At 44.2% G+C, this 66,464-nt stretch overlaps 1 protein-coding gene across 1 annotated transcript; it reads right to left on the bottom strand.

Annotated features, from left to right (window-relative positions):
* Positions 1-52,184: 52,184 nt before the first annotated feature.
* LOC141026821 (uncharacterized) lies at positions 52,185-52,856 on the bottom strand. Its single transcript, XM_073503673.1, has one exon. The coding sequence runs from the start codon at positions 52,854-52,856 to the stop codon at positions 52,185-52,187; it is 672 nt and encodes a 223-aa protein (XP_073359774.1).
* Positions 52,857-66,464: the final 13,608 nt, after the last annotated feature.

Here is a 66,464-nt window from a genome sequence, read left to right as displayed (position 1 = left end):
AGTAGCAAATAAAAAATATTAGCAAATATAGCTAGGGTAATTTTGTTTAGGTATAAAAAACAGTAGCAATTTTAAAAGAATAGTAGCAATTTTAAAAACAGTAGCAAAAAAATTAGGTATAAAAACAGTAGCAAATAAAAAAAGAGTAGCAAATATAGCTAGGGAAATTTTGTTTAGGTATAAAAACAGTAGCAAATAAAAAAAAGCAGTAGCAAATTAAAAAAACAGTAGCAAAAAATTAGGTATAAAAACAGTAGCAAATATAGCTAGGGCAATTTTGTTTAGGTATAAAAAACAGTAGCTACAATTTGTAAAAAGCATGAGCAACTGAAAAATCATCCACCCTTCCCGCGTGTCCCCAGTAGATTACATGAATTCGCTGATGACTTGTTTGGATTGGTAGCCCCTGAAGAAGTTGTTCCATGTCCCAGCAGTGATAGGACTGTGCATGCAGATTAGGACAGTGTTGAAAAACAAATAGGCACTATTTGGATATCTTGGAAACATATCGTTGGGTACATACATCATTAGTATATAGTGATTTGACTTTCTTGTGGATGATGACACCACAATGGTTATTCATCTATATTGAAACATATAGATGAACCCAGAGGGAACCCTCACTTGCTTAATTTGATGCACTCAACTGTCAGTTACTAGTTTACACAGTAGTTTATGGCGTTAGTGGTTGTTTGTTTGTTGCCATTGGTTGTCCCATGGTAATGCTTTCATGATCTTAGATTCTCTATGTTGTATGAGCATCAGGGTGGAGGCTGGTGCCATTAAAAATTTACTGCCATTAAAAATGTGATTACACAAGGTTTTTGGATTCTTCCCACAAGACCTGCATCCTAAATTTACTGCCATTAAAAATTTACTGGTATACAGCAGCAGTGCTCATTCATTCATTGCCTGCCAAAATGGACAGTTTTACCTTGAGAAAATGCATTCCACTCAAAGACAGCCCATTTTGTACACTTTTTCGTTTGATAGATCTAAGGAGGCAGAAAAGTTCTCTTTTAGTCATCTTTATTGCAGTCAATGTCTCCACCACTCTGATATCCTCAGTATCATGGTGCTTGTAGTGTTTTCAGTGTCTCATGTTGCTTGTAGTGTTTTGTCCAAAATGTTGAATGATACTGCTTGGAGATGCATATATTGTTTCACCTCTTCACATGCCAATGTATTTTCCATGTTGTGATGGAGGCCTTTTTTGCCTTGTCCACCCGAGAGGCCCTTGAGTTTGCCGGAATGTCGATTAACTTCCGTTCCGGCGAATTCGGGTACTCCATATGTCCTATTTTCAGCAAAGGTCATGCTGAAATTTTCCGTGAATTTTAGCATGACTTTGCTAAAAATAGGACATATGGGGTACTTGTGACTAATGCATGGGCCGGGGTATCTTAGTAGTTAATTAAGTAGGATCAAGTGCCCCGGCGTACTTGTGACTAATGCATGGCTTTTAGGGTGCCTCGGTGTCGATAAAAACCGAAATGATGAAAGCTTAGGCTTTTAGGGTGCCTCGGCGTCAAAAAACCCTCAATGATAAAAGCTTAGCTTTTAGGATGCCTCGGTGTCGACAAACCCTAAATGATGAGACCATGATCTTGTTCCTTGACAATAACCAACTTTTTGACCAAACTTTGTTCCTATTTAGAGAGAAACATGGCCAACAACGATGAGGTCGGGGGTTCGGGCGTCAAGGCATTCTGGAAGCTGTCCCAGGAGATGGAGGAACAACCTCACTTGTATGAGGACGCCGCCTTCCCCACCGATCCTGAGACCACTGATGGTACCGCCGAGGATGACCCCACTGATGCCACCACTGATGGTGCCGCCGAGGATGCCACCACTGATGATGGCGGCGCACGCACAGATGGCAGCCAACCGAAGAGGCAACGGAAGGACCGGCGCCCGACCGTGCTCCGCACCCTCAAGGAGGAAGTTACTGAAGTGGACTCCGACGGGAATCCAACGGCGCCCGAACGAATAGTCAAGGGGTACTCGCTTCAGCTCGGGTGCATTCTCCGGAGCACCGTCTCGATCAACACCGAGAACCTGAGGCATCCTGACCGAGGGAATTTGCGCAACCTCCTCTTCACGAAGCTGCACGAACGATACAAGTTCCCCGCTGAATTTGAAAACACAAGCCTCAAAGGGAATAAAGTGAACAATGCTGCCGTCACGAAGATGAGCAAGGCCCTGTCTACTTGGAAAAGCAATGTGAAGAGAATGATCGAGAAAGGTGAGAGTTATGAGAAGATCAAGGAGAAAAATCCTTCGATCACCGAAGATGACTACAACGACTTCAAGATCAATTGCTCGAGCACCGCAAACTCCGAATCAAGTAAGTGGGGGAAAGAAATGCGGGAGCTGAACTTAGGGGAACACACACTCGGTCCCGGCGGTTACAGAGTGGCGGAGCCTATATGGGACAAGGAGGAGGCGGACCGTGCCGAGCAAGGCCTACCGCCCCTCTTCGATAAATACGGTGACAAGTAGACCAGGAACTTTGTCAGGGCCCGGTACAAGAAGGACCCAAAAACAAAGGAGCTTACCACGGATCCGAAGACCAGGGCGCTTGAGCTTGTTCTGGTAAGGAATACACCCCCACGTAATTAGCTCCATATGGTTGCATTCTAATTAATGAAGCCAAATTTCTAAATGGTTCACATTCCTTCCGCAGGCGACTGAAAGCAGTAGCGCGGGGTCGACTAAGAGCAACCCTTGGGACACCACTCTAAATAGGGCGTTGAATGTAATGAAGAACAAGGATAAGCTCAGTAAGCTGACGTCAGCTGGTCGTGTGGCCGACAAAGGCTTGTCGACAAAATGGTCGTCATACTATAACACTGGTGGGCGAAAGGAGAAAAAGACCAGCTCGGAAAGCCAGGCGCGCGAGGTTCAAGAACTCAGGGCACAGGTGGCGCGGATTCCGGAGATTGTCCAAGAGCAAGTGCAACAACAACTCAGAGCGACGATCACCGCCATTGTGCCTACCTTGATCCAGGGGATTAGTGCGTGGATTGCGGGCGGCCAACAGGGGCCGCCCCCGATTCCTAGCTTCACGGCCAGCAACTCGCAGAACGCGATGGCGGGGCCATTGGTGTCTCCGGCGGAGGCGGCATTGGTGTCTCCGACGCCGGCACGGGAGCTTAATGCACCCGGGTGTACGCCGGCCGGCACCTCTGCAGCAAGCGGCCCCTCCGTCAACTGCACGCCCGCCGTTGGTGGTGCCTCGACATTAGCCGAGCTCGACGCCATCATCACGGTAACTAATTAAGCCTCTCTCGGCCGACGACTTCATCTCCTTGCCTTTGACTGGGCATCCCTAACGCCCTACATGTTTTCGCAGGGCGCCGCCGACGTTCCGTGCACTCTCCTGCACTTCGTGAACAACGAGTTGGTCGATGTTGCCAAGGGCAAAATCGTTCAACCGAGCAACCCCTTGTTCCACGGTACCCAGATGCCACCCAACTTATTTAGGGTTCAACTGGTTCGGGTTCTGCCAGGCTGCGACGAGTTGTTACCTCCGATTCGACCCATCGGGGCCGACGATGATGACGTGATGACCCTCAGCGCCTGCCTGAGCTGGCCCCTGCTTTGGCCGAAGAGCCAGATTCGTTTGGGGGCGGGGGACACCACCCCAAAGACAACACCGCTAGTCGTGCCGGCGCCAAGTCGGCCCCATGGCAAGACCGCCGCAACGGTGCCGGACATCCCTATGCCACTGGATCCAAACATGCATATGACACAGGATCAGAACGACGACGACGACGATACATTTGCCAACGTTGATCAGTACTTTGCCGATCATGGGGACGGTGGCGACTTCATGGGGCCTCCTTCTCAAGAACCCAACCCAACAAAAGACGTGTGCGATCTAGCTGGTACCGCGGAGAAGCCAAGTTGCAACAGGCGTCGTCTGCAGTTCAGCTCTCAGGAGACGCCTCCAGCTGACGACTTCACCGAGCCTCAGATAGGCGAGGTGCGAAATATGATCAGCCCCAACACACTCAAGAAGGCGGTCTGTGAGCAGAACTCGGTCCCATTACAGGAGAAGAAGAAGGCACGCAAAAGAAAGACTAACAAGGGTGCGGGCCAGCCGGCACCGAGTACGATCCGTGCTCAGGACGGGCCACCTTCAACTGCGGATATCTCGAGGAGGGTGCATGTGGCGGGTAGGCCGATGCTACCGAGAAATATGCTCGATGCTGCAACCGGTGCTATGCGGAGTCTGCATGACAGTGTTCTTTCTTTGGAGAAGCGGCGTCTCGGAGAGAAGGATGTGGCATACCCGGTTTTCGCGGCCAAGGTGCCAGAGGGCAAGGGCTTTGTGGATAACTCCATCGGGGGTGCGATCGTCCTGCGGTTTGATGACATCCACGCTATGTTGAACCTTCATCCGCTGCACTACACCTTCGTTCGGCTATTTTCGCTGAGTATGGAGATGCGGATCATTCGCGACAAGACCCCGGACATCGTGATAGTCGACCCCTTCTACATGCGTGCCAAGATCTTGGGCAGCGCTGGGGACCGGCAAGTCGCGAGTTCTTACCTCGAAGGCGTCATTCTGGCAAACCAAGATAAGGATAACTTCCTCGTGCCTTACTTTCCCGAGTAAGTCCTCCCCTCAACCGCCCCGTAACATATGAATTCTTAGATTTCGATCGTTTTTCTTTTAACATTCCGTGTTTTCTGCAGTGACACACATTGCACGCTCATCCTCCTAAGCCCCAAATATTCCATGGCCACGTATTTCGACCCGGACCGTCAGTCGAACGTAGACTACACAAATGTCAAGAAGGTTCTTGATGATGTTCTCCCCGGCTACGTCAAATCTGGAGGCACTTTCACCAGGCCTATTCGTAAGTACGGCAAGCACGTGTTCTCCCACAATACGACGTTCTGCTGCGTCAAGCAGCCGCCTGGCGGTCAGAAGGGTGCCTACTACGCCATCCATCACATGCGGGCGATCGTACGGGACCATCATCAACTACTGCTACCGAGTAGACTCAAAGATTGGGCCGCGAGCGTGTCGGCAATCCAGGACGCGGACATCAGACAAGAATTCCTTCGCATCCAGTCGGAGTTTGCGGAAATCATCCATCAAGATGTCCTTCGTACCTCGGGGCAGTTCTACCTCAGAAATCAACCGTCCAACAGTGACATCGACACAATCCTACAAATGCAGGCTGACAACGCCCGTTGTTTCATGACTCCCACGATAGACGGCGGCTTCATCCACGCTCCGGTCCCTTGAGTCGAGTCGAAAGCAGTGATGCTGTGTCTAGTTCTGAAACATCGATTGGCTCATGTTGTAATTAAACTTTAATGAACTTGTAGTATGTCTCTTTGGTTTCGAGAGTCCTTCAACTTAGATGTAATCGATGCTATTAATGTCTTGCTTTTCTCTTCCGATCGTTCTGTTGCATACTTATATATTGCTTATGTATTGTCTGTGAATTGGTACTAACGTTTCGTTTGGCTACTGCATAGCGATGCCGTGGTATGTCGTGTACAAGGGTAAGGTTCCCGGAGTCTACGACGACTGGGAGGAGTGTCTGAGACAGGTTCACCGATTCAGCGGTAACAGTTACAAAGGGTACGCCACTAGGGCCGAGGCCGAATCTAGATACGCCCGCTATCTAGCGGGAGAGGGGAGGGAGCGTTGGAGGAACCGGATGAAGACGAGTTTCATCGTGATGATGCTCATCGTGATGACCGCAGCTCTCTTCTATGTGATGGTAGTTTAGATGATCGATATCGACTTGTAATGTGAAGACAAACTCGCGGTCTCGAGACTTGTAATATAATGTTCTATCTTTGTTCGGTCTTTTCAATTCGGAGACTAATATGATGAATTGTATTCGGAGACTAAAATGATGAATTGTATTCAGAGACTAATCTTCTATTGTATTCGATGAATCTGTTGTTGATGTGTGCTGTCTATATTTTGTCCAATTATACATTTTGTAACCTGTGCAAAAAACAGAAAATAAAAAAAATAAAAAAACCTAATATTCATACTAATGGCGCATCACATCATAGTGCGCCATTAGTATGCCAAAGGATACTAATGGCGCATCACTAAACAGTGCACCATTAGTATGCCGAAGTTACTAATGGCGCATCCTGTTGTTGTGCGCCATTAGTATGCCAAAGCACCTGGGTATACATGGCCCCCTGGGAGGCATACTAATGGCGCACTGTTGTATATACTAATGGCGCATCTGGGGTGCGCCATTAGTATACCAGATACTAATGGCGCACCAGTGGTGCGCCATTAGTAAAATATACTAATGGCGTGCTACTAATAGCGCACCACTAATGCGCCATTAATGGCCAAATTAGGTGCGCCATTAGTAGGCCTTTTCCTAGTAGTGATGGCTGAAGCATAGGGAACATCTTTCATCTTCTCTCTATCTTCTGCAGTGGTCAGGCATTGAGTCTTACTCAACTTCACACCTTGTAACACAGGCAAGAACCCTTTCTTTGCTTGATCCATTTTGAACTTCTTCAAAACTTTGTCAAGTTATGTGCTTTGTGAAAGTCCAATTAAGCGTCTTGATCTATCTCTATAGATCTTGATGCCCAATATATAAGCAGCTTAACCGAGGTCTTTCATTGAAAAACTCTTATTCAAGTATCCCTTTATGCTATCCAGAAGTTCTATATCATTTCCAATCAACAATATGTCATCCACATATAATATCAGAAATGCTACAGAGCTCCCACTCACTTTCTTGTAAATACAGGCTTCTCCAAAAGTCTGTATAAAACCAAATGCTTTGATCACACTATCAAAACGTTTATTCCAACTCCGAGAGGCTTGCGCCAGTCCATAAATGAATCGCTGGAGCTTGTACACTTTGTTAGCTCCCTTTGGATCGACAAAACCTTCTGGTTGCATCATATACAACTCTTCTTCCAGAAATCCATTCAGGAATGCAGTTTTGACATCCATTTGCCAAATTTCATAATCATAAAATGCGGCAATTGCTAACATGATTCGGACAGACTTAAGCATCGCAACGGGTGAGAAAGTCTCATCGTAGTCAATCCCTTGAACTTGTCGAAAACCTTTTTGCAACAAGTCGAGCTTTATAGACAGTAATATTACCGTCAGCGTCAGTCTTCTTCTTGAAGATCCATTTATTCTCAATGGCTTGCCGATCATTGGCCAAGTCAACCAAAGTCCACACTTTGTTCTCATACATGGATCCCATCTCAGATTTCATGGCCTCAAGCCATTTTGCGGAATCTGGGCTCACCATCGCTTCATAGTTCGTAGGTTCATCATGGTCTAGTAACATAACCTCCAGAACAGGATTACCGTACCACTCTGGTGCGGATCTTACTCTGGTTGACCTACGAGGTTCAGTAACAACTTGATCTGTAGTTCCATGATCATCATCATTAACTTCCTCACTAATTGGTGTAGGCGTCACAGGAACCAGTTTCTGTGATGAACTACTTTCCAATAAGGTAGCAGGTACAGTTACCTCATCAAGTTCTACTTTCCTCCCACTCACTTCTTTCGAGAGAAACTCCTTCTCTAGAAAGGATCCATTCTTAGCAACGAATGTCTTGCCTTCGGATCTGTGATAGAAGGTGTACCCAACAGTCTCCTTTGGGTATCCTATGAAGACACATTTCTCCGATTTGGGTTCGAGCTTATCAGGTTGAAGCTTTTTCACATAAGCATCGCAGCCCCAAACTTTAAGAAACGTCAACTTTGGTTTCTTGCCAAACCACAGTTCATAAGGCGTCGTCTCAACGGATTTCGATGGTGCCCTATTTAACGTGAATGCAGCCGTCTCTAAAGCATAACCCCAAAATGATAGCGGTAAATCAGTAAGAGACATCATAGATCGCACCATATATAGTAAAGTACGATTACGACGTTCGGACACACCATTACGCTGTGGTGTTCCGGGTGGCGTGAGTTGCGAAACTATTCCGCATTGTTTCAAATGTAGACCAAACTCGTAACTCAAATATTCTCCTCCACGATCAGATCGTAGAAACTTTATTTTCTTGTTACGATGATTTTCAACTTCACTCTGAAATTCTTTGAACTTTTCAAATGTTTCAGACTTATGCTTCATTAAGTAGATATACCCATATCTGCTTAAATCATCTGTGAAGGTGAGCAAGTAACGATACCCGCCACGAGCCTCAACATTCATTGGACCACATAGATCAGTATGTATGATCTCCAACAAATCAGTTGCTCGCTCCATAGTTCCGGAGAACGGCGTTTTAGTCATCTTGCCCATGATGCATGGTTCGCAAGTACCAAGTGATTCATAATCAAGTGATTCCAAAAGTCCATCAGTATGGAGTTTCTTCATGCGCTTTACACCAATATGACCCAAACGGCAGTGCCACAAATAAGTTGCACTATCATTATCAACTCTGCATCTTTTGGCTTCAACATTATGAATATGTGTATTACTACTATCGAGATTCATCAAAAATAGACCACTCGTCAAGGGTGCATGACCATAAAAGATATTACTCATATAAATAGAACAACCATTATTCTCTGATTTAAATGAATAACCATCTCGCATCAAACAAGATCCAGATATAATGTTCATGCTCAACGCTGGCACCAAATAACAATTATTTAGGTCTAATACTAATCCCGAAGGTAGATGTAGAGGCAGCGTGCCGACGGCGATCACATCAACTTTGGAACCATTTCCCACGCGCATCGTCACCTCGTCCTTAGACAGTGTCCGCTTAATCTGTAGTCCCTGTTTTGAGTTGCAAATATTAGCAACAGAACCAGTATCAAATACCCAGGTGCTACTGCGAGCTCTGGTAAGGTACACATCAATAACATGTATATCACATATACCTTTGTTCACCTTGCCATCCTTCTTATCCGCCAAATACTTGGGGCAGTTCCGCTTCCAGTGACCAGTCTGTCTGCAGTAGAAGCACTCAGTCTCAGGCTTAGGTCCAGACTTGGGTTTCTTCTCTTGAGCAGCAACTTGCTTGCTGTTCTTCTTGAAGTTCCCCTTCTTCTTCCCTTTGCCCTTTTTATTGAAACTGGTGGTCTTATTGACCATCAACACTTGATGCTCCTTCTTGATTTCTACCTCCACAGCCTTTAGCATTGCGAAGAGCTTGGGAATCGTCTTATCCATCCCTTGCATGTTATAGTTCATCACAAAGCTCTTGTAGCTTGGTGGCAGTGATCGAAGAATTTTGTCAATGACGCTATCATCCGGAAGATTAACTCCCAGTTGAATCAAGTGATTGTTATACCCAGACATTCTGAGTATATGCTCACTGACAGAACTATTCTCCTCCATCTTGCAGCTGTAGAACTTATTGGAGACTTCATATCTCTCAATCCGGGCATTTGCTTGAAATATTAACTTCAACTCCTGGAACATCTCATATGCTCCATGACATTCAAAACGTCGTTGAAGTCCCGATTCTAAGCCATAAAGCATGGCACACTGAACTATCGAGTAGTCATCAGCTTTGCTTTGCCAGACGTTCTTAATGTCGTCTGTTGCATCTGCAGCAGGCCTGGCACCCAGTGGTGCTTCCAGGACGTAATTCTTCTGTGCAGCAATGAGGATAATCCTCAAGTTACGGACCCAGTCCGTGTAATTGCTACCATCATCTTTCAACTTTGCTTTCTCAAGGAACGCATTAAAATTCAACGGAACAACATCACGGGCCATCTATCTACAATCAACATAGACAAGCAAGATACTATCAGGTACTAAGTTCATGATAAATTAAGTTCAATTAATCATATTACTTAAGAAATCCCACTTAGATAGACATCCCTCTAATCATCTAAGTGATCACGTGATCCAAATCAACTAAACCGATCATCACGTGAAATGGAGTAGTTTTCAACGGTGAACATCACTATGTTGATCATATCTACTATATGATTCACGCTCGACCTTTTGGTCTCAGTGTTCCGAGGCCATATCTTCATATGCTAGGCTCGTCAAGTTTAACCTGAGTATTCTGCGTGTGCAAAACTGGCTTGTACCCGTTGTAGATGGACGTAGAGCTTATCACACCCGATCATCACGTGGTATCTGGGCACGACGAACTTTGGCAACGGTGCATACTCAAGGAGAACACTTTTATCTTGAAATTTAGTGTGAGATCATCTTATAATGCTACCGTCAATCAAAGCAAGATAAGATGCATAAAAGATAAACATCACATGCAATCAACATAAGTGATATGATATGGCCATCATCATCTCATGCTTGTGATCTCCATCTCCCAAGCACCGTCATGATCACCATCATCACCGGCGCGACACCTTGATCTCCATCGTAGCATCGTTGCCGTCTCGCCAATCTTATGCTTCTACGACTATCGCTACCGCTTAGTGATAAAGTAAAGCATTACAGGGCGATTGCATTGCATACAATAAAGCGACAACCATATGGCTCCTGCTAGTTGCCGATAACTCGGTTACAAAACATGATCATCTCATACAATAAAATTTAGCATCATGTCTTGACCATATCACATCACAACATGCCCTGCAAAAACAAGTTAGACGTCCTCTACTTTGTTGTTGCAAGTTTTACGTGGTTGCTACGGGCTTAGCAAGAACCGTTCTTACCTACGCATCAAAAACCAGAACGATAGTTTGTCAAGTAGATGTTGTTTTAACCTTCGCAAAGACCGGGCGTAGCCACACTTGGTTCAACTAAAGTTGGAGAAACTGACACCCGCCAGCCACCTATGTGCAAAGCACGTCGGTAGAACCAGTCTTGCGTAAGCGTACGCGCAATGTCGGTCAGGGCCGCTTCATCCAACAATACCGCCGAACCAAAGTATGACATGCTGGTAAGCAGTATGACTTATATCGCCCACAACTCACTTGTGTTCTACTCGTGCATATAACATCAACGCATAAAACCTGGCTCGGATGCCACTGTTGGGGAACGTAGTAATTTCAAAAAATACCGCCGAACCAGCCGAGTGTTGAGGGAGAGTTTCGTCAGCACGACGGCATGATGACGACGATGATGTTCTACCGACGCAGGGCTTCACCTAAGCACCGCTACAGTATTATCGAGGTGGACTATGGTGGAGGGGGCACCGCACACGGCTAAAAGATCAAACGATCAATTGTTGTGTCTCTAGGATGCCCCCTGCCCCCGTATATAAAGGAGCAAGGGGGGAGGTGCGGCCGGCCAGGAGGGGGCGCGCCAGGAGGAGTCCTACTCCCACCGGGAGTAGGACTCCCTCCCTTTTCCTTGTTGGATTAGGAGTGGAGGGGGAAAGAGGAGGGAGAGAGGAAGGAGGGGGGGGGGCGCCGTCCCCCTCTCCTTGTCCTATTCGGACTAGGGGGGAGGGGCGCGCGGCCCTGCCCTGGCCGCCTCTCTTCTTCTCGACAAAGGCCCACTATGGCCCATTAAGCCCCCGGGGGGTTCCGGTAACCCCTCTGTACTCCGGTAAAATCCCGATTTCACCCGGAACACTTCCGATATCCAAATAAAGGCTTCCAATATATCAATCTTCATGTCTCGACCATTTCGAGACTCCTCGTCTTGTCCGTGATTACATCTGGGACTCCGAACAACCTTCAGTACATCAAAACTCATAAACTCATAATATAACCGTCATCGAAACTTTAAGCGTGCGGACCCTACGGGTTCGAGAACTATGTAGACATGACCGAGACACGTCTCTGGTCAATAACCAATAGCGGAACCTAGATGCTCATATTGGCTCCCACATATTCTACGAAGATCTTTATCGGTCAGACCGCATAACAACATACGTTGTTCCCTTTGTCATACGTATGTTACTTGCCCGAGATTCGATCGTCGGTATCTCAATACCTAGTTCAATCTCGTTACCGGCAAGTCTCTTTACTCGTTTTGTAATACATCATCCCGCAACTAACTCATTAGTTGCAATGCTTGCAAGGCTTAAGTGATGTGCATTACCGAGAGGGCCCAGAGATACCTCTCCGACAATCGGAGTGACAAATCCTAATCTCGAAATACGCCAACCCAATAAGTACCTTCGGAGACACCTGTAGAGCATCTTTGTAATCACCCAGTTACGTTGTGACGTTTGGTAGCACACAAAGCGTTCCTCCGGTAAACGGGAGTTGCATAATCTCATAGTCATAGGAACATGTATAAGTCATGAAGAAAGCAATAGCAACATACTAAACGATCGAGTGCTAAGCTAACGGAATGGGTCAAGTCAATCACATCATTCTCCTAATGATGTGATCCCGTTAATCAAATGACAACTCATGTCAATGGCTAGGAAACATAACCATCTTTGATCAACGAGCTAGTCAAGTAGAGGCATACTAGTGACACTCTGTTTGTCTAGTTATTCACACAAGTATTATGTTTCCGGTTAATACAATTCTAGCATGAATAATAAACATTTATCATGATATAAGGAAATAAATAAGAACTTTATTATTGCCTCTAGGGCATATTTCCTTCAGGAGTCACCAGCCGCCGTCCATGGAGCCGGCGGGGTCACCTTCCCGGACGCGTCTACTTGCAGCTCCGACTTCATAGAGGAGTCGGCCGTGGCGTACTTGTCCGCTATGACTAGTAGCTCGTCTAGCGTAGTCGGCTCGTCGCAGAGGAGCTTGTGCTTGAGAAGAGTGCCTTCTCTAGACCCGGCGGTGAAGTATTCTATGGCTTACACCTCATGCACCCCTTCACAGGAGTTGCCCAGCGCGTCAGATAGTCGTGGGTGGACTCAGTCGGGCCTTGGACGCACAGAGAGAGCTGGTGGGGCTTGGGTGGCCGCTTGTAGGTGTTGGTGAAGTTGCAGATGAAGACATCGGCGAAGTCCAGCCAACTGTTGATGCTGTAAGTCTTGAGGCTATTCAGCCATGTCCGGGCCATGCCCTGGAGCATGAGCGGAACATACTTCATGGCAACGCGCTTTTTGCCGTTTGCTATGTTGACGGCTGTGGAGTAGTCGACCAGCCAGTCCTCCAGCTTCACAGAGCTGTTGTAGTTGGGAGTGTCTCGAGGGAGCGAGAACCCTTTGGGGAAGGGCTCGTCGCGAATGCGGGGGCCGAAACAGGACGGGCCGATGGCAACTTCTTCTTCTACCGCCATGGACCAAGCAAGCCGCTCTATCCGGTGGCGGGTGTCGTTCTCTCCGACTCCTTCACGGGGGCCTAGCCGGACTCCGAGAGTCGGATGCTCAAAAGGCGGCGGGGAGTCTCGCCTCTCCCTGCAAGGAGGAGGCGGACGATCGTCCCGTCATTCCACTGCTCGCGGGTGGCTGTCTTGGTCGCGCTCAATCATGATGCGTGTGCGGCTGCAGCTAGCAGCCGGCTCTTGGTCTCGTCGATCGCGGGCGCCGCCTGTTGGCATACGGGAGGTTGCCCCATGCTCACGGCAAGGAGGATGATTCTCGGCTTTCACGCCGGGTTCCAACACGCGGCGGCGAGCCTCCTGCTGCATGGCTGCCGCGTCGAGGAGCTGCTGGACGCGCGCCGTCATGCAGTGCTGCTCGTCACCCTCCAGGTGGTCCAGCTCATCTGCCGCCACCTGGGCAGCGCGCAAGTTCTCCAATGAGGTGGCGTAGACCGGGCGTTCGGCTCCCAGCATGCTGGCGATGGCTGCACCGCGCTACCGGACCGTGCCCACCCGGCTAGGCTCGCCAGCAGCCGGCGTGCCACAGACGGCGCGGTCGATCTCGCGCTGGTAGGCTTCGGTGAGGCGTCTCATGGCTGCCAGCTTGTTGGCGCTGTCTAGGAGTGCGACGCGGAATGTTTCCAGCGCCACGCCGTCGGCGCCAGGCGCTATGGGAGCGGACCCCCGCATTGCCGCTTGCAGCGGGTCCTGGCCGGCCCCGTCAAAGCCTCCATCGTGGCTGATGACCAACACCTCTGTGACGGTGCTGGCACTGGCGCCGCTGTCCGCAGGAGGGAGCGGGTCGTCGATGATCACCACGTTGCCAGGGAAGGCATCAGTGGGTGCTCCGTCGGCGTCGATGAGCATGTCGACGGGCGGGTCGGTGGAGCCGACGGACTCCAAATCGAGGCAGGCTCATTGGCGATGTGGAGCTTGCCAAGGAGGCCGACGAGTCAGCTCTCGGAGTTGGCTACTCCTGCGTCGGGCGCATGCTCATCAGAGAGGCGGATCCCGCCGATGAGATCAGCGAGGCAGCTTGGGCGCAAACGGCTTCTGCGCCGCGCAGCGCGTCGACGCAAACGCCATCAGGCATGCCGGGCTGGCTGCGTTCGCCAGGGAGGAAGAGGGTTCCCGTCCAGAACATGTTTCCGGACGACGGTGCACCCGGCCCCACGCTGCACGCCAAATGTCGGGGATATCTAGCGACACATCTAGTGTTGATGGAGACAAGAGTACATCGCCGGCTCTAGAAGCGGGAGTCGGCGAGACCGCATACGCCTATGAATCTTACCCAGGTTCGGGGCTCTCCGTGGAGATAACATCCCTAGTCCTGCTCTGCGGGGTCTTCGCATGATGACTATCGTCAATAGAGTGGCTACAAGAGTGCTCCTTGAGCTGTTTGGCTAGAGGAAGAAGAAGGGCAAGGCTAGCTCCTCTACTTCTCTCTACGTGGGTGTACGCTGGCTAGGGTTCAGAACCCCTTGCATGGGGAAGCCTAGGGGGTTTATATAGGCCTACCCCCAGGGGTACAATGGTAATCCGGCAGGGTGTGGGACCCAGCCGTCAGTGTCTTTGGGCGCCGGCTTCTCCGCCCGCCGCTGGGGCCCGCCGCTTGGTGGGTCCCGCCGGCGGCCGTGATCTCTGCCGACAGGCCCGCCGCCTGCGGTCCATGTTGATTGCTTTATACTGTAGCCGTGCTCCTGATGAGGGAGGCTTTGTGGGGGGGGGGCATGGCTACAGTCCCGCCGCCTGGCGGGCGCTCATTATAGCCACACCCCGTCTCATCTGGTTAATGGCGCGCAGACTCCGAGGGGTTGGAGGGCCGTTTGATAGGAGTCGGCCCACCTTCGTTGCCGCCTGCTTGGGGTTCGCCGCCTTCTGGTGGCTCGCGGACAGGTAGGGCCCGCCGCCTACGGGCCGTACCGACCGCCCATCGTGGGAGCATGGCTCCCTCTGACGTAGATGATGTCATGGGTTGCATGGCAACAGTGCCGCGCCGAGCGAGGGGTGTCCGCTTGGTACACCCACACTGCGGCCACGTTCCGCCTTGGATTCGAGTGTGGCAGGTCGCACTGTAGCCACGCCCCGTCTTGCCGTGGTTAATAGGTGCAAACTTTGAGGGGACGAGTGAAGGAAATATGCCCTAGAGGCAATAATAAAGTTGTTATTTATATTTCCTTATATGATGATAAATGTTTATTATTCATTCTAGAATTGTATTAACCGGAAACTTAGTACATGTGTGAATACATATAGAAAACAGAGTGTCCCTAGTATGCCTCTACTTGACTTGCTCGTTAATCAAAGATGGTTATGTTTCTTGACCATAGACATGTGTTGTCATTTTATGAACGGGATCACATCATTAGAGCTCTAATGATGTGATGGACAAGACCCAACCGTTAGCTTAGCATAATGATCGTTTAGTTTTATTGCTATTGCTTTCATCATGACTTATACATGTTCCTCTGACTATGAGATTATGCAACTCCCGAATACCGGAGGAACACCTTGTGTGCTATCAAACGTCACAACATAACTGGGTGATTATAAAGATGCTCTACAGATGTCTCCGAAGGTGTTTGTTGGGTTGGCATAGATCGAGATAAGGATTTGTCACTCCGTGTATCAGAGAGGTATCTCTGGGCCCTCTCGGTAATACACATCACTATAAGCCTTGCAAGCAATGTGACTAATGAGTTAGTTGCAGGATGATGCATTACGGAACGAGTAAAGAGACTTGCGGGTAATGAGATTGAACTAGGTATGATGATACCGACGATCGAATCTCGGACAAGTAACATACCGATGACAAAGGGAATAACATATGTTGTTATGCGGTTTGACCGATATAGATCTTCGTAGAATATGTAGGAGCCAATATGAGCATCCAGGTTCCGCTATTGGTTATTGACCGGAGATGTGTCTTGGTCATGTCTACATAGTTCTCGAACCCATAGGGTCCGCACGCTTAATGTTCGATGACGATTTGTATTATGAGTTATGTGATTTGATGACCAAAGTTTGTTTGGAGTCCCAGATGAGATCACGGACATGACGAGGAGTCTCGAAATGGTCGAGAGGTAAAGATTCGTATATTGGAAGGTTGCATTCGGACATCGGAATGGTTCCGAGTGATTCGGGTATTTTTCCAGAGTACCGGGAGGTTACCGGAACCCCCCGGGGAAAGATATGGGCCTTATGGGCCATACGAGGGTGGCTAACCAGCCCACAAGGGGCTGGTGCGCCCCCTACAAGGGAGGAGGCCGAATTGGACTTGGGAAGGGGGCGCCACCCCCCTTTCCTTCTCCTACTCCCTCTCCCTCCCCTTTTCCCCCTTCGGTAGAAGGAAAAAAGGGTGGGGCCGAATCCAACTAGGACTGGAGTCCTAGTAGGACTCCCCTCTCCATGGCGCGCCCCTTGTTGGCTGGCCTCCTCCTCCCCTCCTTTATATACGGGGGCAGGGGGCACCCCAAAGGCACAACATCAATTGTTCCTAGCCGTGTGCAGTGCCCCCTCCACAGTTACACACGTCAGTCATATCGTCGTAGTGCTTTGGCGAAGCCCTGCGCCGGTAACTTCATGATCACCGCCGCCATGCCGTCGTGCTGACGGAACTCTCCCTCGGCCTCAACTGGATCATGAGTACGAGGGACGTCATCGAGCTGAACGTGTGTTGAACACGGAGGTGCCGTACGTTCGATGCTAGGATCGGTCGAATCGTGAAGACGTACGACTACATCAACCACGTTGATAAACGCTTCCGCTTTCGGTCTACGAGGGTACATGGACACACTCTCCCCGCTTGTTGCTATGCTTCACCTAGATATATCTTGCGTGATCGTAAGAATTTTTTTGAAATACTACGTTCCCCAACAGTGGCATCCGAGCCAGGTTTATGCGTAGATGTTATATGCACGAGTAGAACACAAAGAGTTGTGGGCCATAGTAGTCATACTGCTTACCAGCATGTCATACTTTGATTCAGCGGTATTGTTGGATGAAGCGGCCCAGACCGACATTACATGACCGCGTTCATGAGACTGGTTCTACCGCCGTGCTTCGCACACATGTGGCTAGTGGGTGTCTATTTCTCCAACTTTAGTTGAATCGAGTGTGACTACACCCGGTCCTTGTTGAAGGTTAAAACAACACACTTGACGAAAAATCGTTGTGGTTTCGATGCGTAGGTAAGAACAGTTCTTGCTAGAATCCCGTTGCAGCCACGTAAAACTTGCAACAACAAAGTAGAGGACGTCTAACTTGTTTTTGCAGGGCATGTTGTGATGTGATATGGTCAAGACGTGATGAGATATAAATTGTTGTATGAGATGATCATGTTTTGTTAAAGTTATCGGCAACTGGCAGGAGCCTTATGGTTGTCTCTTTATTGCATATGATGCAAGCGCCATATAATTGCTTTACTTTATCGCTATGCGATAGCAATAGTTGCAAAAGCAATAGTTGGCGAGACGATCATGTGACGACACGTTGATAAAGATCAAGATGATGGAGATCATGGTGTCATGCCGGTGACAATGAAGATCATGACGGTACTTTGGAGATGGAGATTAAAGGCACAAGATGATGATGGCCATATCATGTCACATATATTGATTGCATGTGATGTTTATCTTTTATGCGTCTTATTTTGCTTAGTATGACGTTAGCATTATGAGATGATCCCTTACTAAAATTTCAAGGTATAAGTATTCTCCCTGAGTATGCACCGTTGCGACAGTTCTTCGTGCTGAGACACCACGTGATGATCGGGTGTGATAAGCACTACGTTCACATACAACGGGTGCAAGCCAATTTTGCACATGCAGAATACTCGGGTTAAACTTGACGAGCCTAGCATATGCAGATATGGCCTCGGAACACTGAGAACGAAAGGTCGAACGTGAATCATATAGTAGATATGATCAACATAGTGATGTTCACCATTGAAAGCTACTCTATCTCATGTGATGATCGGACATGGTTTAGTTGACATGGATCACGTGATCATTTAGATGACTAGAGGGATGTCTATCTAAGTGGGAGTTCTTAAGTAATATGATTAATTGAACTTAAATTTATCATGAACTTAGTCCTGATTGTATTTGCATATCTATGTTGTAGATCAATTGCTCGCATATAGCTTCCCCGTTTTATTTATGATATGTTCCTAGAGAAAACTAAGTTGAAGGTTGATAGTAGCAATGATGCGGACTAGGTCCGTGATCTGAGGATTATCCTCATTGCTGCAAAGAAGAATTATGTCCTTGATGTACCGCTAGGTGACAGAACTATTGCAGGAGCAAATGCAAACGTTATTAACGTTTTGACAAGCTCGGTATGATGACTACTTGATAGTTTAGTGCACCATGCTTTACGGCTTAGAACCGGGACTTCAAAAATGTTTTGGAACACCATGGAGCATATGAGATGTTCCAAGAGTCGAAATTGGTATTTCAAACTCATGCCCGAGTCGAGAGGTATGAGACCTTTGACAAGTATTTTTTGCCTACAAGATGGAGGAGAATAACTCAACCAGTGAGCATGTGCTCAGAATGTCTGAGTACTGCAATCTATTGAATCAAGTGGGAGTTAATTTTCCAGATAAGATAGTAATTGACAAAGTTCTCTAGTCACTATCACCAAGTTACTCGAACTTCGTGATGAACTATAATATGCAAGGGATGACGAAAACGATTCCCCGAGCTCTTCGCCATGCTGAAATCGGCAAAGGTAAAAATCAAGAAAAGCATCAAGTGTTGATGGTTGACAAGACCACTAGTTTCAAAAAAAGGGCAAGGGAAAGAAAGGGAACTTCAAGAAGAATGACAAGCTAGTTGCCACTCGCATGAAGAAGCCCAAAGCTAGACCCAAGCCTGAAACTGAGTGCTTCTACTTCAAAGGAAATGGTCACCAGAAGCGGGATTACCCCAAATACTTAGCGGATAAGAAGGATGGCAAAGTGAACAAAAGTATATATTATATACATGTTATTGATGTGTACTTTACTAGTATTCATAGTAGCCCCTGGGTATTTGATACTGGTTCAGTTGCTATGATTAGTAACTTGAAACAGGAGTTACAAAATGAACAGAGACTAGTTGAGGGCAAGGTGGTGATGTGTGTTGGAAGTGATTCCAAGGTTGATAAGATCACCATCGCACACTCCCTTTACCTTCGAGATTAGTGTTGAACCTAAAATAAATGTTATTTGGTGTTTGCATTGAGCATTAATATGATTAGATCATGTTTACTGCAATACAGTTATTCATTTAAGTGAGAGAATAATTGTTGTTCTATTTATATGAATAAAACCTTCTATGGTCATACACCCAATGTACATGGTTTATTGAATCTCGATCATAGTGATACACATATTCATAATGTTGATGCCAAAAGATGCAAAGTTGATAATGATAGTGCAACTTGTTTGTGGCACTGCCGTTTAGGTCATATTGGTGTAAAGCGCGTGAAGAAACTCCATGCTGATGGGCTTTTGGAATCACTTTATTATGAATCACTTGATGCTTGCGAACCATGCCTCTTGGGCAAGATGACTAAGACTCCGTTCTCCGGAACAATGGAGCGAGCCACTGACTTGTTGGAAATAATACATACCGATGTATGCGGTCTGATGATTATTGAGGCTCACGGCGGGTATCATTATTTTCTGACCTTCACAGATGATTTGAGCAGATATGGGTATATCTACTTGATGAAACATAAGTCTGAAACATTTGAAAAAGTTCAAAGAATTTCAGAGTGAAGTTGAAAATCATCGTAACAAGAAAATAAAATTTCTACGATCTGATCGTGGAGGTGAATATTTGAGTTATGAGTTTGGTCTTTGTTTGAAACAATGCGGAATAGTTTCGCAAGTCACGCCACCTGGAACACCACAGCATAATGGTGTGTCCGAACGTCGTAACCGCACCTTATTAGATATTGTGCGATCTATGATGTCTCTTACCGATTTACCACTATCATTTTGGGTTATACATTAGAGACAACTGCATTCACGTTAAATAGGACACCGTCTAAAAATCCGTTTGAGACGACACTGTACGAACTATGGTTTAGCAAGAAACATAAGTTGTCGTTTCTTAAAGTTTGGGGTTGCGAAGCTTATGTGAAAAAGTTTCAGCCTGATAAGCTCAAACCCAAATCGGAGAAGTGCGTCTTCATAGGATACCCAAAAGAAACTGTTGGGTACACCTTCTATCACAGATCCAAAGGCAAGATCTTTGTTGCTAAGAGTGGATCCTTTCTAGAGAAGGAGTTTCTCTCGAAAAAAGTGAGTGGGAGGAAAGTAGAACTTGATGAGGTAATTGTACCTCACTAGTAGAAAACGGAGCTTTATTACCGGTTCGTAAGGGCCTTTAGTGCCGGTTCTGCAACCGGCACTAAAGGGTGGAGACTAAAGCCCCAACCCTTTAGTACCGGTTCGGCACGAACCGCCACTAAAGGCCCACCACGTGGCGTGAGCTCGCGCCGTGGTATGGGGGACCTTTAGTACCGGTTGGTAACACCAACCGGTACTAAAGGTTTTTTTTTGAATTTTCTTTTGAAAATTTTGGAAAAAAATTTGATTTTTTTTATTTTCAATTTTCTGAATTATTTGATGGTTTAGTCTCTAATCACCCCTCTTAACTGCTCAAGTGTGGATCACTCATTCCAAATCGTCTAACTTCCCGGCCGGTCACCCACCCTCTCACTACCCCAGCCTGAGCACGCTTAACTTTGGAGTTCTATCCCCCCTACTTTCCAAGTCTGCAATTGTTGTTTCCTGACAAATGCAAGCTGTCAATCCTATTAACCCTCAGGAGTTTAACTTGAGCATTAGGTCACACGTTTCACCGTTTGAGTTTGAAACTATTATTCTAAAAACAGTAATTATTTAGTAACACTAATATTTCTTGAATAAGTAGTTTGACCATAGTTTGACCACATTTGACCAAAATTCAAAAAATTAAAATAATTATTTAGTAAAACTAATATTCTTGAATAATTATTTAGTAACACTAATATTTCTTGAATAAGTAGTTTGACCACAGTTTGACCAAAATTCAAAAAAACTGAAATTTGAGCATATCTTTTTTTCCTTTTAGAATTAGAGGATTTTAAAAAATTGCAAACAGGCCGTAGGCGGTCAAAATCGGATGCGGATTTTCGTGCTGAACATTTTGATATATTATACTTTTTTTCCGACATCGTATGCAAAAGTTATAGCCGGTTTACTTTTTCATAACACTTTTTTGCAAAACATGTCCAAATTTAAGTGTTTTTTTTTATTTTCCTAACCAGTAGATGTAGTAATATAACTACATCTCGAAGAATTTTTTTTTTGAATTTTTTTCATTTTGAGAATTGCCATATAGTCCCGGTTTGTGTCTCCAACCGGGACTATAGGTCAGACCCCTTTAGTCCCTGTTCGTGGCACGAACCGGTACTAAAGGTTAGCCCTTTAGTACCGGTTTGTGCCACGAACCGGGACTAAAGGGGCTCGTGGGGCCCCGGTCTGACGCCAGCCTGCCACCACCCCTTTAGTACCGGTTTGTGGCACGAACCGGTACTAAAGGTTCAACACGAACCGACATTAATGCATAGCCGTTCGAACCAGGACTAATGGTACCATTAGTACCGGGCCAAAATTGAACCGAGAGTAATGTGTCTCACATTAGGTCCTTTTTCTACAAGTGCCTTCTCCCGAATTGGAAAGTAGTTCATCACAAATATCAGTTCCAGTGATTCCTACACCAATTAGTGAGGAAGCTAATGATGATGATCATAAAACTTACAGATCAAGTTACTACCGAACCTCGTAGGTCGACCAGAGTACGTTCCACACCAGAGTGGTACGGTAATCCTGTTCTGGAAGTCATGTTACTAGAACATGACGAACCTGCGAACTATGAGGAAGCGATGATGAGCCCAGATTCCGCGAAATGGCTTGAGGCCATGAAATCTGAGATGGGATCCATGTATGAGAACAAAGTATGGACTTTGATTGACTTGCCCGATGATCGGCGAGCCATTGAGAATAAAGGATCTTCAAGAGGAAGATGGACGCTGATAGTAGTGTTACTATATACAAAGCTCGAATTGTCGCAAAAATGTTTTCCACAAGTTCAAGGTGTTGACTACGATAAGATTTTCTCACTCGTTGTGATGCTTAAGTCTGTCCGAATCATGTTAGCAATGGCCACATTTTATGAAATCTGGCAAATGGATATCAAAACTGCATTGCTTAATGGATTTATTAAAGAAGAGTTGTATATGATACAACCAGAAGGTTTTGTCAATCCTAAAGGTGCTAACAAAATGTGCAAGCTCCAGCGATCCATCTATGGACTGGTGCAAGCATCTCGGAGTTGGAATATACGTTTTGATAAGTTGATCAAAGCATATAGTTTTATACAGACTTGCGGTGAATCCTGTATTTACAAGAAAGTGAGTGGGAGCACTACAACCTTTCTGATAAGTATATGTGAATGACATATTGTTGATTGGAAATGATGTAGAATTTTCTGGAAAGCATAAAAGGAGTGTTTGAAAGGAGTTTTTCAAAGAAAGACCTCGGTGAAGCTGCTTACATATTGGGCATCTTGATCTATAGAGATAGATCAAGACGCTTGATAAGATTTTTCAATGAGTACATACCTTGACAATATTTTTGAAGTAGTTCAAAATGGAATAAGTCAAAGAAGGAGTTCTTGCCTGTATTGCAAGGTGTAAAAGTTGAGTAAGATCAAAACACGACCAAAACAGAAAATAGAAAGAGAATGAAAGTCATTCCCTATGCCTCAGCCATAGGTTCTATAAAGTATGCTATGCTGTGCACCAAACCTATTGTGTACCTTGCCATGAGTTTGGCAAGGGGTACGACATTGATCCAGGAGTGGATCACTTGACAGCGGTCAAAATTATCCTTAGAAGACTAAGGAGACATTTCTCGGTTATGGAGGTGATAAAGAGTTCGTCGTAAAGAGATACGCCGATGCAAGCCTTTACACCGATCCAGATGACTCTGAGTCTCAATCTGGATACATATTGAAAGTGGGAGCAATTAGCTAGAGTAGCTCCATGCAGAGCATTGTAGACATAGAAAATTTGCAAAATACATACGGCTCTGAATGTGACAGACCCATTGACTAAGCTTCTCTCACAAGCAAAACATGATCACACCTTAGTACTCTTTGGGTGTTAATCACAGTGATGTGAACTACTCCCTCCGTCCCATAATATAAGAGTGTTTTTGACACTACACTAGTGTAAAAAACGCTCTTATATTATGGGACGGAGGGAGTAGATTATTGACTCTAGTAAAACCCTTTGGGTATTAGTCACATGGCGATGTGAACTATTGGTGTTTAATCACATAGCGATGTGAACTAGATTATTGACTCTATTAAAACCCTTTGGGTATTAGTCACATGGTGATGTGAACTAATCACAAGGTGATGTGAACTATTGGTGTTAAATCACATGGCGATGTGAACTAGATTATTGACTCTAGTGCAAGTGGGAGACTGAAGGAAATATGCCCTAGAGGCAATAATAAAGTTGTTATTTATATTTCCTTATATCATGATAAATGTTTATTATTCATGCTAGAATTGTATTAACCGGAAAATTAGTACATGTGTGAATACATAGACAAAACAGAGTGTCCCTAGTATGCATCTACTTGACTAGCTCGTTAATCAAAGATGGTTATGTTTCCTGACCATAGACATGTGTTGTCATTTGATGAACGGGATCACATCATTAGAGAATGATGTGATGGACAAGACCCAACCGTTAGCTTAGCATAATGATCGTTTAGTTTTATTGCTATTGCTTTCATCATGACTTATACATGTTCCTCTGACTATGAGATTATGCAACTCCCGAATACCGGAGGAACACCTTGTGTGCTATCAAACGTCACAACGTAACTGAGTGATTATAAAGATGCTCTACAGATGTCTCCGAAGGTGTTTTTTGGGTTGGCATAGATCGAGATTAGGATTTGTCACTCCGTGTATCGGAGAGGTATCTCTGGGCCCTCTCGGTAATGCACATCACTATAAGCCTTGCAAGCAATCTTATATTCATTAATTGGAGGCACCTTTGAAGCCTTTTCATTAATCCACATCATCAAAATTAATTACACCGTTGGATTGTGGAAATAACGTCTAAGATTAAAGGAAACTTACGTAACACAGATGGCCCCATCCAAAAAATACATCTGACACGTTCAACGTTGGTGAAATAAAACAAAAAAGCCACGTTTTCATAAAAAGAGATAGCCTTACATCTGACATGTTCAATATTAATTGGCGAAAGAAAACAAAAAAAACAACCATGGTTCCATAAAGAGATATCCTCCACCCGTAAAAGTTGGGCACTGAAAAAGAAAAAAGGGAGAAAATCGCATCTGACACATTATACTTCGATGGAACAAAACTACGAAAGTGGTGTCCACGTCTCCAAAAAAAGGATAATCTCCTTCAATAAAAATCGAGCGTTGAAAAAAAACAGATCTGAAGATAGCATCCTTCCATAAAAGTTGGGTGCTAAAATAGAAACAAAAAAAGATCACATCAGACACGTTATACTTAAAAAAAGCCACGGTTCCAAAAAAAATAGATGGACAAGATAAGTTCCACACGTGTCGGTGTTTAGGGGGTGCCCACACATTTTGTGTGGTGTATAAGAGGAACAACCCACACACCCACGTGTGGGCAAAAAGAGTAATGCCCACACACCTTTGCAAACCGAGACACAAACCGGGACTAATGAGTTAGTTGCGGGATGATGCAATACGGAATGAGTAAAGAGACTTGCCGGTAACGAGATTGAACTAGGTATGATGATACCGACGATCGAATCTCGGACAAGTAACATACCGATGACAAAGGGAATAACGTATGTTTTTATGCGGTTTGACCGATAAAGATCTTCGTAGAATATGTAGGAGCCAATATGAGCATCAAGGTTCCGCTATTGGTTATTGACCGGAGATGTGTCTCGGTCATGTCTACATAGTTCTCGAACCCATAGGGTCCGCACGCTTAACGTTCGATGACGATTTGTATTATGAGTTATGTGATTTGATGACCGAGGTTTGTTCGGAGTCCCGGATGAGATCACGGACATGACGAGGAGTCTCGAAATGGTCGAGAGGTAAATATTCATATACTGGAAGGTTGCATTCGGACATCGGAATGGTTCCGAGTGATTCAGGCATTTTCCGTAGTACCGGGAGGTTACCGGAACCCCCCGGGGAAAGATATGGGCCTTATGGGCCATAGGAGGGAGGCTAACCAACCCAAAAGGGGCTGGTGCGCCCCCTACAAGGGAGGAGGCCGAATTGGACTTGGGAAGGGGGCGCCACCCCCCTTTCCTTCTCCTACTCCCTCTCCTTTCCCTTTTCCCCCTTCGGTAGAAGGAAAAAAAGGGTGGGGCCGAATCCTACTAGGATTGGAGTCCTAGTAGGACTCCCCTCTCCATGGCGCGCCCCTTGTCGGCCAGCCTCCTCCTCCCCTCCTTTATATATGGGGGCAGGGGGCACCCCAAAGGCACAACATCAATTGTTCCTAGCCGTGTGTGGTGCCCCCCTCCACAGTTACACACCTCGGTCATATCGTCGTAGTGCTTAGGCGAAGCCCTGCGCCAGTAACTTCATCATCACTGTCACCATGCCGTCGTGCTGACGGAACTCTCCCTCGGCCTCAACTGGATCAAGAGTACGAGGGATGTCATCGAGCCGAACGTGTGCTGAACACGGAGGTGCCGTACGTTCGGTTCTAGGATCGATCGAATCGTGAAGACGTACGACTACATCAACCGCGTTGCTAAACGCTTCCGCTTTCGGTCTACGAGGGTACGTGGACACACTCTCCCCGCTCGTTGCTATGCTTCTCCTAGATAGATCTTGCGTGATCATAAGAATTGTTTTGAAATACTACGTTCCCCAACAACGAGGGTCCGCCTGCTAGGAGTCGGCCCCTTCGTGGCCGTCTTCTGTCGTCTCACTGTCTTTCAGCAGCCGACCTCTGCTACCTCTTGAGCATTGCGTTGGTTTTTCCCTTAAAGAGGAAAGGGTGATGCAGTAAAGTAGCGTAAGTATTTCCCTCAGTTTTTGAGAACCAAGGTATCAATCCAGTAGGAGGCTACGCTCGAGTCCCACGCACCTACACAAAACAAATAAGAACCTCGCAACCAACGCGATAAAGGGGTTGTCAATCCCTTCACGGTCACTTACCAGAGTGAGATCTGATAGATATGGTAAGATAATATTTTTGGTATTTTTATAATAAAGACTGAAAGTAAAGAAAGCAAAATAAACAGCGCAAGAAATAGCTTGTTGATGAGAAATTAATATGATGGAAAATAGACCTGGGGGCCATAGGTTTCACTAGTGGCTTCTCTCAAGAGCATAAGTATTACGGTGGGTGAACAAAGTACCGTCGAAGCAATTGATAGAATTGAGCATAGTTATGAGAATATCTATGTATGATCATGTATATAGGCATCACGTCCGTGACAAGTAGACCGACTCCTGCCTGCATCTACTACTATTACTCCACACATCGACCGCTATCCAGCATGCATCTAGAGTATTAAGTTCATAAGAACAGAGTAACGCTTTAAGCAAGATGACATGATGTAGAGGGATAAACTCATGCAATATGATATAAACCCCATCTTGTTATCCTCGATGGCAACAATACAATACGTGCCTTGCTGCCCCTGCTGCCACTGGGAAAGGACACCGCAAGATTGAACCCAAAGCTAAGCACTTCTCCCATTGCAAGAAAGATCAATCTAGTAGGCTAAACCAAACTTATAATTCGAAGAGACTTGCAAAGATAACCAATCGTACATAAAAGAATTCCGAGAAGATTCAAATATTGTTCATAGATAAACTTGATCATAAACCCACAATTCATCGGTCCCGACAAACACACCACAAAAGAAGATTACATCGAATAGATCTCCATGAGAATCGTGGAGAACTTTGTATTGAGATCCAAAGAGAGAGAAGAAGCCATCTAGCTAATAACTATGGACCCGAAGGTCTGAGGTAAACTACTCACACATCATCGGAGAGGCTATGGTGTTGATGTAGAAGCCCTCCGTGATCAATGCCCCCTCCGGCAGGACGCCGGAAAAGGCACCAAGATGGGATCTCACGGGTACAGAAGGTTGCGGCGGTGGAATTAGGTTTTCGTGGATGCCTCTGATAGTTTGGGGGTACGTAGGTATATATAGGAGGAAGAAGTACGTCGGTGGAGCAACGTGGGCCCCACGAGGGTGGAGGGCGCGCTTGGGGGGGGGGGGGGTAGGCGCGCCCCCTGCCTCGTGCTCTTCTCGTTGATTTCTTGACGTAGACTCCAAGTCCTCTGGATCACGTTTGTTCCGAAAATCACGTTCCCGAAGGTTTCATTCCGTTTGGACTCCGTTTGATATTCTTTTTCTGCGAAACACTGAAATAGGCAAAAAACAGCAATTTGGGCTGGGCCTCCGGTTAATAGGTTAGTCCCAAAAATAATATAAAAGTGTATAATAAAGCCCATTAAACATCCGAAACATAATATAATATAGCATGGAACAATAAAAAATTATAGATACGTTGGAGACGTATCAAGCATCCCCAAGCTTAATTCCTGCTCATCCTCAAGTAGGTAAATGATAAAAACAGAATTTTTGATATGGAATGCTACTTGGCATAATTTTCAATGTAATTCTCTTAATTGTGGTATGAATGTTCAGATCCGAAAGATTCAAGACAAAAGTTTAATATTGACATAACAATAATAATACTTCATGTTGGAAATATGCCCTAGAGGCAATAATAAAATGGTTTTATTGTATTTCCTTGTTCATAATAATTGTCTATTGTTCATGCTATAATTGTATTAACTGGAAACCGTAATACATGTGTGAATACATAGACCACAACATGTCCCTAGTAAGCCTCTAGTTGACTAGCTCGTTGATCAATAGATGGTTATGGTTTCCTGACCATGGACATTGGATGTCATTGATAACGGGATCACATCATTAGGAGAATGATGTGATGGACAAGACCCAATCTTAAGCATAGCACAAGATCGTGTAGTTCGTTTGCTAAGAGCTTTTCTAATGTCAAGTATCATTTCCTTAGACCATGAGATTGTGCAACTCTTGGATACCGTAGGAATGCTTTGGGTGTACCAAACGTCACAACGTAACTGGGTGGCTATAAAGGTGCATTACAGGTATCTCCGAAAGTGTCTGTTGGGTTGGCACGAATCGAGACTGGGATTTGTCACTCCGTATGACGGAGAGGTATCTCTGGGCCCACTCGGTAATGCATCATCATAATGAGCTCAATGTGACTAAGTAGTTAGTCACGGGATCATGCATTATGGTACGAGTAAAGTGACTTGCCGGTAACGAGATTGAACAAGGTATTGGGATACCGACGATCAAATATCGGGCAAGTAACGTACCAATTGACAAAGGGAATTGAATACGGGATTGATTGAATCCTCGACATCGTGGTTCATCCGATGAGATCATCGTGGAGCATGTGGGAGCCAACATGGGTATCCAGATCCCGCTGTTGGTTATTGACCGGAGAAATGTCTCGGTCATGTCTACATGTCTCCCGAACCCGTAGGGTCTACACACTTAAGGTTCGGTGACGCTAGAGTTGTAGAGATATTAGTATGCGGTTAACCGAAAGTTGTTCAGAGTCCCGGATGAGATCCCGGAAGTCACGAGGAGTTCCGGAATGGTCCGGAGGTAAAGATTTATATATGGGAGGTCCTATTTTGGCCACCGGAAAATGTTCGGGATTTTTCGGTATTGTACTGGGAAGGTTCTAGAAGGTTCCGAAGTGGGGCCCACCTGCATGGGGGGACCCACATGAACGTGGGTAGTGGGGGCAAGGCCCCACACCCCTGGTCAAGGCGCACCAAGATCCCACCTTAGAAGGAATATGATCATATCCCGAAGGGATAAGATCAAGATCCCTAAAAAAGGGGGGATAACAATCGGTGGGGAAGGGAAATGATGGGATTTCTTTCCCCACCTTTGCCAACGCCCCAATGGACTTGGAGGGCAAGAAACCAGCCCTCTCCACCCCTATATATAGTGGGGAGGCGCATGGGAGCAGCACCCCAAGCCCTGGCACCTCCCTCCCTCCCGTGACACCTCTTCCTCCCCGCTTGCACTTGGCGAAGCCCTGCCGGGATCCCGCTACTTCCACCACCACGCCGTCGTGCTGCTGGATCTCCATCAACCTCTTCTCCCCCCTTGCAGGATCAAGAAGGAGGAGACGTCGCTGCTCCGTACGTGTGTTGAACGCGGAGGTGCCGTCCGTTCGGCGCTAGGATCATCGGTGATTTGGATCACGACGAGTATGACTCCATCAACCCCGTTCTGTTGAACGCTTCCGCTCGCGATCTACAAGGGTATGTAGATGCACTCCTCCCCTCTCGTTGCTAGCATCTCCTAGATTGATCTTGGTGACACGTAGGAAAATTTTGAATTTTTGCTACGTCCCCCAACAGTGGTATCAGAGCCAGGTTTATGCGTAGATTCTATGCACGAGTAGAACACAAAGTAGTTGTGGGCGACGATTTGTTCAATTTGCTTACCGTTACTAGTCTTATCTTGATTCGGCGGCATTGTGGGATGAAGCGGCCCGGACCGACCTTACACGTACTCTTACGTGAGACAGGTTCCACCGACTGACATGCACTTGATGCATAAGGTGGCTAGCGGGTGTCTGTCTCTCCCACTTTAGTCGGATCGGATTCGATGAAAAGGGTCCTGATGAAGGGTAAATAGCAATTGGCATATCACCGTTGTGGCTTTTGCGTAGGTAAGAAACGTTCTTGCTAGAAACCCATAGCAGCCACGTAAAACATGCAACAACAATTAGAGGACGTCTAACTTGTTTTTGCAGGGTATGCTATGTGATGTGATATGGCCAAAAGGATGTGATGAATGATATATGTGATGTATGAGATTGATCATGTTCTTGTAATAGGAATCACGACTTGCATGTCGATGAGTATGACAACCGGCAGGAGCCATAGGAGTTGTCTTAATTTATTGTATGACCTGCGTGTCAATGAAAAACGCCATGTAATTACTTTACTTTATTGCTAACCGTTAGCCATAGTAGTAGAAGTAATAGTTGGCGAGACAACTTCATGAAGACACGATGATGGAGATCATGATGATGGAGATCATGGTGTCATGCCGGTGACGAAGGTGATCATGCCGCGCCTCGAAGATGGAGATCAAAAGGCGCAAGATGATATTGGCCATATCATGTCACTTTATGATTTGCATGTGATGTTTGTCATGTTTACATCTTATTTGCTTAGAACGACGGTAGCATAAATAAGATGACCCCCCACTAAAATTTCAAGAGATGTGTTCCCCCTAACTGTGCACCATTGCGAAGGTTCGTTGTTTCGAAGCACCACGTGATGATCGGGTGTGATAGATTCTAACGTTCGCATACAACGGGTGTTGACGAGCCTAGCATGTACAGACATGGCCTCGGAACACAAGCAAAACACTTAGGTTGACTTGACGAGCCTAGCATGTACAGACATGGCCTCGGAACACAAGAGACCGAAAGGTCGAACATGAGTTGTATAGTAGATACGATCAACATGGAGATGTTCACCGATGATGACTAGTCCGTCTCACGTGATGATCGGACATGGCCTAGTCGATTCGGATCATGTATCACTTAGATGACTAGAGGGATGTCTATCTAAGTGGGAGTTCATTAAATAATCAGATGAACTTAATTATCATGAACATAGTCAAAAGGTCATTGCAAATAATGTCGTAGCTTACGCTTTAATTCTACTAAGATATGTTCCTAGAGAAAATTTAGTTGAAAGTTGATAGTAGCAATTATGCGGACTGGGTCCGTAAACTGAGGATTGTCCTTATTGCTGCACAGAAGGCTTATGTCCTTAATGCACCGCTCGGTGTGCTGAACCTCGAGCGTCGTCTGTAGATGTTACGAAACATCTGACATACACGTTTTGATGACTACGTGATAGTTCAGTGTGTGATGCTAACGGTTTAAAATTGTGGCACCAAAGACGGTTTTGAAATGTCGCAGAACATATGAGATGTTCCAAAGACTGAAATTGGGATTTCAGACTAATGCCCACATCAAGAGGTATGAGACCTCTGACAAGTTTCTTAAGCCTGCAAACTAAGGGAGAAAAGCTCAATCGTTGAGCATGTGCTCAGATTGTCTGAGTACTACAATCACTTGAATCGAGTGGGAGTTAATCTTCCAGATGAGATAGTGATGGTTCTCCATAGTCACTGCCACCAAGCTATTAGAGCTTCGTGATGAACTATAACATATCAGGGATAGACATGATGATGCTTGAGCAACTCGCGATGTTTGACACCGCGAATGTAGAAATCAAGAAGGAGCATCAATTGTTGATGGTTAGTAAAGCCACTAGTTTCTAGAAGGGCAAGGGCAAGAAGGGATACTTCATGAAACGGCAAATCAGTTGCTGCTCTAGTGAAGAAACCCAAGGTTGAACCCAAACCCGAGACTAAGTGCTTCTGAAATGAGGGGAACGGTCACTGAAGCAGAACTACCCTAGATACTTCGTAGATGAGAAGGCTGGCAAGGTCGATAGAAGTATATTGGATATACATTATATTAATGTGTACTTTACTAGTACTCCTAGTAGCACCAGGGTATTAGATACCGGTTCGGTTGCTAAGTGTTGGTAACTCGAAATAAAAGGCTGCGGAATAAACGGAGACTAGCTAAAAGTGAGATGACGATATGTGTTGGAAGTGTTTCCAAGGTTGATGTGATCAAGCATCGCATGCTCCCTCTACCATCGAGATTGGTGTTAAACCTAAATAATTGTTATTTGGTGTTTACGATGATCATAGACATGATTGGATTATGATGTTCATTGAAGAAGAATAATGGTTACTCTTTTTATTTGAATAATACCTTCAATGGTCTTGCACCTAAAATAAATGGTTTATTGAATCTCGATCGTAGTGATACACATGTTCATGCCAAAAGATATAAGATAGTAATGATAGTACCACATACTTGTGGCATTGCTATTTGAGTCATATTGGGATAAAACGCATGAAGAAGCTCCATGTTGATGGATCTTTGGACTCACTCGTTTTTGAAAAGATTGAGACATGCGAACCATGTCTATTGGTACTCCATACAGATGGATCATTTGGACTCACTTGATTTTGAATCACTTGAGACATGCAAATCATACCACATGGGCAAGATGACTGAAAGGCCTCGTTTTCAGTAAGATGGAACAAGAAAGCAACTTGTTGGAAGTAATACATTTTGATGTGTGCAGTCCAATGAGTGTTGAGGCATGCAGTGGATATCGTTATGTTCTTACTTCACGGATGATTTGGGTAGATGCTGAGTGTATTTACTTGATGAAACACAAGTCTGAATTATTGAAAGGTTCAAGTAATTTCAGAGTGAAGTTGAAGATCGTCGTGACAAGAGGATAAAATGTCTGTGATATGATCATAGAGATGAATATCTGAGTTACGAGTTTGGCACACAATTAAGAAATTGTGGAAATTGTTTCACGACTAATACCGCCTGGAACACCATAGTGTGATGGTGTGTCCGAACATCATAACTGCACCCTATTGGATATGGTGCATACCATGATGTCTCTTATCGAATTGCACTATCGTTTATGGGTTAGGCATTAGAGACAACCGCATTCACTTTAAGTAGGGCACCACGCAATTCTGTTGAGACGACACCATATGAACTATGGTTTAGAGAAACCTAAGCTGTCGTTTCTTAAAAGTTTGGGGCTGCGACGCTGATGTGAAAAAGTTTCAGGCTGATAAGCTCGAACCCAAAGCGGATAAATGCATCTTCATAGAATACCCAAAACAGTTGGGTATACCTCCTATTTCAGATCTGGAAGCAAAAGTGTTTGTTTCTAGAAACGGGTCCTTTCTCGAGGAAAAGTTTCTCTCGGAAGAATTGAGTGGGAGGATGGTGGAGACTTGATGAGGTCATTGAACCGTCACTTTAACTAATGTGTAGCAGGGCACAGGAAGTTGTTCCTATGGCACCTACACCAATTGAAGTGGAAGCTTATGATAGTGATCATGAAACTTCAGATCAAGTCACTGCGAAACCTCATAGGACGACAAGGATGCGTACTACTTCAGAGTGGTACGTAATCCTATCTTGGAAGTCATGTTGTTGGACAACGATGAACCTATGAGCTGTGGAGAAGCGATGGTGGGCCCGGATTCCGATGAATGGCTCGAGGCCATAAAATCCGAGAGAGGATCCATGTATAAAACAAAGTGTAGACTTTGAACTACTTGATGGTCGTAAGGCTGTTGGGTACAGATGGATTTTAAAAGGAAGACGGACAATGATGGTAAATGTCACCATTAAGAAAGCTCGACTTGTCGTTAAGATGTTTTCCGACAAGTTCAAGGAGTTGACTACGACGAGGCTTTCTCACTCGTAGCGATGCTAAGAGTCTGTTGGAATTATATTAGCAGTTACTGCATTATTTATGAAATCTTGCAGATAGGATGTCAAAACATTGTTTCCTCGACGATTTTCTTGAGGAAAGGTTGTATGTGATACAACCAGAAGGTTTTGTCAATCCTGAAACATGCTAACAAGTATGCAAAGCTCCAACAATCCTTCTAAGGACTGGAGTAAGCATCTCGGAGTTGGAATGTACGCTTTGATGAGATGATCAAAGATTTTGGGTTTATACAAAGTTTAGGAGAAACTTGTATTTCCAAAGAAGTGAGTGGGAGCACTATAGAATTTTTGATGAGTATATGTTGTTAACATATTGTTGATCAGAAATGATGTAGAATTTCTGGAAAGCATACAGGGTTATTTGAAAAGTGTTTTCGATGGAAAACCTGGATTAAGCTACTTGAACATTGAGCATCAAGATCTATAAGGATAGATCAAAAACGCTTAATAGTACTTTCAAATGAATACATACCGTGACAAGATTTTGAAGGAGTTCAAAATAGATCAGCAAAGAAGGAGTTCTTGGCTGTGTTACAAGGTGTGAGTATTGAGTAAGACTCAAGACCTGACCACGACAGAAGAGAGAGCAAGGACGATGGTCGTCCCCTATGCTTTAGACGTAGGCTCTACAGTATGCTATGCAGTGTACCGCACCTGAAGTGTACCTTGCCATGAGTCAGTCAAGGGGTACAAGAGTGATCCAGGAATGGATCACATGACAGCGGTCGAACTTATCCTTAGTATCTAGTGAACTAAGGAATTTTCTCGATTATGGAGGTGGTAAAAGAGTTCGTCGTAAGGGGTTACGTCGATGCAAACTTTGACACTAATCCGGATTCGTATAGTAGAGCAGTTATTTGGAATAGTTCCAAGTGGCGCGTGGTAGCTACATCTACAAGATGACATAGAGATTTGTAAAGCACACATGGATCTGAATGTTGCAGACCCGTTGACTAAAACCTCTCTCATAAGCATAACATGATCAAACCCTAGAACTCATTGAGTGTTAATCACATGGTGATGTGGACTAGATTATTGACTCTAGTAAACTCTTGGGTATTAGTCACATGGCGATGTGAACTTTGAGTGTTAATCACATGGTGATGTGAACTAGATTATTGACTCTAGTGCAAGTGGGAGACTGTTGGAAATATGCCCTAGAGGCAATAATAAAATGGTTATTATTGTATTTCCTTGTTCATAATAATTGTCTATTGTTCATGCTATAATTGTATTAACTGGAAACCGTAATACATGTGTGAATACATAGACCACAACATGTCCCTAGTAAGCCTCTAGTTGACTAGCTCGTTGATCAATAGATGGTTATGGTTTCCTGACCATGGACATTGGATGTCATTGATAACGGGATCACATCATTAGGAGAATGATGTGATGGACAAGACCCAATCTTAAGCATAGCACAAGATCGTGTAGTTCGTTTGCTAAGAGCTTTTCTAATGTCAAGTATCATTTCCTTAGACCATGAGATTGTGCAACTCCCGGATACCGTAGGAATGCTTTGGGTGTACCAAACGTCACAACGTAACTGGGTGGCTATAAAGGTGCATTACAGGTATCTCCGAAAGTGTCTGTTGGGTTGGCACGAATCGAAACTGGGATTTGTCACTCCGTATGACGGAGAGGTATCTCTGGGCCCACTCGGTAATGCATCATCATAATGAGCTCAATGTGACTAAGTAGTTAGTCACGGGATCATGCATTACGGTACGAGTGAAGTGACTTTCCGGTAACGAGATTGAACAAGGTATTGGGATACTGACGATCGAATCTCGGGCAAGTAACGTACCGATTGACAAAGGGAATTGAATACGGGATTGATTGAATCCTCGACATTGTGGTTCATCCGATGAGATCATCGTGGAGCATGTGGGAGCCAACATGGGTATCCAGATCCCGCTGTTGGTTATTGACCGGAGAAATGTCTCGGTCATGTCTACATGTCTCCCGAACCCGTAGGGTCTACACACTTAAGGTTCGGTGACGCTAGAGTTGTAGAGATATTAGTATGCGGTTAACCGAAAGTTGTTCGGAGTCCCGGATGAGATCCCGGATGTCACGAGGAGTTCCGGAATGGTCCGGAGGTAAAGATTTATATATGGGAAGTCCTATTTTGGCCACCGGAAAATGTTCGGGATTTTTCGGTACTGTACCAAGAAGGTTCTAGAAGGTTCTGAAGTGGGGCCCACCTGCATGGGGGGACCCACATGAACGTGGGTAGTGGGGGCAAGGCCCCACACCCCTGGTCAAGGCGCACCAAGATCCCACCTTAGAAGGAATATGATCATATCCCGAAGGGATAAGATCAAGATCCCTAAAAAAGGGGGATAACAATCGGTGGGGAAGGGAAATGATGGGATTTCTTTCCCCACCTTTGCCAACGCCCCAATGGACTTGGAGGGCAAGAAACCAGCCCCCTCCACCCTTATATATAGTGGGGAGGCGCATGGGAGCAGCAGCCCAAGCCCTGGCACCTCCCTCCCTCCCGTGACACCTCTTCCTCCCCGCTTGCGCTTGGCGAAGCCCTGCCGGGATCCCGCTACTTCCACCACCACGCCGTTGTGCTGCTGGATCTCCATCAACCTGTTCTCCCCCCTTGCTGGATCAAGAAGGAGGAGACGTCGCTGCTCCGTACGTGTGTTGAACGCGGAGGTGCCGTCCGTTCGGCGCTAGGATCATCGGTGATTTGGATCACGACGAGTACGACTCCATCAACCCCGTTCTCTTGAACGCTTCCGCACACGATCTACAAGGGTATGTAGATGCACTCCTCCCCTCTAGTTGCTAGCATCTCCTAGATTGATCTTGGTGACACGTAGGAAAATTTTGAATTTTTGCTACGTTCCCCAACACTTCAAGCATACTAACTAAGCAATTATGTCTTCTGAAAATAACATGGCCAATGAAAGTTATCCCTACAAAATCATATAGTCTGGCTATGCTCTATCTTCATCACACAAAGTATTTAATAATGCACAACCCTGATGACAAGCCAAGCAATTGTTTCATACTTTTGGTGTTCTCAAACTTTTTCAATCTTCACGCAATACATGAGCGTGAGCCATGGACATAGCACTATATGTGGAATAGAATGGTGGTTGTGGAGAAGACAAAAAGGGAGAAGATAGTCTCACATCAACTAGGCGTATCAACGGGCTATGGAGATGCCCATCAATAGATATCCGCACACGGCTAGTAGGGATTGCCATGCAACGGATGCACTAGAGCTATAAGTATATGAAAGCTCAACAAAAGAAACTTAGTGGGTGTGCATCCAACTCGCTTGCTCACGAAGACCCAGGGCATTTTGAGGAAGCCCATCATTGGAATATACAAGCCAAGTTCTATAATGAAAATTTCCCACTAGTATATGAAAGTGACAACATAAGAGACTCTATCATGAAGATCATGGTGCTACTTTGAAGCACAAGTGTGGTAAAAGGATAGTAGCATTGTCCCTTCTCTCTTTTTCTCTCATTTTTTCCTTTTTTTCTTTGGCCTTTTCTCTTTTTTATGGCCTTTCTCTTATTTATTTATTTATTTAGTCCGGAGTCTCATCCCGACTTATGGGGGAATCATAGTCTCCATCATCCTTTTCTCACTTGGGACAATGCTCTAATAATGATGTGAAGGAAATATGCCCTAGAGGCAATAATAAAGTTATTATTTATTTCCTTATATCATGATAAATGTTTATTATTCATGCTAGAATTGTATTAACCGGAAACATAATACATGTGTGAATACATAGACAAACAGAGTGTCACTAGTATGCCTCTACTTGACTAGCTCGTTAATCAAAGATGGTTATGTTTCCTAGCCATAGACAAAAGTTGTCATTTGATTAATGAGATCACCTCATTAGGAGAATGACGTGATTGACTTGACCCATTCCGTTAGCTTAGCACCCGATCGTTTAGTATGTTGCTATTGCTTTCTTCATGACTTATACATGTTCCTCTGACTATGAGATTATGCAACTCCCGTTTACCAGAGGAACACTTTGTGTGCTACCAAACGTCACAACGTAAATGGGTGATTATAAAGGTGCTCTACAGGTGTCTCCAAAGGTACTTGTTGGGTTGGCGTATTTCGAGATTAGGATTTGTCACTCCGATTGTCGGAGAGGTATCTCTGGGCCCACTCGGTAATGCACATCACTATAAGCCTTGCAAGCATTGTGACTAATAAGTTAGTTGCGGGATGATGTGTTACGGAACGAGTAAAGAGACTTGCCGGTAATGAGATTGAACTAGGTATCGAGATACCGACAATCAAATCTCGGGCAAGTAACATACCGGTGACAAAGGGAACAACGTATGTTGTTATGCGGTCTGACCGATAAAGATCTTCGTAGAATATGTGGGAGCCAATATGGGCATCCAGGTCCCGCTATTGGTTATTGACCGGAGACGTGTCTCGGTCATGTCTACATAGTTCTCGAACCCGTAGGGTCCGCACGCTTAACGTTACGATGACAGTTTTATTGAGTTTTGATATACCGAAGGAGTTCGGAGTCCCGGATGAGATCGGGGATATGACGAGGAGTCTCGAAATGGTCGAGACATAAAGATCGATATATTGGACGACTATATTCGGACTTCGGAAAGGTTCCGAGTGATTCGGGTATTTTTCGGAGTACCGGAGAGTTACGGGAATTCGTATTGGGCCTTAATGGGCCATACGGGAAAGGAGAGAAAGGCCTCAAAAGGTGGCCGCACCCCTCCCCATGGTCTGGTCCGAATTGGACTAGGGAGGGGGGGCGCCCCCTTCCTTCTTTCTCCTTCCCCCTTCCCTTCTCCTACTCCCACAAGGAAAGGAGGAGTCCTGGGAGTAGGACTCCCCCCTTTGGCGCGCCTCTTCCCTTGGCCGGCTGCCTCCTCCTTGCTCCTTTATATACGGGGGCAGGGGGGCACCCCAGAGATACAACAATTGATCCTTGAGATCTCTTAGCCGTGTGCGGTGCCCCCCTCCACCATATTACATCTCGATAATACCGTTGCGGAGCTTAGGCGAAGCCCTGCGTCGGTGGAACATCATCATCGTCACCACGCCATCGTGCTGACGATACTCTCCCTCAACACTCGGCTGGATCGGAGTTCGAGGGACGTCATTGAGCTGAACGTGTGTAGAACTCGTAGGTGCCGTACGTTCGGTACTTGATCGGTCGGATCGTGAAGACGTACGACTACATCAACCGCGTTGTGATAACGCTTCCGCTGTCGGTCTACGAGGGTACGTGGACAACACTCTCCCCTCTCGTTGCTATGCATCACCATGATCTTGCGTGTGCGTAGGAATTTTTTTGAAATTACTACGTTCCCCAACAGTGGCTTCCGAGCCTGGTTTTATGCGTTGATGCTATGCACGAGTAGAACACAAGTGAGTTGTGGGCGATATAAGTCATACTGCTTACCAGTATGTCATACTTTGGTTCAGCGGTATTGTGAGATGAAGCGGCCCGGACCGACATTACGCGTATGCTTATGCGAGACTGGTTTCACCGTTCGGAGCACTCGTTGCTTAAAGGTGACCGGCGGGTGTCTGTCTCTCTCACTTTAGTTGAACCAAGTGTGACTACGCCCGATCCTTGCGAAGGTTAAAACAGCACCAACTTGACAAACTATCGTTGTGCTTTTGATGCGTAGGTAAGAACGGTTCTTGCTAAGCCCATAGCAGCCACGTAAAACTTGCAACAACAAAGTAGAGGACGTCTAACTTGTTTTTGCAGGGCATGTTGTGATGTGATATGGTCAAGACATGATGTGATATAATGTGTTGTATGAGATGATCATGTTTTGTAACCGAGTTATCGGCAACTGGCAGGAGCCATATGGTTGTCGCTTTATTGTATGAGATGCAATCGCCATGTAATCGTTTTACTTTATCACTAAGCGGTAGCGATAGTCGTAAAAGCAATAAGTTGGCAAGACGACAACGATGCTACGATGGAGATCAAGGTGTCGCGCCGGTGACGATGGTGATCATGACGGTGCTTCGGAGATGGAGATCACAAGCACGGTGCTTCGGAGATGGAGATCACAAGCACAAGATGATGATGGCCATATCATATCACTTATATTGATTGCATGTGATGTTAATCCTTTATGCATCTTATCTTGCTTTGTTTGACGGTAGCATTATAAGATGATCCTTCACTAAATTATCAAAGTATAACTTCTCCCTGAGTATGCACCGTTGCAAAAGTTCTTCGTGCTGAGACACCACGTGTTAATCGGGTGTGATAGGCTCTACGTTCAAATACAACGGGTGCAAAACAGTTGCACACGCGGAATACTCAGGTTAAACTTGACGAGCCTAGCATATACAGATATGGCCTCGGAACACAAAGACCGAAAGGTCGAGCGTGAATCATATAGTAGATATGATCAACATAGTGATGTTCACCATTTAAACTACTCCATCTCATGTGTTAATCGGACATGGTTTAGTTGATTTGGATCACGTAATCACTTAGATGATTAGAGGGATATCTATCTAAGTGGGAGTTCTTAAGTAATATGATTAATTGAACTTAAATTTATCATGAACTTAGTCCTGATAGTATTTTGCAAATTATGTTGTAGATCAATTGCTCGCGTTGTTGCTTCCCTATGTTTATTTTGATATGTTCCTAGAGAAAATTATGTTGAAAGATGTTAGTAGCAAAGATGAGGATTGGATCCGTGATCTGAGGATTATCCTCATTGCTGCACAGAAGAATTATGTCCTTAATGCACCGCTAGGTGACAGACCTATTACAGGAGCAGATGCGGACGTTATGAACGTTTGGCTAGCTCAATATGATGACTACTTGATAGTTTAGTGCACCATGCTTAACGGCTTAGAATCGGGACTTCAAAGACGTTTTGAACGTCATGGACCATATGAGATGTTCCAGGAGTTGAAGTTAATATTTCAAGAAAATACCCGAGTTGAGAGATATGAAGTCTCCAACAAGTTCTATAGCTAAAAGATGGAGGAGAATCGCTCAACTAGTGAGCATGTGCTCAGATTGTCTGGGTACTACAATCGCTTGAATCAAGTGGGAGTTTATCTTCCAGATAAAATAGTGATTGACAGAATTCTCTAGTCACCATCACCAAGTTAGTAGAACTTCGTGATGAACTATGGTATGCAAGGGATGACGAAAGTAATTCCTGAGCTCTTCGTGATGCTGAAATCGACGAAGGTAGAAATCAAGAAAAACATCAAGTGTTGATGGTTGACGAGACCACTTCAAGTGTTGATGGTTGACGAGACCACTTCAAGTGTTGATGGTTGACGAGACCGCTAGTTTCAAGAAAAGGGCAAAGGGAAAAAGGGGAACTTCAAAAAGAACGGCAAGCAAGTTGCTACTCAAGTGAAGAAGCCCAAGTCTGTACCTAAGCCTGAGACTAAGTGCTTCTACTGCAAAGGGACTGGTCACTGGAAGCGGAACTGCCCCAAGTATTTGGTGGATAAGAAGGATGGCAAAGTGAACAAAGGTATATTGGATATACATGTTATTGATGTGTACTTTACTAGTGTTTATAGCAACCCCTAAGTATTTGACTAGTTCAATTGCTAAAGAGTAGTAACTCGAAAGCGGGAGTTGCAGAATAAACAGAGACTAGTAAAAGGCGAGGTGATGATGTGTGTTGGAAGTAGTTCCAAGATTGATATGATCATCATCGCACACTCCCTGTATTTTCGGGATTAGTGTTGAAACTAAATAAGTGTTATTTGGTGTTTGCGTTGAGCATGAATATGATTTGATCATGTTTTTTGCAATACGGTTATTCATTTAAGTTAGAGAACAATTGTTGTTCTGTTTACATAAATAAAAACCTTCTATGGTCATACACACCAACGAAAATGGTTTGTTGGATCTCGATCGTAGTGATACACATAATCATAATATTGAAGCCAAAAGATGCAAAGTTAATAATGATAGTGCAACTTATTTGTGGCAATGCCGTTTAGGTCATATTGGTGTAAAGCGCATGAAGAAACTCCATACTGATGGGATTTTGGAATCACTTGATACTTGCGAACCGTGCCTCATGGGCAAGATGACTAAAACGCCGTTCTCCGGAACTATGGAGAGAGCAACAGATTTGTTGGAAGTCATACATACAGATCTATGTGGCCCAATGAATATTGAGGCTCGTGGCGGATATCGTTATTTTCTCACCTTCACAGATGATTTGAGCAGATATGGGCATATCTACTTAATAAAACATAAGTCTGAAACATTTGAAAAGTTCATATAATTTCAAAGTGAAGTGGAAAATCATCGTAACAAGAAAAATAAAGTTTCTACGATCTGATGGTAGAGAAGAGTATTTGAGTTACGAGTTTGGCCTTCAGTTAAAACAATGTGAAATAGTTTCACTACTCACGCCACCTGGAACACCACAGCATAATGGTGTGTCCGAACGTCATAACCGTACTTTATTGGATATAGTGCAATCTATGATGTCTCTTACCAATTTACCACTATCGTTTTGGGGTTATGCATTAGAAACATCTACATTCACATTAAATAGGGCACCATCGAAATCCGTTGAGACGACGCCTTATGAACTATGGTTTGGCAAGAAACCAAAGTTGTCGTATCTTAAAGTTTGGGGTTGTGATGCTTATGTGAAAAAGTTTCATCCTGATAAGCTCAAACCCAAATCGGAGAAATGTGTCTTCATAGGATACCCAAAGGAGACAGTTGGGTACACCTTCTATCACAGATCTGAAGGCAAGACATTCGTTGCTTAGTATGGATCCTTTCTAGAGAAGGAGTTTCTCTCGAAAGAAGTGAGTGGGAGGAAAGTAGAACTTGATGAGGTAACTGTACCTGCTCCCTTATTGGAAAGTAGTTCATCACAGAAATCTGTTCCTGTGACTCCTACACCAATTAGTGAGGAAGTTAATGATGATGATCATAACTTCAGATCAAGTTATTACTGAACCTCGTAGGTCAACCAGAGTAAGATCCGCACCAGAGTGGTACGGTAATCCTGTTCTGGAGGTTATGTTACTAGACCATGACGAACCTACGAACTATGAAGAAGCGATGGTGAGCCCAGATTCCACGAAATGGCTTGAGGCCATGAAATCTGAGATAAGATCCATATATGAGAACAAAGTATGGACTTTGATTGACTTGCCCAATGATCGGCGAGCCATTGAGATTAAATGGATCTTCAAGAGGAAGACGGACGCTGATAGTAGTGTCACTATCTACAAAGCTAGAATTGTCGCAAAAGATTTTCGACAAGTTCAAGATGCTGACTACGATGAGAGTTTCTCACTCGTATCTATGCTTAAGTCTGTCCGAATCATGTTAGCAATTGCCGCATTTTATGAAATATGGCAAAGGGATAAACAAAACTGCATTCCTTAATGGATTTATTAAAGAAGAGTTGCATATGATGCAACCAGAAGGTTTTGTCAATCCTAAAGGTGCTAACAAAATATGCAAGCTCCAGCGATCCATCAATGGACTGGTGCAAGCATCTCGGAGTTGGAATATACGCTTTGATAAGTTGATCAAAGCATATAGTTGTATACAGACTTGCGGTGAAGCCTGTATTTACAAGAAAGTGAGTGGGAGCACTACAACATTTCTGATAAGTATATGTGAATGACATATTGTTAATCAGAAATAATGTAGAATTATTCTGCAAAGCATAAAGGAGTGTTTGAAAGGAGTTTTTCAAAGATAGACCTCGGTGAAGCTGCTTACATATTGAGCATCAAGATCTATAGAGATAGATGAAGACGCTTGATAAGTTTTTCAATGAGTACATACCTTAACAAGATTTTGAAGTAGTTCAAAATAGAACAGTCAAAGAAAAGAGTTCTTGCCTGTGTTACAAGGTGTGAAATTGAGTAAAGACTCAAAGCCCGACCACGGCAAAAGATAGAAAGAGAATGAAAGTCATTCCCTATGCCTTGGCCATAGGTTCTATAAAGTATGCCATGCTGTGTACCAGATCTATTGTATACCCTACACTGATTTTGGCAAGGGAGTACAATAGTGATCTAGGAGTAGATCACTGGACAACGGTCAAAATTATCCTTACTGGAATAAGGATATGTTTCTCGATTATGGAAGTGACAAAAGGCTCGTCGTAAAAGGTTACGTCGATGCAAGTTTTGACACTAATCTGGATGACTCTAAGTCTCGGTCTAGATACATATTGAAAGTGGGAGCAATTAGCTAGAGTAGCTCCATGCAGAGCATTGTAGACATAGAAATTTGCAAAATACTTACGGATCTGAATGTGACAGACCCGTTGACTAAAATTATCTCACAAGCAAAACATGATCACACCTTAGTACTCTTTGGGTGTTAATCACATAGCGATGTGAACTAGATTACTGACTCTAGTAAACCCTTTGGGTGATGGTCACATGACGATGTGAACCAGACCATGGGTGTTAATCACATGGTGATGTGAACTATTCATGTTAAATCACATGGCCATGTGAACTAGATTATTGACTCTAGTGCAAGTGGGAGACTGAAGGAAATATGCCCTAGAGGAAATAATAAAGTTATTATTTATTTCCTTATATCATGATAAATTTTTATTATTCATGCTAGATTGTATTAACCGGAAACATAATACATGTGTGAATACATAGACAAACAGAGTGTCACTAGTATGCCTCTACTTGACTAGCTCGTTAATCAAAGATGGTTATGTTTCCTAGCCATAGACATAAGTTGTCATTTGATTAACGAGATCACCTCATTAGGAGAATGACATGGTTGACTTGACCCATTCCGTTAGCTTAGCACCCGATCGTTTAGTATGTTGCTATTGCTTTCTTCATGACTTATACATGTTCCTCTGACTATGAGATTATGCAACTCCCGTTTACCGGAGGAACACTTTGTGTGCTACCAAAAGTCACAACGTAAATGGGTGATTATAAAGGTGCTCTACAGGTGTCTCCAAAGGTACTTGTTGGGTTGGCGTATTTCGAGATTAGGATTTGTCACTCCGATTGTCGGAGAGGTATCTCTGGGCCCACTCGGTAATGCACATCACTATAAGCCTTGCAAGCATTGTGACTAATAAGTTAGTTGCGGGATGATGTGTTACGGAACGAGTAAAGAGACTTGCCGGTAACGAGATTGAACTAGGTATCGAGATACCGACGATCAAATCTCGGGCAAGTAACATACCGGTGACAAAGGGAACAACGTATGTTGTTATGCGGTCTGACCGATAAAGATCTTCGTAGAATATGTGGGAGCCAATATGGGCATCCAGGTCCCGGTATTGGTTATTGACCGGAGACGTGTCTCGGTCATGTCTACATAGTTCTCGAACCCGTAGGGTCCGCACGCTTAACGTTACGATGACAGTTTTATTGAGTTTTGATGTACCGAAGGAGTTCGGAGTCCCGGATGAGATCGGGGATATGACGAGGAGTCTCGAAATGGTCGAGACGTAAAGATCGATATATTGGACGACTATATTCGGACTTCGGAAAGGTTCCGAGTGATTCGGGTATTTTTCGGAGTACCGGAGAGTTACGAGAATTCGTATTGGGCCTTAATGGGCCATACGGGAAAGGAGAGAAAGGCCTCAAAAGGTGGCCGCACCCCTCCCCATGGTCTGGTCCGAATTGGACTAGGGAGGGGGGGCGCCCCCTTCCTTCTTTCTCCTTCCCCCTTCCCTTCTCCTACTCCCACAAGGAAAGGAGGAGTCCTGGGAGTAGGACTCCCCCCTTTGGCGCGCCTCTTCCCTTGGCCGGCTGCCTCCTCCTTGCTCCTTTATATACGGGGGCAGGGGGGCACCCCAGAGATACAACAATTGATCCTTGAGATCTCTTAGCCGTGTGCGGTGCCCCCCTCCACCATATTACATCTCGATAATACCGTTGCGGAGCTTAGGCGAAGCCCTGCGTCGGTGGAACATCATCATCGTCACCACGCCGTCGTGCTGACGAAACTCTCCCTCAACACTCGGCTGGATCGGAGTTCGAGGGACGTCATCGAGCTGAACGTGTGTAGAACTCGTAGGTGCCGTACGTTCGGTACTTGATCGGTCGGATCGCGAAGACGTACGACTACATCAACCGCGTTGTGATAACGCTTCCGCTGTCGGTCTACGAGGGTACGTGGACAACACTCTCCCCTCTCGTTGCTATGCATCACCATGATCTTGCGTGTGCGTAGGAATTTTTTTGAAATTACTACGTTCCCTAGCATGATGATCATCACACTTTTATTTTCTTAGAACTCAAGAATTACAACTCAATACTTAGAACAACAATATGACTCTATGTGAATGCCTCCGGCGGAATACCGGGATATGCAATGAATCAAGAGTGACATGTATGAAAGAATTATGAACGGTGGCTTTGCCACAAATACAATGTCAACTACATGATCATGCAAAGCAATATGACAATGATGGAGCGTGTCATAACAACGGAACGGTGGTAAGTTGCATGGCAATATATCTCGGAATGGCTATGGAAATGTCATGATAGGTAGGTATGGTGGCTGTTTTGAGGAAGGTATATGGTGGGTTTATGATACCGGCGAAAAGTGCGCGGTATTAGAGAGACTAGCAATGGTGGAAGGATGAGAGTGCGTATAATCCATGGACTCAACATTAGTCATAAAGAACTCATATACTTGTTGCAAAATCTATTAGTTATCGAAACAAACTATTACGCGCATGCTCCTAGGGGGGTAAATTGGTAGGAAAAGACCATCGCTCGTCCCCGACCGCCACTCATAAGGAAGACAATCAATAAATAAATCATGCTCCGACTTCATCACATAACGGTTCACCATACGTGCATGCTACGGGAATCACAAACTTTAACACAAGTATTTTTCAAATTCAAAACTACTCAACTAGCATGACTCTAATATTACCATCTTCATATCTCAAAACAATTATCAAGCATCAAACTTCTCATAGTATTCAACACACTCGTAAGAATTTTTTTTCTTTACTAATCTTAGATGCCTATCATAATTAAAGCAAATTACCATGCTGTTTTGTAGGACTCTCAAAATAATCTAAGTGAAGCATGAGAGAACAATAGTTTCTATAAAACAAATCCAACACCATGATCTAAAAGATATAAGTGAAGCACATAGAGTATTCTAACAAATTCCGAATCAAGTGTGTCTCTCTCAAAGGGTGTGTACAGCAAGGATGATTGTAGCAAACTAACAAATAAAGACTCAAATCATACAAGACGCTCCAAGCAAAACACATATCATGTGGTGAATAAAAATATAGCTCCAAGTAAATTTACCGATGGATGAGGACGAAAGAGGGGATGCCTTCCGGGGCATCCCCAAGCTTTGGCTTTTAGGTGTCCTTAGATTATCTTGGGGTGCCATGGGCATCCCCAAGCTTAGGCTCTTGCCACTCCTTGTTCCATACTCCATCATATCTTTACCCAAAACTTGAAAACTTCACAACACAAAACTTAACAGAAAATCTCGTGAGCTCCGTTAGCGAAAGAAAACAAAACACCACTTCAAGGTACTGTAATGAAATCATTATTTATTTATATTGTTGTTAAACCTACTGTATTACAACTTCTCTATGTTTTATAAACTATTTTAATAGCCATAGATTCATCAAAATAAGCAAACAACACACGAAAAACAGAACAGTCTGTAGTAATATGTAACTAACGCAAACTTATGGAAATCTAAAAATTCAGCCAAAATAGGAAGACCTAAATAATTTGTTTATTGATCTGCTGCAATTGGAATCAATATTATATCATGTTCTGGTAATTTGTAACAATCGTTTTCGTGAACAGAAAGTTTCTGAAATTTTCAGCAAGATCAAATAACTATCATCCAAGAAGATCATATAGGTTTAACTTGGCACAAACACTAATTAAAACATAAAAACAAATCTAACCAGAGGCTAGATCAAATATTTATTCCTAAACATAAGCAAAAAGCAAAAAACTAAAAATAAATTGGGTTGCCTCCCAACAAGCGCTATCGTTTAACGCCCCTAGCTAGGCATAAAAGCAAGGATAGATCTAAGTATTGCCATCTTTGGTAAGCAATTCTTCAATAAGACACCTATAACACTTAGGAGTTTCTTTATTTCTATTAATTATCAAACTTCTAGGCACGAAATCGAAAAAATCATTTGTAGCAAATGGTTCCGTAATGATAGCAAAAATATTGGGATGAACACTTATTGATTTGAGATCCGCAGTTTCCTTATTAGAGGATTCACCCTTATTTTTAGGAACATACATAAGCTTGGAAATTTTGGTAGGAGGATTTCAAGTGTTCTTTACAGAAGAAAAGGCGGTCCCCAAGTTGGTAATGATACCCTCAAGTTTATCGATTCTAGTAGAATCTTGATTTATTCTTTCATTAACCATGGGTTCCTTTTCTTTAAAAATTTTTAAAGTGACTCCTACCTTAGATCCATATTGGGTAATTTGGTTGTGGATATTTTTATCCAAATTTTCAATTAACTCTACGGTAGCAACTTTATTTTCAATAATTTCAAGTCTTTGCATCACATGCTCCAAAGTTAACATAGTTCCATTAACCAAAAGAGGTGGTGGGCCAAACAAATCTATCATAGCATTATAAGAATCAAAAGTATGGCTACCCAAGAAATTTCCTTCGGTAATGGTATCAAGAATGTATCTATGCCAAGGAGTGATGCCTACATAAAAATTGCAAAGAAGAACGGAAGTAGATTGCTTCCTAGTAGATCTATTTTGCGCATTGCAAATTCTGTACCAAGCATCTTTTAGATTTTCTCCCTCCTTTGTTTAAAATTAAGAACTTCATTCTTGGGAGATAAAGGAGTAGATAAAGGACTAGCCATAACGACGAAGCAAGCGAAAAAGAGGCAAACGGAAAGGAGAGGGCAAATAAAACGGCAAGGGTGAAGTGGGGGAGAGGAAAACGAGAGGCAAATGGCAAATAATGTAATGCGAGGGATAAGGGCTTGTGATGGGCACTTGGTATGTTGACTTTTGCGTAGACTCCCCGGCAACGGCGCCAGAAATGGCTCGTTGTCGGGAGTTCAAATCTTGACTTGACCTTGCGTAAGCCTCCCCGGCAACGGCGCCAAAAATCCTTCTTGCTACCTCTTGAGCACTGCGTTGGTTTTTCCCTTGAAGAGGAAAGGGTGATGCAGTAAAGTAGCGTAAATATTTCCCTCAGTTTTTGAGAACCAAGGTATCAATCCAGTAGGAGGCTACGCTCGAGTCCCACGCACCTACACAAAACAAATAAGAACCTCGCAACCAACGCGATAAAGGGGTTGTCAATCCCTTCACGGTCACTTACGAGAGTGAGATCTGACAGATATAATAAGATAATATTTTTGGTATTTTTATAATGAAGACTGAAAGTAAAGAAAGCAAAATAAACAGCGCCAGAAATAGCTTGTTTACGAGAAATTAATATGATGGAAAATAGACCGGGGGCCATAGGTTTCACTAGTGGCTTCTCTCAAGAGCATAAGTATTACGGTGGGTGAACAAATTACTGTCGAGCAATTGATAGAATTGAGCATAGTTATGAGAATATCTAGATATGATCATGTATATAGGCATCACGTCCGTGACAAGTAGACCGACTCCTGCCTGCATCTACTACTATTACTCCACACATCGACCGCTATCCAGCATGCATCTAGAGTATTAAGTTCATAAGAACAGAGTAACGCTTTAAGCAAGATGACATGGTGTAGAGGGATAAACTCATGCAATATGATATAAACCCCATCTTGTTATCCTCGATGGCATTAATACAATACGTGCCTTGCTGCCCCTGCTGTCACTGGGAAAGGACACCGCAAGATTGAACCCAAAGCTAAGCACTTCTCCCATTGCAAGAAAGATTAATCTAGTAGGCCAAACCAAACTGATAATTCGAAGAGACTTGCAATGATAACCAATCATACATAAAAGAATTCAGAGAAGATTCAAATATTGTTCATAGATAAACTTGATCATAAACCCACAATTCATCGGTCCCGACAAACACACCGTAAAAGAAGATTACATCGAATAGATCTCCACGAGAATCGTGGAGAACTTTGTATTGAGATCCAAAGAGCGAGAAGAAGCCATCTAGATAATAACTATGGACCCGAAGGTCTGAGGTAAACTACTCACACATCATCGGAGAGGCTATGGTGTTGATGTAGAAGCCCTCCGTGATCAATGCCCCCTCCGGCAGGACGCCGGAAAAGGCCCCAAGATGGGATCTCACGGGTACAGAAGGTTGCGGCGGTGGAATTAGGTTTTCGTGGATGCCTCTGATGGTTTGGGGGTACGTAGGTATATATAGGAGGAAGAAGTACGTCGGTGGAGCAACGTGGGCCCCACGAGGGTAGAGGGCGCGCCTGGGGGGGTAGGCGCACCCCCCTGGCTCGTGCTCTCCTCGTTGATTTCTTGACGTAGACTCCAAGTCCTCTGGATCACGTTTGTTCCGAAAATCACGTTCCCGAAGGTTTCATTCCGTTTGGACTCCGTTTGATATTCTTTTTCTGCGAAACACTGAAATAGGCAAAAAACAACAATTTGGGTTGGGCCTCCGGTTAATAGGTTAGTCCCAAAAATAATATAAAAGTGTATAATAAATCCCATTAAACATCCAAAACAGAATATAATATAGCATGGAACAATAAAAAATTATAGATACGTTGGAGACGTATCAACATCTTAGACCAGCCGTAGGTCCGAAAGGTGTGAGGGGCGCAGTTTGCCCCGATGTCTTGAAATGCCATTGGGTGCCAATGAGGCTACCCGTGGTCAATTACTCCGACATCGACGGTCGTGAGCCCAGCTCCACCGTAAGAAAGTCTGTACCGGCGAAGTAAAATGCCTTGAGTATCCTTGCACTCAACGATGATGGATCCTGCAGCACCCTCCACGCCTGTCTAGCTAAAAGTGCTAGGTTAAAAAGTTCCAGGTCTCTGAAACCCAGTCCTCCCAAGTACTTAGGCCTTGTCATTACCTCCCATGAAACCCACACCGGTTTTCATTAGCCCTCCTTGCATCCCCACCAAAATTTCCTAATGATGGAATTTATGTGATCGCATAAGCCTCTAGGGAGCTTGAAATAGGACATCGAGTATACGGGGATAGCTTGTGCTACTGACTTGATTAAAACCTCCTTGCCTCCGGCAGACAAACACTTACCCATCCATCCTTTCACCTTGTCCTAGACACGATCACTCAAATGTTTAAAAGTACCTTTCTTTCAGTGTCCTACACCCGTGGGCATACCAAGGTACATGTCACTTAAAGACTCGTTAGGGACCTGGAGACACCCCTTGACTGCATCTCTCACAATCTGTGGGCATCCCTCACTGAAGAACATAGATGATTTGTCCCTATTAATCCTTTGACCCGAGGCCATGCAATATGTATCCAAAAGGTGTAACACCTCTTCCGCTCCATTCACGCTAGCCTTGATGAACAACAGGCTATCATCTGCGAATAAAAGGTGGTTCACCGACGGAGCCGATGGTGCCACCTTAATACCGCTGAGTTGGGATGATTCATTCTGAGATTTTAACAGGCACAAAAGGCCCTCTGCAGCCAGCAAGAAAAGTTATGGAGAGATGGGATCTCCCTGACGAATACCTCATGTTGATTTAAATTCATCTAATTTACTTCCATTAAACAAATTGAGAAAGAAACTGTTCTGACCATGTTCATGACAATGGAGACCCGTGTAGCAAAGCCTAGTTTCCTCATGATAGCTTCCAGATAATTGCATTCCACTCTCTCATACGCCTTCGTCATATCAAGGTTGAGAGCACAGTAATTGTTATTCTTTGACCTATTCCTCTTCATAAAATGCAAACACTCATAGGCTGAGATTATGTTATCGGTTATATGTCTACCAGGCACAAAAGCTGACTGCTCCTCAGAAATAACCTCAGGTTGTTTTACCTTCAAACGGTTTGCTAGTACCTTCGATGCTATCTTGTAGAAAACATTGCATAAGCTTATTGGTCGAAATTGAGATGGAAGAGTTGGTTTTGATACCTTGGGAATTAATACCAAAACGGTGTCATTAACACAAGCAGGGCTCTCTTCTCCTGGAATGATACTCAAGAAAGCACGTGTGACTGCAGCTCGACAAATATCCCATTGCCTTTGGAAGAAATGCGTCGGGAACCCGTCAGGCCCTGGAGCCTTGGTAGGGAACATATGAAAAAGTGCCTTCTTGACCTCCGCTTCCTTGTAAGGCGCCATTAGGCTCGCGTTCATGGCTGCTGTCACTTTTGAAAGGACATGCTAAAGAACCTCATCTATGCCCTCAACCCCCTCCGAGGTGTATAAAGTTTTATAAAAGTCGAGAGATAATTGCTGCATTTCCGATAGATCCTCTGTTAGTTGCCCATCATGTTTCTACAACGCTTTTATCAGATTTTTGCGCCTTCTGTTTGATGCTTGAAGGTGGAAAAAATGAGTGTTCCTGTCCCCCTCTAACAACCATTCACCCTTGATCTTTGGAACCACATTATCTCCTCATGTAGATATAGCTCAATTAAACGGTCATTTGTTTTGATCTCAGCATGGCTCGGTGCAGTCCTTAAAGGATCGTTCCTGAGCCGCTCCAATTCCTTTTCAAGCCTCCTTATTTCTGCCTTAACACTACCAAAGGCTGACTTGCTCCACTTGCCCAAATTATTGGACAAGGATAGTGAATTTTCTCGAACTTTGACTGCCCTTAGATTAGGTCTGTTTGCCTCCCATGCATGCTGGACCGTAGGGATGAGTTCAGGGTGCGTGTCCCACATACACTCATACCGAAATTTCTTTTTACCATGCTTTCCTCTGTCCAGTGGGTCTAGCTTCAGCAAGATAGGGGAATGATCAGAAGTTACGGCTGCGAGATGCTCTACTGCAGCTAGTGGGAATCGAGCATACCACTCGGGCGACCCCAAGGCCTTGTCAAGTCTCACTCTGGTGTATGATCCCCCTACCACTTTCTTTTCAAATGTCCACTTGTGTCCTTGATAGCCGAGATCAATCATACCACATACATGAACTGCATCACGGAAACCTTGAATCTGAGCCTGGCTCCTTTGACCAATGCCCTCGTGTTCATCGTACCGGAGGACCTTGTTAAAGTCACCTATACACACCCAAGGCATGTTTTCAATGCATATGTTCCATTCATAAATTGTTTGCCAGTTGTGTTATTAGTCCCACCTTGATAACTATTGGATTATGGATGGGCTTAGGCCCATATAAGACAATAGTCCTTGGTTAATCTCTAAGGCCCATTTAGGTGCACGGTAAGTGGTCGGAAGCTTAGTACCATGCTGCTACAGTAAGAAGAGTGAGATCCCTTTATAAGGGCTGCTCTACCACAGGCCATTGGGAGTTTGGGAATATGACTTGTACACGCGCGCTCCTCCTCCCCGGGAATGAGCCGAGCCGAGCCTTATTTTTACGGTTAATTAATTATGGATTAATTAATGAGTCGATTTACGAAAGTGCCACTGTCCACGACGTTGGACCGTGGGTTGTTCGCGGACTCGATCGTGGGCCTGAGCCCAGGCCCATCTACATGACGGCCTATATAAGGAGGCGCGGGCTAGTGGAGTGAACCCTAACTCAGTTCACTCACTCACTTGCACAACCCTAGCCGACATCTATTGTTCCTCTCTCTGTGCTGCTTCCGGTGATCCCATCCCGATGACCGCGTGCACGGTTGGTTGGGAGAGCAGGTGCCTCCGGAACCCTGTCATCCGAGATCTTGCTCGGGAGAATGACAATAAGGTATTTGGGGAGCGTCTTGACGCGACTGCTCCCGACCGGTCCCCGTCTTCGTCCGCCTCTGCTTCCACTACTTTCCCTGCATCCACCCCATGGCTGACAACGAATGAGGGAGTCCTGGACTAAGGGGTCCTCGGGCGTCCGGCCTGTTAATGGGCCGGACTGATGGCTTGTGAAGATACGAAGACCGAAGACCGCACCCATGTCCGGGTGGGACTCTCCTTGACGTGGAAGGCAAGCTTTGCGGACCGAATATGTAGATCCTTTTCCTTTGTAACCGACCTTGTGTAACCCTAGATCCTCCCGGTGCCTATATAAACGGAGGACTTAGTCCGGAGGGGGAGAGACTCATTACCATAGTCATACAGGCTAGACTTCTACGGTTTAGCCAGTACGATCTCGGGGTAGATCAACTCTTGTAATACTCATATTCATCAAGATCAATCAAGCAGGAAGTAGGGTATTACCTCCATAGAGAGGGCCCGAACCTGGGTAAACATCGTGTCCCCTGTCTCCGGTTACCATCGACCTTAGACGCACAGTTCGGGACCCCCTACCAGAGATCCGCCAGTTTTGACACCGACATTGGTGCTTTCATTGAGAGTTCCACTGTGCCGTCGACGAAAAGGTTCAATGGCCCCTTCACTCGTCGATAGTGACGCTGTCCAAGGAGAAACCTTCCTCCCTGGACAGATCTTCGTGTTCGGTGGCTTCGCGTTGCACGCCAATGATGACCCACAAGTGTAGGGGATCTATCGTAGTCCTTTCGATAAGTAAGAGTGTCAAACCCAACGAGGAGCAGAAGGAAATGATAAGCGGTTTTCAGCAAGGTATTCTCTGCAAGCACTGAAATTATAGGTAACAGATAGTTTTGTGATAAGATAATTGGTAACGAGCAACAAGTAACAAAAGTAAATAAAGTGCAGCAGGGCGGCCCAATCCTTTTTGTAGCAAAGGACAAGCCTGGACAAACTCTTATATAAAGAAAAAGCGCTCCCGAGGACACATGGGAATTATCGTCAAGCTAGTTTTCATCACGTTCATATGATTCGCGTTTGGTACTTTGATAATTTGATATGTGGGTGGACCGGTGCTTGGGTGCTGTCCTTACTTGGACAAGCATCCCACTTATGATTAACCTCTATTGCAAGCATCCGCAACTACAACAAAAGTATTAAGGTAAACCTAACCATAACATGAAACATATGGATCCAAATCAGCCCCTTACGAAGCAACGCATAAACTAGGGTTTAAGCTTCTGTCACTCTAGCAACCCATCATCTACTTATTACTTCCTAATGCCTTCCTCTAGGCCCAAATAATGGTGAAGTGTCATGTAGTCAACATTCACATAACACCACTAGAGGATAGACAACATACATCTCATCAAAATATCGAACGAATACCAAATTCTCAAGACTACTAATAGCAAGACTTCTCCCATGTCCTCAGGAACAAACATAACTACTCACAAAGCATATTCATGTTCATAATCAGAGGAGTATTAATATGCATTTAGGATCTGAACATATGATCTTCCACCAAATAAACCAACTAGCATCAACTACAAGGAGTAATCAACACTACTAGCAACCTACAAGTGCCAATCCCAGACTTAGAGACAAGAATTGGATACAAGAGATGAACTAGGGTTTTAGAGGAGATGGTGCTGGTGAAGATGTTGATGGAGATTTCCCTCTCCCTATGAGAGGAGCGTTGGTGATGACGATGGCGATGATTTCCCCCTCCGGAGGGAAGTGTCCCCTGCAGAATAGCTCTGCCGGAGCCCTAGATTGGTTCCGCCAAGGTTCCGCCTCGTGGCGGCGGAGTCTCGTCCCGAAAGCTTGCTTATCATTTTTCTTCGGACGAAAGACTTCATATAGCAGAAGATGGCCACCGTAGGGCCGACAGGGGGCCCACGAGGCAGGGGCGCACCCAGGGGGGTAGGGCGCGCCCCCACCCTCGTGGACAGGTGGAGGCCCCCCTGACATATTTCTTCCGCTCAATATTTTTTATTATTTCCAAAAATAACTTTCGTGGAGTTTAAGTACTTTTGGAGTTGTGCAGAATAGGTCTCTAATATTTACTCTTTTTCCAGCCCAGAATTCCAGCTGCCGGCATTCTCCCTCCTTATGTAAACCTTGTAAAATAAGAGAGAATAGGCATAAGTACTGTGACATGATGTGTAATAACAGCCCATAATGCAATAATAACAATATAAAAGCATGATGCAAAATGGACGTATCAACTCCCCCAAGCTTAGACCTCACTTGTCCTCAAGCGGAAGCCGATAACGATAAATATGTCCACATGTTTAGAGGTAGAGGTGTCAATAAAATAAAATACGGACATGAGGGCATCATGATTATTCTCATAACAACAACATATATGGATATTGTCATATGATCTATTATGCTCAAGTAATAATCCATTCACAATGCAAAGTATGAATCAGAAACTTTATTGAGAACTAACAAACTATAATCTTAGTCATTGAAGCAATTGCAATTTATCATAACATCAGAAAGAGTCTATGTTAGAGCTTTCTAGCAAGTCCACATACTCAACTATCATTTAGTCTTTCATAATTGCTAACACTCACGCAATACTTGTGGTTACGGAATTTTAATCAGACACAGAGAAAGATAGGGGCTTATAGTTTCGCCTCCCAACCTTTTACCTCAAGGGTGATGTCAACAATAATAGTTCATGCTAACCCACATCCAATTAGATATATATATATATATCAGGATCTTTCCAACATCCTGTGCTTGCCAAAGGATAAAATATAAAAAGGAAAGGTGAAGATCACCATGACTCTTGCATAAGGTAGAAGGTAATAATAAAATATAGTCCCTTCGCAGAGGGAAGCAGAGGTTGCCATGCGCTTTCAGGGTTGGATGCACAAAATCTTAATGCGAAAGAACGCCACTTTATATTGCCACTTGTGATATGAACCTTTATTATGCAGTCCGTCGCTTTTATTTCTTCCACATCACAAGATCGTACAAAGCTTATTTCCTCCACACCAATCAATCATACATATTTAGAGAGCAATTTTTATTGCTTGCACCGATGACAACTTACTTGAAGGATCTTACTCAATCCATAGGTAGATATGGTGGACTCTCATGGCAAAACTGGTTTAAGGGTTTTGGGAAGCGCAAGTAGTATCTCTACTTGGTGCAAAGAATTTGGCTAGCATGAGGGGGGAAGGGAAGCTCAACATGTTGGATGATCCATGACAATATACTTTATCTCAGATATAAGAAAACATAACCCATTACATTGTCTTCCTTGTCCAACATCAACTCTTTAGCATGTCATATTTTAATGAGTGCTCACAATCATAAAAGATGTCCAAGATAGTATATTTATATGTGAAACCTCTCTTTCTTTATTACTTCCTATTAATTGCAACGATGACCAAAGCTATGTTTGTCAACTCTCAACAATTCTTAATCATCATACTGTTTCTATGTGAAGTCATTACTCTCCATAAGATCAATATGATCTCTTTGTTTCTTTTTTATTCTTTTCTCTTTTCTTTTATTCACTCAAGATCATAGCAAGATAATCAAGCCCTTGACTCAACACTAATCTTTATTATATAGCTCACAGACTCGATTACATAGAGAGATCATAAAGCAAAACTCAAAACTAGATCATACCAAAACTTTTATTCTAGTAAATCAAGATACTACTAAATAGGATCGAACTAAGAAAAACGGTAAAGATAGGAGATGTGGTTGTGATACGATACCGGGGCACCTCCCCCAAGCTTGGCAGTTTCCAAGGGGAGTGCCCATACCCATGTGATTATGTCTCCTTCTTCGGGGATGGTGATGTGATATTCTTGGCGATAATGACCCTCAGGATACGATTCTTTTCCTCGAGCTTATTGAGTTGCCGCTTGAGATCCATCATCTCCTTACGAAGCTTTCCTGTAACGGCTAAAGCTCCTTGCACCCAAGGGTGTTGCATAGCTGCGGGAGAACAAGTGACACTCTTCTTCATATTTTCATAAGAAAGAAATCTAACATTGGAAGGGATAACCGAGTTTGGAATGGCTGAGCTCTGTAGTTCCCCCATCGTGAACCCAGTTCGGAAGCGAGAAGTGACTTCTTGATCCTCCATGGCATCTATCCTCATCAAATCAGCCTCCATCTCTTCCTCCGTTGCTGGCCCAAAGTGGTCAGCATCGCTGTTTGTCCTTGGTCTCGATGTCGGATGAGACACCCGGCTCTCCCCGACTGACTCTTGAGAAGACATCTTGCTCTAATCTGCAACAGCAACAGCTTGAAATGAGAACAGAGAATATTTGCGTCATACAGGAGTCAAAACCTTCGGGAGATTATATAATGAATTTTTACCGACCAAAATACGTAACGTGCAAGAAAACGGAGTCCGGAGAGCACACGAGGTGCCCACGAGGCAGGGGGCGCGCCCAGGGGGGTAGGGCGCGCCCTCCACCCTCGTGGAGGCCTCGTGTCCTTCCCGGACTGCTTCTTATTTTTCTATTTTTCTAAATATTCCAAAACGGAGAAAAATTGCCATTAGAACTGTTTTGGAGTCGGTTTACTTACCGTACCACATACCTATTCCTTTTCGGAGTCTAAAACGTTCCGGAAAGTGTCCCTTATGTATTCCTCCGGGGTTACGGTTTCACTAACATTAGTTTCGACATTTATAGGATTACCTGAGATATAATGTTTGATTCTTTGACCGTTCACCACCTTCGGATTTGTGCCTTCGAAGTTGTTGATTTTTATGACACCGGAACGATAGACCTCCTCGATAACGTAAGGGCCTTCCCATTTAGAGAGAAGTTTTCCTGCAAAAAATCTTAAATGAGAGTTGTATAGCAATACATAATCACCTACATTAAACTCACGCTTTTGTATTCTTTTGTCATGCCATCTTTTAACTTTTTCTTTAAACAACTTGGCATTTTCGTAGGCTTGGGTTCTCCATTCATCAAGTGAGCTAATGTCAAATAACCACTTCTCACCAGCAAGTTTGAAATCATAATTGAGTTCTTTAATAGCCCAATAAGCCTTATGTTCTAGTTCGAGAGGTAAGTGACATGCTTTACCATAAACCATTTTATACGGAGACATACCCATAGGATTTTTATATGCAGTTCTATAGGCCCATAATGCATCATCAAGTTTCTTGGACCAATTCTTTCTAGATCTATTAACAGTCTTTTGCAAAATTAATTTGAGCTCTCTATTACTCAATTCTACTTGACCACTAGACTGTGGGTGATAAGGAGATGAAATTCTATGATTAACATCATATTTAGCGAGCATTTTACAGAAAGCACCATGAATAAAATGTGAACCACCATCAGTCATTAAATATCTAGGGACTCCAAACCTTGGAAAAATAACTTCTTTAAGCATCTTAATAGAAGTGTTATGATCAACACTACTAGTTGGAATAGCTTCTACCCACTTAGTAACGTAATCAACAGCAACTAAAATATGTGTGTATCCATTAGAGGCAGGAAAAGGTCCCATATAATCGAGGCCCCAAACATCAAATGGTTCAATAACAAGTGAATAATTCATAGGCATTTCTTGACGTCTACTAGTATTACCAATTCTTTGACATTCATCACAAGATAGGACAAACTTACGGGCATCCATGAAGAGAGTAGGCCAATAAAAACCGGATTGCAATACCTTATGTGCAGTTCTATCTCCAGCGTGGTGTCCTCCATAAGCCTCGGAGTGACACTTGCGTAGGATCTGTTCCTGTTCATGCTCAGGTACACAACATCTAATAACACCATCTACTCCTTTATAAAGATGTGGGTCATCCCAAAAGTAATGTCTCAAATCATAGAAAAACTTTTTCTTTTGCTGGTATGTGAAACTAGGTGGTATAAATTTAGCAATGATGTAATTAGCATAATCAGCATACCATGGAGCAGTACGAGAAGTATTTATGACATTTAATTGCTCATCAGGGAAGCTATCATCAATAGGTAGTGGGTCATCAAGAACATTTTCTAACCTAGACAAGTTGTCTGCAACGGGGTTCTCAGCTCCCTTTCTATCAACAATATGCAAATCAAATTCTTGTAGCAAGAGAACCCATCTAATAAGTCTAGGTTTAGCATCTTTCTTTTCCATGAGATATTTAATAGCAGCATGATCAGTGTGAATAGTTACTTTAGAATCAACAATATAAGTCCTGAACTTATCACAAGCAAATACAACTGCTAGGAATTCTGTTTCAATAGTAGCATAATTTCTCTGAGCATTGTCTAGAGTTTTACTAGCATATTGAATAACATTTAATTTCTTATCAACTCTTTGCCCTAGAACAGCACCTACAACATAATCGCTAGCATCACACATAATTTCAAAGGGTAAATTCCAATCAGGTGGCTGAACAATAGGTGCAGAGGTCAATGCTTTCTTAAGTATTTCAAATGCTTCTACACAATCATCATCGAAGAAAAATGGTGTATCTTTTTGTAATAAATTAGTCAGAGGCCGAGAAATTTTTGAGAAGTCCTTAATGAACCTCCTATAAAACCGGCGTGACCAAGGAAACTTCTTATACCTTTGATGTCCTTGGGACATGGCATCTTTTCAATAGCATCAACCTTGGATTTATCAACCTCGATACCTCTTTCAGAAACTTTATGCCCCAAGACAATACCTTCATTAACCATAAAGTGGCACTTTTCCCAATTCAAGACAAGATTAGTTTCTTCACATCTCTGCAAAACTCGGTCAAGGTTGCCTAAGCAATCATCAAAAGAGGATCCATAGACGGAGAAGTCATCCATGAAAACCTCACAAATCTTTTCACAAAAGTCAGAGAATATAGCCATCTTGCATCTTTGAAAGGTAGAAGGTGCATTACATAAACCAAAAGGCATACGTCTATAAGCAAAAGTACCAAAAGGGCAAGTAAAAGTAGTCTTTGATTGATCATCGGCTGACACAGGTATTCGAGAGAAACCAGAATAACCATCTAGAAAGCAAAAGTGTGTATGTTTGAATAATCTTTCTAGCATTTGATCGATAAAAGGCAAGGGGTAATGATCTTTTTAGTAGCCTTATTTAATTTGCAGAAATCAATTACCATCCTATAACCTGTAATAATTCTCTGCGGAATCAATTCATCTTTGTCATTAGGAACGATAGTAATACCTCCCTTCTTAGGGACACAATGGACAGGACTTACCCACTGACTATCAGCAACGGGATAAATTATACCTCCCTCAAGGAGCTTTAGTATTTCCTTTCTTACCACTTCTTTCATCTTAGGATTCAGCCGTCGTTGATGATAACGAACTGGTTTGGCATCTTTCCCCAAATTTATTTTGTGTTGATATAGAGTGGGACTAATGCCCTTAAGATCATCAAGAGTATATCCAATAGTAGCGCGGTGCTTCTTCAGAGTTTTCAATAATCTCTCTTCTTCATGCTCTGAAAGGTTAGCACTAATAATAACAGGATATATCTTTTTCTCATCAAGATAAGCATATTTAAGAGTATCAGGCAACGGTTTAAGCTCAAATATGGGATCACTCTTGGGTGGAGGAGGATCCCCTAGGATTTCAACAGGCAAATTATGTTTCAGGATGGGTTCCTGTTTGAAGAATACTTCATCTATTTCCCTTCTTTCATTCATAAACATATCATTTTCATGGTCTAGCAAATATTGTTCTAAAGGATCACTAGGAGGTACGGCAATAGAAGCAAGACCGATAATTTCATCCTTACTAGGCAATTCCTCTTCATGGTGTTGTCTACTAAATTTAGAGAAATTAAACTCAAGGGACATATCACCTAGACCAATAGTAACAACATCCTTTTCGCAGTCTATCCTAGCATTAACGGTGTTCAAGAAGGGTCTACCAAATATAATGGGACAAAAGCTATCTTGTGGGGAGCCAAGAGCAAGAAGATCAGCAGGATATTCAGTTTCCCCACACAAGACTTCAACATCTCTAACAATTCCCATTGGTGAAATAGTATCTCTATTGGCAAGTTTAATTGTGACATCAATATCTTCTATCTCAGCAGGTGCAATATCATGCATAATTTCTTTGTATAAGTCAAAAGGTATTGCACTAGCACTAGCACCCATATCACATAAGCCATGATAACAATGATCTCCTATTTTAGCAGAAATAACAGGCATGCCTACCACAGGTCTATGTTTATCTTTAGCACAAGGTTTGGCAATTCTAGCAGTTTCATCACAGAAATAAATAACATGCCCATCAATATTATCAGCCAAGAGATCTTTAACAATAGCAATATTAGGTTCAACTTTAACTTGCTCAGGAGGTGTATAAGTTCTAATATTGCTTTTATGAACCACAGTTGAAGCTTTTGCATCCTAACAGGGAAAGGTGGTTTTTCAACATAAGCAGTAGGAACAATAGGATCATTATAAGTGATAGTATTTTCTTCAACTTTAATAGGTGCAGCTACTTTTACTTCTATGGGAGGGTGATATTTAAAACACTTCTCCTTAGGGAGATCAATATGAGCAGCAAAAGATTCACAAAAAGAGGCTACTATCTCAGAGTCAAGTCCATATTTAGTGCTAAATTTACGGAAAACATCGGTATCCATAAAAGATTTAACACAATCTAACTTAGGTGTCATACCTGACTCCTTACCTTCGTCAAGATCCCAATCTTCAGAGTTTTGTTTAATTCTATCCAATAAATCCCATTTGAATTCAATAGTCTTCATCATAAAAGAGTCAGCACAAGAAGTATCGAGCATGGTGCGATTGTTATCAGAAAACCGAGCATAAAAACTTTGAATAATTATTTCTCTTGGGAGCTCATGATTGGGGCATGAATATAACATTGATTTAAGCCTCCCACAAGCTTGAGCGATGCTTTCTCCTTTGCAAGGCCAAAAATTATATATATAATTGCGATCACGATGAACAAGATGCATAGGATAAAATTTCTGATGAAATTCCAATTTCAATCGTTTGTAGTTCCATGACCCTGTATCATCACATAGCCTATACCATGTCAATGCATCTCCATTCAAAGATAAAGGGACGACCTTCTTCTTAATAACATCACCAGGCACACCTGCAAGCTTAAATAATCCACAAACTTCATCCACATATATTAGGTGCTCATCAGGATGCTTTGTTCCATCTCCTGCAAAAGATTAGCTAGCAGTTTTTCTAACATACCCGAAGGAATTTCAAAGTAGACATTTTCATTTTCAGTAGGTTCAGAAGATTGAGGAGCAACCCTTTGCTCTACTGCTCGGGGTGAAGATACCCCGAACAAGCCCCTCAGAGGATTACTTTCCATAGTAACAAGTGACAGTAAATTTCAGCACACTATATAAAATTTTCCTTACCAAATTCCACCTACCAAAGGTGCTTCACTCCCCGGCAATGGCGCCAGAAAAGATTCTTGATGACCCACAAGTGTAGGGGATCTATCGTATTCCTTTCGATAAGTAAGAGTGTCGAACCCAACGAGGAGCAGAAGGAAATGATAAGCGGTTTTCAGCAAGGTATTCTCTGCAAGCACTGAAATTATAGGTAACAGATAGTTTTGTGATAAGATAATTGGTAACGAGCAACAAGTAACAAAAGTAAATGAAGTGCAGCAAGGTGGCCGAATCCTTTTTGTAGCAAAGGACAAGCCTGGACAAACTCTTATATAAAGAAAAGCGCTCCCAAGGACACATGGGAATTATCGTCAAGCTAGTTTTCATCACGTTCATATGATTCGCGTTCGGTACTTTGATAATTTGATATGTGGCTGGACCCGTGCTTGGGTGCTGTCCTTACTTGGACAAGCATCCCACTTATGATTAACCTCTATTGCAAACATCCGCAACTAAAACAAAAGTATTAAGGTAAACCTAACCATAGCATGAAACATATGGATCCAAATCAGCCCCTTACGAAGCAACGCATAAACTAGGGTTTAAGCTTCTGTCAATCTAGCGACCCATCATCTACTTATTACTTCCCAATGCCTTCCTCTAGGCCCAAATAATGGTGAAGTGTCATGTAGTCGACGTTCACATAACACCACTAGAGGATAGACAACATACATCTCATCAAAATATCGAACGAAAACCAAATTCACATGACTACTAATAGCAAGACTTCTCCCATGTCCTCAGGAACAAACGTAACTACTCACAAGGCATATTCATGTTCATAATTAGAGGAGTATTAATATGCATATAGGATCTGAACATATGATCTTCCACCAAATAAACCAACTAGCATCAACTACAAGGAGTAATCAACACTACTAGCAACCTACAAGTGCCAATCCCAGACTTAGAGACAAGAATTGGATACAAGAGATGAACTAGGGTTTGAGAGGAGATGGTCCTGGTGAAGATGTTGATGGAGATTGCCCTCTCCCGATGAGAGGACCGTTGGTGATGACGATGGCGATGATTTCCCCCTCCGGAGGGAAGTGTCCCCGGTAGAATAGCTCTGCCGGAACCCTAGATTGGTTCCGCCAAGGTTCCGCCTCGTGGCGGCGGAGTCTCATCCCGAAAGCTTGCTTATGATTTTTCTTCGGACGAAAGACTTCATATAGCAGAAGATGGCCACCGGAGGGCCAACAGGGGGCCCATGAGGCAGGGGGTGCGCCTAGGGGGGTAGGGCGCGCCCCCACCCTCGTGGACTGTTGGAGGCCCCCTGACGTATTTCTTTTGCTCAATATTTTTATTATTTCCAAAAATAACTTTCGTGGAGTTTCAGGACTTTTGGAGTTGTGCAGAATAGGTCTCTAATATTTGCTCCTTTTCCAGCCCAGAATTCCAGTTGCCGGCATTCTCCCTCCTTATGTAAACCTTGTAAAATAAGAGAGAATAGGCATAAGTATTGTGACATAATGTGTAATAACAGCCCATAATACAATAAATAACAATATAAAAGCATGATGCAGAATGGACGTATCAGCCAACTCGCTTGGCCACCTGGAGCAGGTCGACAGCTACGCCCCTGGCCATCAGATCAGATTTGGGAGCTTGAATTACGTCGCGGACATCCGTGGAGATTTGATCTTCGCCGGATTCGAGACCGTGGTGACCGCTCCCGGTCACCTCGACGAACATGACCTAAATCTGTCGTCAGACCACATCCAGGAGATAGCTCCTGTGATCACTCCGGCTTTAGATCCAGAGCACACTACGGCATCCAGGGATTGGATGTTCAACCCCACCATGGAGGCCATAGATTCTCCGGCGTTGGAGCCGCACATGGACATGACCTCACGCAGTACTCGTGTCACCGAAACTCTGGACTCTTCTCCGGGTATAAGTTCCGAACCATGTGAGTCCGCAGATACCGAACTTGATCGCTTATCGATCTTTGAGTTCAGCACCGCAGACATCTTCCAGCACTCGCCCTTGGGCGATGTGTTGAACTCATTAAAGAACTTGTCCTTGGCGGGGGACTCACAGCCGAACTATGTACGGTTCGAACTAGGCGCTGATGATGAGGAACTTTGCTTCCCACCCGCCACCCACTCCATAGCCACTGTCAAGGACTTAACCGACATGCTTGATTATGGCTCCGAAGACATCGTCAATACGGACGACGATGCCGACGAAGTGCAGGGCCAAAACCCGCCACTCATTGGGCGATGGACGGCCACTTCGTCCTACGACGTATACATGGTGGACACGCCTAAAGAAACCAACAATGATGACAAAGAGGATCCAGTCGAAGATAAACCTCCGAAGACAAAGCACAGTCGCCGACGTCAGCGGCGCCGCTCTAAGTCACGTCATACAAAAGATAACAACACCGGCACCGGAGAAAATAATACTCTGGACGACGCTGAAGACAATGAAGACCATGTGGGAACAACCTCCGAACAGGATGAACGGGCCATACAAGAAGACTCGGAGGACAGTAACTATCTTCCGCTCTCCAAGGAGGAGGAAAGCCTCGGCAACGAGGATTTCATCGTGCCTGAGGAACCTCTCGAGCAGGAGCGCTTCAAACGCCGGCTAATAGCCACTTCAAGAAGCCTGAAAAAGAAGCAGCTGCAACTTCAAGCGGACCAAGATCTGCTCAATGATAGGTGGACCGAAGTCCTGGCCGCCGAAGAATACGGTCTTAGTAGCCCAGCCAAAAGCTACCCGAAGCGTAGATTGCTACCCAAGTTCATGACGAGGCGCTGGAGCCCGTACCATCATCGCACAATGCGGCAGGCCGACCACAACTGGGTCCGGATAAAGCGGCAACTCAGGCCGAACACCAGACCACCCCACCTCGCTGTAAAGGTAAGAATAAAACAGCTCGGGGTTGTACATACAACCTTCGACAGGACTTGGACAGTAGAGCAGGACAAGCAAAATCGCTCTACGGATCGCGAGGACGTGCCTCGACACACAATGACGGCTACCTATTCGGACATGATAAACCTAGCCACGCCCGGGCAGAAAACTACAAATGGACTCCATCAAAGATACGCCGCAGTGTGGCCCAGCATAGAGGCGCCACACACCCAATTCGCTTCACGGACGAAGTAATGGAGCATGAATTTCCAGACGGGTTCAAACCCATCAACATCGAATCATATGACGGAACAACGGATCCCGCAGTACGGATCGAGGAGTTCCTCCTCCATATCCACATGGCCCGCGGAGATGACCTTCATGCCATCAAATACCTACCACTAAAGCTCAAAGGACCAGCTTGGTACTGGTTAAACAATCTGCCAGAAAATTCTATTGGCAGCTGGGAAGATTTGGAAGACGACTTCCGTAACAACTTCCAAGGAACATATGTCCGGCCACCGGATGCCGATGACTTAAGTCACATTGTCCAACAGCCCGGAGAGTCAGCCAGGAAGCTCTGGAATAGGTTCTTAGTTAAAAAGAACCGAATCGTCGACTGTCCGGACGCGGAAGCCCTTGCGGCCTTTAAACACAGCGTCAGAGACGAATGGCTAGCACGCCACCTCAGTCAAGAAGGACCTAAAT

Source organism: Aegilops tauschii, chromosome 7, assembly GCF_002575655.3.
Source record: "Aegilops tauschii subsp. strangulata cultivar AL8/78 chromosome 7, Aet v6.0, whole genome shotgun sequence".
Classification (NCBI taxonomy): domain Eukaryota; kingdom Viridiplantae; phylum Streptophyta; class Magnoliopsida; order Poales; family Poaceae; genus Aegilops; species Aegilops tauschii.
The sequence above is the reverse complement of the archived record's forward strand: the minus strand, read 5'-3'. Positions and strand labels throughout refer to the sequence as shown.

What these genes read in the sequence shown, in the direction of transcription:
- LOC141026821 (XM_073503673.1), bottom strand. Translation starts at nt 52,856, where the DNA reads ATGCCTTGGGTGTGTATAGGTGACTTTAACAAGGTCCTCCGGTACGAT.